The 60,948-nt window shown below is 51.8% G+C and overlaps 2 protein-coding genes, 1 long non-coding RNA gene and 1 pseudogene across 5 annotated transcripts; 3 read left to right on the top strand and 1 right to left on the bottom strand.

The window, feature by feature from the left end:
- The first annotated feature begins 14,557 nt into the window (after positions 1-14,557).
- Positions 14,558-20,506, top strand: LOC125644676 (butyrophilin subfamily 1 member A1). Of its 3 annotated transcripts, none has more exons than XR_012664481.1 (3): positions 14,558-15,078; positions 15,614-15,801; positions 19,762-20,506. XR_012664481.1 is itself a non-coding variant. In XM_075118226.1 (3 exons), exons 1-3 carry the CDS (start codon positions 15,043-15,045, stop codon positions 20,304-20,306), a joined length of 756 nt encoding a protein of 251 aa, XP_074974327.1. In that variant the 5' UTR covers positions 14,558-15,042; the 3' UTR covers positions 20,307-20,506. The 3 variants fall into 3 exon arrangements, 2 of the variants coding, with proteins under 2 accessions (XP_074974327.1, XP_048724942.1); XM_075118226.1 differs by having other exon boundaries at positions 15,627-15,801; XM_048868985.2 differs by lacking the exon at positions 14,558-15,078 and having other exon boundaries at positions 15,088-15,801.
- Positions 20,507-22,551: 2,045 nt separating this feature from the next.
- Positions 22,552-34,962, top strand: LOC142068334 (uncharacterized). Its single transcript, XM_075118213.1, has 5 exons — positions 22,552-22,678; positions 25,174-25,256; positions 29,133-29,259; positions 29,618-29,731; positions 33,529-34,962. Exons 2-5 carry the CDS (start codon positions 25,233-25,235, stop codon positions 34,461-34,463), a joined length of 1,200 nt encoding a protein of 399 aa, XP_074974314.1. The 5' UTR covers positions 22,552-22,678; positions 25,174-25,232; the 3' UTR covers positions 34,464-34,962.
- A 10,290-nt stretch (positions 34,963-45,252) lies between these two features.
- On the bottom strand, positions 45,253-48,749 carry LOC142068601 (uncharacterized). Its single transcript, XR_012664489.1, has 2 exons — positions 48,658-48,749; positions 45,253-45,870 (listed from the first exon to the last, which is right to left on the bottom strand). It is a non-coding gene; the product is annotated as an uncharacterized LOC142068601 (long non-coding RNA).
- LOC125644669 (uncharacterized) lies at positions 47,164-54,723 on the top strand (annotated as a pseudogene).
- Positions 54,724-60,948: the final 6,225 nt, after the last annotated feature.

Consider the following 60,948-nt stretch of genomic DNA (forward strand, 5'->3'; position numbering starts at 1 on the left):
TCTAGTCCAACCCCCTGCTCGAAGCAGGACCAATTCCCAGTTAAATCATCCCAGCCAGGGCTTTGTCAAAAGCCTGACCTTAAAAACCTCTAAGGAAGGAGATTCTACCACCTCCCTAGGTAACGCATTCCAGTGTTTCACCACCCTCTTAGTGAAAAAGTTTTTCCTAATATCCAATCTAAACCTCCCCCACTGCAGCTTGAGACCATTACTCCTCGTTCTGTCATCTGCTACCATTGAGAACAGTCTAGAGCCATCCTCTTTGGAACCCCTTTTCAGGTAGTTGAAAGCAGCTATCAAATCCCCCCTCATTCTTCTCTTCTGCAGGCTAAACAATCCCAGCTCCCTCAGCCTTTCCTCATAAGTCATGTGTTCCAGACCCCTAATCATTTTTGTTGCCCTTCGCTGGACTCTCTCCAATTTATCCACATCCTTCTTGTAGTGTGGGGCCCAAAACTGGACACAGTACTCCAGATGAGGCCTCACCAATGTCGAATAGAGGGGAACGATCACGTCCCTCGATCTGCTCGCTATGCCCCTACTTATACATCCCAAAATGCCATTGGCCTTCTTGGCAACAAGGGCACACTGCTGACTCATATCCAGCTTCTCGTCCACTGTCACCCCTAGGTCCTTTTCCGCAGAACTGCTGCCTAGCCATTCGGTCCCTAGTCTGTAGCTGTGCATTGGGTTCTTCCGTCCTAAGTGCAGGACCCTGCACTTATCCTTATTGAACCTCATCAGATTTCTTTTGGCCCAATCCTCCAATTTGTCTAGGTCCTTCTGTATCCTATCCCTCCCCTCCAGCGTATCTACCACTCCTCCCAGTTTAGTATCATCCGCAAATTTGCTGAGAGTGCAATCCACACCATCCTCCAGATCATTTATGAAGATATTGAACAAAACCGGCCCCAGGACCGACCCTTGGGGCACTCCACTTGATACCGGCTGCCAACTAGACATGGAGCCATTGATAACTACCCGTTGAGCCCGACAATCTAGCCAGCTTTCTACCCACCTTATAGTGCATTCATCCAGCCCATACTTCCTTAACTTGCTGACAAGAATACTGTGGGAGACCGTGTCAAAAGCTTTGCTAAAGTCAAGAAACAATACATCCACTGCTTTCCCTTCATCCACAGAACCAGTAATCTCATCATAAAAGGCGATTAGATTAGTCAGGCATGACCTTCCCTTGGTGAATCCATGCTGGCTGTTCCTGATCACTTTCCTCTCATGCAAGTGCTTCAGGATTGATTCTTTGAGGACCTGCTCCATGATTTTTCCAGGGACTGAGGTGAGGCTGACTGGCCTGTAGTTCCCAGGATCCTCCTTCTTCCCTTTTTTAAAGATTTTTTTAAAGGTGCCACAAGTACTCCTTTTCTTTTTGCAAAGACAGACTAACATGGCTGTTACTCTGAAACAAGTAAACACAGTGACTCAGCCTCTCCCAGGCCTGCCTCATCTGTTCTCAGATCAAGGTGAAATCTGAGCATGCCAGTTTTTGGAGCCAGCATTAACATGCACCCAGGGATGCTGGGCTCTCTCTGCCTGCCCAGAATGCAGCTGGAGAGATGTTTTTCAAGGATGGAAATGGATTGTGGGACCAGCCTTGCTCGCTGTGGGCAGGCAAATCACAAAGAGTTTTAAGCAATGGGAGACGTCTGAGATGGGATTAGAGCAGTGCCATGGTGGAAGAGGGGTTCCTTGGAGGCGGGGTGTCATGGATCCACAGGATGGGTGCTACCCCCAGCTTTTAAACAGTCTCTTGGAGGATTCCCTTCAGTGGGCCAGACCCCGAAGGGGTCCCATGCTTCCTTCAGGAGAGGTAATGCAGCCTCACCGCCTCCTGGATTGAGACTGAGCCTTTGGGCTCCAGCCCTCCAGCTTCACACTGCGAGTTCTGCGTAGCGAGTCCAACTAAGCCCGACTTCTGGGCAGAGACCTGCCCGCCCTGCAGGGACCAGTGCACCTCAGCCAGCATTTGCAGGGACACCCAGCAGCCTTTTCCAAGTAGAGCAGGGTTTCTTAGTGGGCGGGGACCCAGCATGGGGAATCCCTGAGATCAGCAGAGAGAAGCCACAGGTAAGATTAAGCCAGGCCTCCCTTGGGCCCTGCTGCTGTAGGAAAGATCTCTGCTCTCACTGCCTTTGTCTGTCAGTCCCAGATGCAGAGCTCTGTGTGTCTATGAGCTCAGCACTTAGCCCCTCCCTGACACCTTTGCCCTTTGTCCTCCTGTTAGGGATCTTTGCTGGGCTTCCCTGCACAGAGGTGGGGGGGATCTCCTTCCTCCTGGTCCTTGGCTGCTAAGTGTGAACATCCTGGCCAATGGCAATTCCTTTGTCTCTTCGGATCCCCCGATCCCTTGTGTGCACTCTGTATGTTAACAACTCTGCTCTCCAACGAGGTGCGCGTGTGTCACACCCCTTGTCCCTTCCCTTCACACTCAGTGTATAGCTGTGCAAAGTCCACAGGAACCTGGAGAATATGACCAATATTCCTATCTTTGTCACATCTCTTCCCCCTTCAAGACCAACTGAGCAAGGTCACTTTTACCAGCGACCACGGGCAGTTCAAGGCCACAAACGCCATCCAGCGATGCCAACAACAATTTCCCATCCTGGTGGTGTCTGGTGTACTAGGCACTTTCAAGATTCTTACAGTCGTTTCCAGTTCATGGTTCAGAGCAGTTTTATGTCCTCCCCTGGGTCTGGGCTGTCAGATGACACTTGTAGGGTGCACATGGGGAGTTTTCATGTGGCTCTTTTGCCACCCTATTACGCTGGCAGACCAGGTGCCAGCTCATGCCAGAGCCCCAGGCCAAGTCATTTGTGTATTAGAGAGCTAAGTGATTGTTAAATATACGAGTGTAGCTGGTGTTTCAACTTCATGAAAACTAATGGGCTGTTAACTTCATTGTTTTCATTTATCTGTGGCGGATTATGGTATGGTCTGACGGGGCCTGTGCCCAGTAGCCGTGGTCAACTTAAGGGCCCCACAGGAGTGCCAGGACTCTGGCCCCACCCCTTGCTCCTCCTTCCCCTCGCCCCCCAGACCCTCAGCCCTGCTCCTTCTCTCCCCCCTGAGCCCCTGCCCCCAGGCAAGCCAGACAGTGAATGAATATATCCCCCCACACTCTCTCCCTGCGTGGATCCTGACCCAACCCCCCTCTCCCTTCCCCTCCCAACTCCCACGTGGAGCCTGGCCCGAGCCCCCTCTCCCTTTCCCCCAGAGTAGGGATTTCCCTACACCCCCTCTAGGGAGGGTGTACACCCCCTAAAATTTCCACAACACCCCCACCCCCCAGTTTTGTGAACTAGTTACATGCAGTGTTGCCAATTTAATGATTGTTTGGAAAATTAAAACATTAATACACCCTTTAAAAGCATATAAAGTGTATGATAAAATACATGTATCTGAAAAAGTATAATAGATTTGAAAAGTATGAACACAAACTAGCTTCCTTATACAGCTGTTGTTTTTTATGACAATGTCAGTGCATTCATGCCGGTGATGTTGGCCAACCTAATAATTTCAAATGATGATTTGTAAGCAAAGTCTAAATGAGCTCTCCCTGACAGCTAGTGATGAGCTGGGGGCTGGGGGGAAAGGCTTCAGGACCAGTTGGTATTTACATTCACACCTATCTACCTAGGTATACAGCAAACAGAGCTGTGTTGCCCAAGTGATAGATTTTGGCTGGGGTTGGGTTACAAATCCCTTGAACAGGGGGGTAGGGGAAGAAATGTTGTTGTTCTTATTGTCTGAGTAAAGGGCAGTAGAAGTGCACTTAGCCTGTGCTGACTGAGGGCATCGAGAGAGCGGGTGGGGACAGGTGTTTTGCTTGATGGTCTGCCTGAGTCACAAGTACTAGTTGACCTGCCCCTCTCCACTGTTTAAAGACAGAGCTGATTAGGCTCCATAGAGGGTCTTTTGTTCTGTTCAGTGACCATTGCAGCTGAAATCACTGATAAGCAGGTCTAAGCACGTAGACCTGCTGTGGGACAGGGTTTCTGTGGAAGAGACGGCCCAGTCTGCACTAGCAGCGAGGTTCCCCCACTGAGAGCTCAGCTGAAATCACTGGGAGCCGGTGGAACCTCAAGAGACCCACTCGCAGAGGTCACAGTGGAGGTGGCAGCAGCAGGTGACGGCGCAGGGCCACTGGCAACAGAGCGATGGCGTGAACGGTGGCACAATGAACAACAGTGGCCAGAGCGAACACTGAGCAGCTGGAGGAACGAGCGAGGTGCCGCCTTGCCCCCCACCTGGGAGGTGAACTCATGGGAAAGCTCCTCTGAACTCCGAGTCCCCACTGACCCAGGACAACGCCGGTGAGTGTTCACGGGGCTGGTAAGAATGCTGGAGAACCAACACAGTTCATGCGACCAAACGTGGCCGCGGCCTCCTCCCGTCTATTTCAGCAAGAGACGCCACAAAACTACAAACTGGAGACCAGTGTTAAGTGAATTGACACGTGTTCATCCTGAAGTTGAACACTGGTTCCGAACAAGACCAGCAAATGCTCACCGTCTTTCTGCAAGAAACCAACTGACGGGCTAGACGCATGTGGTGCAACAGCGAAAGACTCAACAGCTGAAAAAGTGAAGAACTCTCTCCCCACATTCAAAAAATCTGCATGCATGGCTGATGAACGCACCGATGCAAATGGTCATCAAGTATTAAGTCATTGTGTACGTTATCTTGATGTCAGTGGTAGGCCAGTAGATGCATTTCTAGATGTTCAAGTTATAGAAGACACATCGGCGGCATCTGTGACAACCCACATCTTAGAAGAGTTAAATGCTTGTCAGTTGGACCCCAAACAGATGGCTGCTTGTGCATTTGATGGAGCTGCAAACTCCTCTGGAAGACATGGTGGAGCACGAGCTTTGCTCAGAGAAAAGTGTAACCCTAATCTCTCCTATACACACTGCAGAGGCCATCTACTCCAACTAGCGCTAATACGAGCTGCAGATTCTTCAAAAGACATTTAAAAAGCTATAAATTTAATATCTTCATTACAGACTTTTTTCAGCAAGAGTCCAAAAAGACTGAATATCTTGGAAAACATAGAAGATACAAAAAGAAAAGGAGTACTTGTGGCACCTTAGAGACTAACCAATTTATTTGAGCATGAGCTTTCGTGAGCTACAGCGAAGTGAGCTGTAGCTCACGAAAGCTCATGCTCAAATAAATTGGTTAGTCTCTAAGGTGCCACAAGTACTCCTTTTCTTTTTGCGAATACAGACTAACACGGCTGTTCCTCTGAAACCTGACATAGAAGATACACTGGGACTGAAGTTCAGATTAGTCCAACCTGGGAAAACCCTCTGGCTTTCTCATGAGCGATCCTTGGCTGTTGTCTTAAAATTATTCCAGCCGGACTGGCTTTGGAAAGTATCTACCAAGATGAGATGGATCTAAGTAGTGAGGCTGGTGGATTACTTTTGCGACTACGTTCAGAGAAGACTATTGCCATTTTCTCTCTTGTAAGTCTACTGTTGAAACCACTTGGGTCATTAAACAATGCCATCCAGGCATCTGCTACAACAGTAGTAGATCTTTGTCCAGCAAAAGAAGATACATTTGGATCAATCCGAGAGCTAGCCATTGAAAAAGTACTGGAAGAAGCAAAGATTTCAGTCCAAAAGTTAACTAATGAAGGCATTTATATTGAATCCTTAAGTGAAGAGGACAGGAAGTGATTGTCCTGAAAACTGAAAAAGTACACAGACTTGTTTTGCGTGGCAACCCGGGGAGCCTTCCTCCCAGAGCCCCACATGGAGCCTGGCCCAACCCCCCTCTCCCTTCCCCCAAGAGCCCCGCATGGAGCCTGGCCCAACCCCCCTCTCCCTTCCCCTCCCATCCCCCATGTGGAGCCTGGCCCAACCCCCTTCTCCCTTCCCCCAAGAGCCCTGCATGGAGCCTGGCCCAACCCCCCTCTCCCTTCCCCTCCCATCCCCCATGTGGAGCCTGGCCCAACCCCCTTCTCCCTTCCCCCAAGAGCCCCGCATGGAGCCTGGCCCAACCCCCCTCTCCCTTCCCCTCCCATCCCCCATGTGGAGCCTGGCCCAACCCCCTTCTCCCTTCCCCCAAGAGCCCCGCATGGAGCCTGGCCCAACCCCCCTCTCCCTTCCCCCCAGAGCCCCGCATGGAGCCTGGCCCAACCCCCCTCTCCCTTCCCCTCCCATCCCCCATGTGGAGCCTGGCCCAACCCCCTTCTCCCTTCCCCCAAGAGCCCCGCATGGAGCCTGGCCCAACCCCCCTCTCCCTTCCCCTCCCAACCCCGTGTGGAGCCTGGCCCAATCCCCCTCTCCCTTCCTCCCAGAGCCCCGCATGGATCCTGGCCCAACCCCCCTCTCCCTTCCCCTCCCAACCCCACGTGGAGCCTGGCCCAACCCCCCTCTCCCTTCCCCCCAGGGTCCCGTGTGGAGCCTGGCCCAACCCCCCTTTCCCTTCCCCCCAGGGTCCCGTGTGGAGCCTGGCCCAGTCCCCCTCTCCCTTTCCCCCAGAGCCCCGCGTGGAGCCTGGCCCAACCCACCTCTCCCAACCCCACGTGGAGCCTGGCACAACCCCCCTCTCCCTTCCCCCCAGAGCCCTGCATGGAGCCTGGCCTGAGCCCCTCTCCCTCTCGCTTCCCCTCCCAACCCCCACGTGGATCCTGGCCCAACCCTCCTCTCCCTTCCCCTCCCAACCCCACATGGAGCCTGGCCCAACCCCCTTCTTCCTTCCCCCAGAGCCCCACATGGAACCTGGCCCGAGCCCCCTCTCCCTTCTCCCCGGAGCCCGACGTGGAGCCTGGCCCAATACCCCTCTCCCTTCCCCCCAGAGCCCCACATGGAACCTGGCCCGAGCCCCTTCTCCCCGGAGCCCAACATGGAGCCTGACCCGAGCCCCTTTTCCCTTCCCCACAGAGCCCCCAGCGGAGCAAAGCCCGTTTATGGCAGCTGGGGATCTGGGGTGGAATAGCTGCCCCCCAAAAGAAGAACTGGTTTTATTGCAGCTGCAGAAATAATCCACTGCCCCAGATAACACAGACGTTGCCGCCCAGAAAATCAGCCCTTGTGTAATCTCTCCTGTTGTTCTATTTTTGTATTTATTTGAACAATCCACATTGCACTTTGCTTTGTAAAGGCTCGAATTCCCCGAAGTGGGGTGGTTTACAGTCCGGAGCACTGGCGCAATCTGAAGCTGCGGGCACAGAGTATTTCCAAAAGAAAACGTGACCCACTGCATCTGCCACGAATCGATTGCCCAGAAAAATGAACCCAGGGTGGAGATTTCAAAGGAGCTCAGCTGGGTCCTGCAGTGCCTGAGAGGACCACAGCCTTCCTCTGATGGTACCCAGCAAAGCCTCTCTTCAAGGGGACCCATCACAGCCTGTCTCCAATGCCAGTCTTGAAACTGGGCCATGCATCCTCTCATTGGCCCAGCAGTAGATTGACACAGACCATCACTGGGTAGCGGTTTGTCCTGGCTGGACATGGCACCTGCATCACCCCCGATCTCACATTTGGGCCACTCCCACGGCCAGACACCCTGGAGGGAAAGGGTGACCCACACCACCAGCAGGGCACTGTGAGTCTACTGAGGCCTCAGGCCTGGTGTCAAGGCCATAGCCTGTTTGAGATGTTGTTGACTGGGGAGAGAGGGGGGAATTAGAGAATGCAGGAAGGGAGATGTACTGTACTGTGGGCCTGTCTAAAACGAGCCCTGTGTAGTGCCCGCGGGGCTGTCTCACAGGAGCTGGACACGCTCCGAGCTGCATGCTCAGAATCTGGGAGCCATCTAGTTACGTAGCTAATAGAGAGAGCTCTGGTTAACCTCTATGGCAGAGGTTCTCAAACTGGGGGGGTGAGACCCCTGGAGGGGCACAGAATGTATTCTGGGGGGGGGCATGCAAAACTTTAGGAAACAAACCTTACTGTGCCCGTTCAGAGCTGAGCTCCTGCAGAGCAGCAGCTGCTGGCCGGGTGCCCAGCCGTGAAGGCAGCGTCGTCTCCAGCAGCCGTGGAGAAGTAGGCATAGCATTGAAGGGTATTGTCACCCTTACTACTGCACTGCCGCTGTCTGCCGCGCTGCCTTCAGGGCGGGGTGCTCGCCTGGCAGCCACCGCTCTGCGCTCTGGCTTCAGAGCTGGGCGGCCGGAGAGCGGTGGCTGCTGGCCGGGTGCTCAGAGTGGGCTGGGGAGCGTAAACTACTGCAGCGACAAAGAAGGGCAGGGGGCGCAATCCTTGCCCTAGATCCCTGGCCTCCTTCAGAGTTCCTAAAGAACCAAGGCTGCAGCAGACTCACAAGGAGATTGTCTCAGCTGCCTGGCCCTGCTGGAAAGCCCCACAGAGCTGCCCACTCTCCTCTCTGTCCCCTCTCGCTGCCTGAGCAGCAATGCATTGCCTGTCCCCAAACCAGCCCTTGCACAGTCTCCAGTGCTGCTCAGTTTTTGTATTTGTTTTAACAGGGCACTTTGCTCTTAGGGCCTGGGCTTCCCCGAAATGCTGCAGCTCCGAGGAGCCATGTTGCTTTAAGCTCAGGAGAACGGGCACAGTCTGAAATTCCACCCACCGGGTATTTGCAAAAGTGAGCATGGCCCGTGGTGCCCAGGCTACGGTGCGTCTGCCAGGAAGGGCGCGCTCAGGAAAATTCAAAGGGGTGCAGATGGGTCTCGCAGTGCCTGAGATGGGGCCCCGCCCCAGCTCCACTCTGCCTCCAGCACAGCTCCTTGGGCTGCTTGTCTGGCTCTCTCTGGCTGCTGCTCCCATAGGCGCCGACTTCTCCTTGCACCCCTGGGCGCTCAGCCCCCCACCCTGACTCCACCCTGCCCTGCCCCATTGCAACCCCTTCCCCGCCTCCTCCCCTGAGCACGCTGCGTTCCCGCTCCTCCCCCCTCCCTCCCGGAGCTGGCTACAGCTGTTTGGCGGTGACAAGCGCTGGGAGGTAGGCGGAGGAGCCGGGACGCAGCGCCCTCAGGGGAGGAGGCGGAGCGGAGGTGGGGCGGGGGGGAGGCGGGGCAGGAGCTTGGCTGCTGGTGGGTGCAGAGCACTCACTAATTTTTCCCTGTGAGTGCTCCAGCCCCAGAGCACCCACGGAGTCGGCGCCTATGGCTGCTCCCCTTAACTCAGCCCCGCTCTGCTCAGCCACCTCCAGCTCACATGAAGGACAGGACCCCATGGTCCTCACTGCCTCATTGGCCTGCCTGCCTTGTCAACCAGGTTGACCTGGAGCGTTGGCTTCCCCCCTTTCGCCCTGGGGACTGTCAGTGTTAGGGTCTTGATTTCTCATCACCCCTTCCCCATTTTTCTGGTGCCAGAAGAGGGCAAACCAAAAAACCCCCAGTCCATTTCAGTAAGGGGACACAGGACTCAATTAATAAAGAATTAAAGGGAGGTGGTGTAATTATGCAAATCAACAAGGGTTTATAGAAAATACATCCTGTCAAACTAACTTGATATCTGTTTTTGATGAGATAACAAATTTGGTTGATAAAGGCAACAGTGTTGACATAATATACTTACATATACAATCAGTTGCACACCTAAAAAAGGGGAAATGACTGCCTAGGAAGGAGTACTGCAGAAAGGGATCTGAGGGGGTCATAGTGGATCACAACTAAATATGAGTCAATGAGTGTAATGCTGTTGCAAAAAAAGCAAACATCATTCTGGGATATATTGGGAGGAGTGTCGTAAGCAATACAGAAGAATTCTTCCACTCTACTCAGAACTGATACGTCCTCAGCTGGAGTACTGTGTCCAGTTCTGGGCGCCACATTTCAGCAAAGATGTGGACAAACTGGAGAAAGTCCAAAGAAGAGCAACAAAAATGATTAAAGGTCTAGAAAACATGACCTATGAGAAAAGGTTAAAAACACTGGGCATGTTTAATCCTGAGAAAAGAAGAACTGGCGGGACCAGTCTTCAGATATATTAAGGGCTGTTCTAAAGCAGACGGTGATCGATTGTTCTCAGTGTTCCCTGAATGCAGGACAAGAAGTAATGGGTTAAATCTACAGCAAGGGAGAATAACTAACCCTAGGTTAGTTATCAGAAAAACCCTTCAAATTTTTAAGGTAGTTAAGCTGCACAGACACACGGTGACCCAGATCAGACCCCCGGCGCGCCAGGCGCTGCACAGACATACGGTGACCGAGATCAGATCCCAGCTGGGGTCAATGGACCGTGTTTCCATTGGAGTCAATGGGGCCAGATCCCAGCTGGTGTAAATCAGTGTTGCTTCACTGGAATTTATGCCAGTTTACACCAATTGATTGTCTGGCCCAGTACTTTCTGCTCTGTAAAAATATACTATTTGTTGCCATGGACAAAGTGCCTGGATGGTTCAAGGTAATACAGTAATACACATACCGACCGGATTCTCCACTCCCTCAGGCCGGTGGAAATCTGGAGTAACCTCACTGGAGTCACTGGGCTGGTTATACAACGTAGCTTCCACTGGCCCCACGAGGCTATTTTGCAGCATAGTGATTCTCTTCCAAAAACTGCCCATGTCACCTGAAGCCTCCATGCTATCTGTACTTGGGGGATAACCATCGCTCCCTGCCTCAGAGGGGGCTGTGAGGGTGAACTCATCATGCTCAAAGTGTGAGATGTTCAGACACGACAGTAATGGGAGCCAGATAAGCACTGAGAGCTCCATCCGTCAACAAAACCCAGCCCCCATTGCTCTAACGAACCAGACCCCACTCCCCTCCCAGAGCCAGGGAGAGAACCCAGGAGTCCTGGCTCCCAGCCCCCCTCACTCTAATCCACTAGACTCTACTCCCCTCCCCTAACCAGGCATGGGCAGTGGGTGAAGCTTCCACTTGGGAAGGAGGCAGTAATTCCCAGCCCGCCTCTTCTGCCTTTGTCCCCGCCCATACTCCACTCCTGCTCTGCCCCAGGCCATGCCCCTTGCTCCGCTGAGGCTCCACCCCCTCCCCACTGTTCCCTCCCCCTCCCCGCCACCGTGTGCTTGTCCCCTTCCAGCCAAATTCCTGAACCCAAGTAAATGATATTTGATAAAAAACCCTCCACTTTTCAGCAATTTCTTTCTAAACAAAATGGAGCATATTCTCCACTCTGTGCAGATGGTGTGTGTGTGAAGACTAGACATGCAGCAGGTACCTAATTAAAAGCACTAATCTTGGGAATAAAAAATGTCAGTCATAGGTTTTTTTATATGCGGATAGCGGACATGCGGGCAGCCTGCAAGTGCCCCAACCCCTTCTCGTTGATCCTGGGGAACATATAATGGCAAGCAGCAGTGAAAGCTAATTGAGAAAGCTCTGCCCTTTCTTCACACAGTAAAACAAGGTGCCGGGCCTCACCCTGAACTGGCATTTGCCCCCTGACAGGAAGAAATAGCTGGAATCAGATGGCAAAAGCTGCCCCCTCATTTTCACTTCACACAGACTAAGCTGGAGCACTTCCCGTGTTTACACGTTCACCAGCAGCAAGTGCCTCAGGCAATGAATAAGAGCTGCCCAGAGACATGGCTCCGGGCAGGAAAATAAAGGCTGGCTGCTACTTTAACAACGACACCCGCTCAGCTCACAGAACCAAGGAGGCAAAAAGTCCCACGGAGGCAGCATGGTGATGCCAGCTTTATGCACCAGACCAGCAGACGCTATATCCCGAGGGGTGAAGGAACCAAATCCCCAACCCCATTCTCATGAGGAGCTGGCCAACAGGCAAATGCAATCTCCCATCCACTGAAAAGAGTTGAGTCCTATCCTACCACCATGTCCCTCCTCCCTCTGCCCCCTTCCTTCCCTCCACACCCTTCTCCCCCCCCCCCGAGGCTCCTCCCACTCAAGCTCTCCCCCCCCCCCCCGTGCTCCCCCTGCCCATTCCAGAATTTGAACAAATACAAAACACCTAATTGCCCCCAGCCCATTGCTTATCCGTGGGAATGCTCTGAAGGGCTCTGGCCCAGGGGGATCCATTGCTCCTGGCCATTTATTGCTCCTGGCCAGTTATTGCTCAGCCTCAGCCGCCCAGTCCCACTTAGCTGGCACTGGCCCAGAGGACAGGACAGCATCGGGTGTCTGGTGCCATAAGTGATCCAGCCCTCCCAGCAGCACACTGACTGGGCTGGCTGGCCTGCCTGCATCTTTGCCTAGCCCTCCCGCCTCCTACTTTAAAAGTTATGATGGGAGCAGGCCTGGCCGGGCCCTGCTTCCCCGCTTCCGGCCAGCTGCTCCAGCATCACACAGTGGGAGGAGGTGTCATCCCATGAGAGTGACCAGACAGCAAGGGTGAAAAATCAGGACAGGGGGTGGGGGATTGTCAAAGTTCCTTCCCCACTCTGAACTCTAGGGTACAGAGGTGGGGACCTGCATGAAACCCCCTAAGCTTATTTTTACCAGCTTAGGTTAAAACTTCCCCAAAGTACAAACTATTTTACCTTTTGCCCTTGGACTTTATCGCTGCCACCACCAAGCGTCTAACAGATATATAACCGGGAAAGAGCCCACTTGGAAACATGTTTCCCCCCAAAATCCTCCCCAAACCCTACACCCCCTTTCCTGGGGAAGGCTTGATAAAAATCCTCACCAATTTGCATAGGTGAACACAGACCCAAACCCTTGGATCTTAAGAACAATGAAAAAGCAATCGGGTTCTTAAAAGAAGACTTGTAATTGAAGAAAAAAAGTAAAAAAGTCACCGCTGTAAAATCAGGTTAGTAAATACCTTACAGGGTAATCAGATTCCAAACATAGAGAATCCCTCCAGGCAAAATCTTAAGTTACAAAAAGACACAAAAACAGGACTCTACATTCCATTCAGCACAACTATTTTATCAGCCATTTAAACAAAACAGAATCTAACGCATATCTAGCTAGATTACTTACTAAGTTCTAAGACTCCATTCCTTTTCTGTTCCTGGCAAAAGCATCACACAGACGGAGAGAGCCTTTGTTTCTCCCCCTCCAGCTTTGAAAATATCTTGTCTCCTCATTGGTCATTTTGGTCAGGTGCCAGCGAGGTTACCTTTAGCTTCTTAACTCTTTACAGGTGAAAGGGTTTTTCCTCTGGCCAGGAGGGATTTTAAAGGTGTTTACCCTTCCCTTTATATTTATGACAGGGGTATAAGAGCCTATATAAGAGAAAGACCCCAAAATCAGAACTGTCCCTATAAAATTGGGATATCTGGTCACCCTATGTCCCATAAAGTCTCAAACTGAAATTCTCCTGTGATCCAGGAGGAGGGCCTACTGCATGAACAAAACATAAAGGTTTGGGAATTGTAAAAAACACTTTGAAAAATTGCACTTCTAAGCACTTTCCATTTGAGGACCTCAAAGCACCTAACCAAAACCAAGGAATTTACACAAACTCCTGTGAGGCAGGCTTGTGTTCTTATTATCCCTGTCTTTCAGATGGAGAAATTGAGGCACAGGCTAATTAAGTCCCCTTTCTGCTGCCTTTTTAAATCAATGGAAAGACTACCCTTGAGATCAAGCCTTAAAAGACAGGTCCAACGTCACACTGGAAGTCTGTGATGGTGAGAAGGGGCATTAATAAAACCCCAGCTTTTCACATTTCTAGCAGTGGGGAGCACAGGCCACCAGCTGCATTGAGGTGGGCAATCAACTTGAAGCCCCCACCTCCTCCAGTACAGTGACTCAGCAGTGAGGCTGCACCCGACCCTGACACATGCAAGAGCTGGGCCTGCCCCACAAACAACCCAGAGCCCTGTCCCCCTGTGCCAGGCGCACCAGGTGAGGGCGGGCTCAGCCCAGCAGGATCCAAGTGTGGAGGGATCCAAGTGTGGGGCGAGAGGTTTCTGGGTGGGGCAATCTGGGTGTGGGCAGCTCGGTGGGGGGATCTGGATGCACAGGGGCTCGTTGCTGGGTTCTGGGTGCAGGGGCCATGGGATTCTGCGGGATCCAGGTGATGGTGGTTGGGCTCAGCAGGGGTCTGGGGGGGTCTGGTTGTGAGAGATGGGACTTGGTGGGGGGGTCTGGGTGCTGGGGAAGTGGGGCTTGATGTGGTGGGGGTCTAGGTGCAGGTTGTTGGAGCTCAGTGGGGTGGGGATCTGGGGGTGGGAGGCTCGTTGGAGGGATCCAGGTGCAGGGGGCTGGGGCTTGTCCGGGAGAGGGTTCAATGGGCCTGCTTAACGGGGGAGGCCCAGCGGCTGCTGAGGGGATGCCTCATGCTGGGCTCCTACTTCCCCCTGCCATTCCCCTTTTCTTCTCCACTCCCCTCCCCTCATTCCCACCTTCCCCTCCCCACCCTATTCCACCCACTTCCTTCCCCACTGCCTCTACCCCCCACCCCCACGACCCTTCCCTCATTTCTCCCACCCCTCTACCCAGCCCCACAGGAAACAGGAAGGTTCCCAGCACGCAGAGGGGCAGCGCGACTGGTTCTAGGACCCAGGGGGCTGCGTTCAGCTGCTGGGTCTGTGGAGCCCCAGACAGCAGGGCAGCTCTGCGTATGGGGGGGGGGGGGTGGCACGTGACCCGGGTGCCCTCAGACAGCCCCCCCCCCCCCCCCCCCCCGCCCCGACCTGGCTGCGGCCCCTGTGTGGGAAGGCAATGCCTCCCTGTGCCTCAGATATGCGCCCGCCCATGGAGCCAGGGAGAGAACCCAGGCGTCCTGGCTCCCAGGCCCCCTGCTCTAACCACCAGCCCCCACTCCTCTCCCAGGGTCGGGGAGAGAACCCAGGAGTCCTGTCTGTTACTGCTGCCTCCATGCGCAGAGGCACAAGCCGCAGCTATCTCAGCGCAGGGGATTAGCTGTCTCCTGCACCCAGGGTTGCCATGTCCCGAGCGTGATTAGAGGTGACCTGTGACTGGGACAAAAGTCTGCCCTCCTTATCGCGTCACACTTTGAGTTGTTTTCCAGGCTGCTGGCAGCCTCTTGGAGGGAAGAGGACTGAACCCAGCAGGGTGGGAGATTGCCTGGCCTCCAGCCCCGAACCAAATTCCAACTGCCCAGCACTGCTGAGGGCAAGGCTGGGCACCCAGCCTCATCTCGGCAGGCGCTTCAGGGGCTGGGAACACATGGGGATTGGATAAGCAGCCCACAAAGGATCTGTATGGGCCAGCAGGGGTCAGCAGCAAGGCCTGAGCAGGTAGGAAGGCATGAGGCGAGTCCCTCACAATGGGCAATTCGTATGGGTGGACCGGGTGGGTCAGCGGATAGGACACTAGGCTCGGAAGCAGGACTCCTGGGGTCCATCCCTGGTTTGGAGAGGGGAGTAGTGAGGTCTAGTGCGGGCCTGGGATCCAGGACTCCTGGGGTCTATCTCTGGAAGGGGAGTGGGGTCAAGTGGGTCAGAGCAGGGGGGCTGGGAGCCAGGACTCCTGAGGTCCATTCCTGGTTTGTGGAAGGGAGTGGGGTCAAGCAGATTAAAGCAGGGGGAGCTGGGGTCAGGTCTCCTGTGTGATCACAGTTAGTCTGTCTATGCCTCAGTTTTTCCTCCATAAAATGGGTGTAGTGGTCCCATGCCCTTATAGGGGGGTTGTGCGGATAATTTAATGTTGGCTAAGGGAGGTGGGATAGTCTGGCAATGGGAGTGGGGTGGCTCAAAGATATACCGACAAGTCCCACAGAAAGGACAGTCCCTGTGGGATGGCGGCACAGAAGCTGGAAGTTATGTCTGGCAGGTTCGTTCCACAGCACCAGAGATTCTCCTCCAAGGATCCACTCCGGATAGCTGCTTTAGCTCCTGAGCCGGAGGCTGGTTGGTCACTGCAGATCCCATATCCCCCTTTGGCTGCACACATCCTAGCTGTCCTCCTGGGCTCCGATTCCTTGCGGGGTTACCTCAGGATGAAGGTCTACAGAGAAAAAGGTAACTACTGCATGGTTCCCAGGGTATCAAAGAAACAGACCCCTGCAGGCCCCGGTGCAACGTCACGGGGCCCTACGCACCAGCTAGCCACACCATCGAGATACCCCATTCTCCCATCCTCTGCAGGGAGACGGACAATCCCCACACCCCTCTGCTGCCCTGTGCCCATGATACTGTATAGCCACCCCTTCCCCACCCCACCCGACCCTCTGCTGCCCTGTGCCCATGACACAGTATAGCCACCCCTTCCCCACCCCACCCCACCCTCTGCTGCCCTGTGCCCATGACACTGTATAGCCACCCCTTCCCCTTCCCCACCCGACCCTCTGCTGCCCTGAGCCCATGATACTGTATAGCCACCCCTTCCCCACCTCACCCCACCCTCTGCTGCCCTGTGCCCATGATACTGTATAGCCACCCCTTCCCCACCCCACCCGACCCTCTGCTGCCCTGTGCCCATGACACAGTATAGCCACCCCTTCCCCACCCCACCCCACCCTCTGCTGCCCTGTGCCCATGACACTGTATAGCCACCCCTTCCCCTTCCCCACCCGACCCTCTGCTGCCCTGAGCCCATGATACTGTATAGCCACCCCTTCCCCACCTCACCCCACCCTCTGCTGCCCTGAGCCCATGATACTGTATAGCCACCCCTTCCCCTTCCCCATCCCACCCCACCCTCTGCTGCCCTGAGCCCATGATACTGTATAGCCGCCCCTTCCCCACCCGACCCTCTGCTGCCCTGTGCCCATGACACTGTATAGCTGCCCTGTGCCCATGATACTGTATAGCCACCCCTTCCCCACCCCACCCTCTGCTGCCCTGTGCCCATGACACTGTATAGCCACCCCTTCCCCTTCCCCACCCCACCCGACCCTCTGCTGCCCTGTGCCCATGACACTGTATAGCCACCCCTTCCCCACCCCACCCTCTGCTGCCCTGTGCCCATGACACTGTATAGACACCCTTCCCCACCCCACCCTCTGCTGCCCTGTGCCCATGACACTGTATAGACACCCCTTCCCCTTCCCCACCCCACCCGACCCTCTGCTGCCCTGAGCCCATGACACAGTATAGCCGCCCCTTCCCCTTCCCCACCCCACCCTCTGCTGCCCTGTGCCCATGATACTGTATAGCCACCCCTTCCCCACCCCACCCGACCCTCTGCTGCCCTGAGCCCATGACACAGTATAGCCGCCCCTTCCCCACCCCACCCCACCCTCTGCTGCCCTGAGCCCATGATACTGTATAGCCACCCCTTCCCCACCCCACCCCACCCTCTGCTGCCCTGAGCCCATGATACTGTATAGCCACCCCTTCCCCACCCCACCCCACCCTCTGCTGCCCTGTGCCCAGGACACTGTATAGCCACCCCTTCCCCTTCCCCACCCCACCCGACCCTCTGCTGCCCTGAGCCCATGACACAGTATAGCCGCCCCTTCCCCTTCCCCACTCCACCCGACCCTCTGCTGCCCTGAGCCCATGACACAGTATAGCCGCCCCTTCCCCTCCCCACCCCACCCTCTGCTGCCCTGTGCCCATGACACTGTATAGCCACCCCTTCCCCTTCCCCTCCCCACCCGACCCTCTGCTGCCCTGTGCCCATGATACTGTATAGCTGCCCCTTCCCCTTCCCCACCCGACCCTCTGCTGCCCTGTGCCCATGACACTGTATAGCCACCCCTTCCCCTTCCCCTCCCCACCCGACCCTCTGCTGCCCTGTGCCCATGATACTGTATAGCTGCCCCTTCCCCTTCCCCACCCGACCCTCTGCTGCCCTGTGCCCATGACACTGTATAGCCGCCCCTTCCCCTCCCCACCCCACCCTCTGCTGCCCTGTGCCCATGACACTGTATAGCCACCCCTTCCCCTTCCCCTCCCCACCCGACCCTCTGCTGCCCTGTGCCCATGATACTGTATAGCTGCCCCTTCCCCTTCCCCACCCGACCCTCTGCTGCCCTGTGCCCATGACACTGTATAGCCACCCCTTCCCCTTCCCCTCCCCACCCGACCCTCTGCTGCCCTGTGCCCATGATACTGTATAGCTGCCCCTTCCCCTTCCCCACCCGACCCTCTGCTGCCCTGAGCCCATGACACAGTATAGCCACCCCTTCCCCACCCCACCCGACCCTCTGCTGCCCTGAGCCCATGACACAGTATAGCCACCCCTTCCCCTTCCCCACCCCACCCTCTGCTGCCCTGTGCCCATGATACTGTATAGCCGCCCCTTCCCCTTCCCCACCCCACCCTCTGCTGCCCTGTGCCCATGACACTGTATAGCCACCCCTTCCCTTTCCCCACCCCACCCTCTGCTGCCCTGAGCCCATGACACAGTATAGCCACCCCTTCCCCACCCCACCCCACTCTCTGCTGCCTTGTGCCCATGACACAGGAAATAAACTTGTTTGTCTTAGCGATTAACTGAGGACTGAGTGGACTTTATAAATGATCTGGAGGATGGTGTGGATTGCACTCTCAGCAAATTTGCGGATGATACTAAACTGGGAGGAGTGGTAGATACGCTGGAGGGCAGGGATAGGATACAGAAGGACCTAGACAAATTGGAGGATTGGGCCAAAAGAAATCTGATGAGGTTCAATAAGGATAAGTGCAGGGTCCTGCACTTAGGACGGAAGAACCCAATGCACAGCTACAGACTAGGGACCGAATGGCTAGGCAGCAGTTCTGCGGAAAAGGACCTAGGGGTGACAGTGGACGAGAAGCTGGATATGAGTCAGCAGTGTACCCTTGTTGCCAAGAAGGCCAATGGCATTTTGGGCTGTATAAGTAGGGGCATAGCGAGCAGATCGAGGGACGTGATCGTTCCCCTCTATTCGACATTGGTGAGGCCTCATCTGGAGTACTGTGTCCAGTTTTGGGCCCCACACTACAAGAAGGATGTGGATAAATTGGAGAGAGTCCAGCGAAGGGCAACAAAAATGATTAGGGGTCTGGAACACATGACTTATGAGGAGAGGCTGAGGGAACTGGGATTGTTTAGTCTGCAGAAGAGAAGAATGAGGGGGGATTTGATAGCTGCTTTCAACTACCTGAGAGGTGGTTCCAGAGAGGATGGTTCTAGGCTATTCTCAGTGGTAGAAGAGGACAGGACAAGGAATAGTGGTCTCAAGTTGCAGTGGGGGAGGTTTAGGTTGGATATTAGGAAAAACTTTTTCACTAGGAGGGTGGTGAAACACTGGAATGCGTTGCCTAGGGAGGTGGTGGAATCTCCTTCCTTAGAAGTTTTTAAGGTCAGGCTTGACAAAGCCCTGGCTGGGATGATTTAATTGGGGATGGGTCCTGCTTTTGAGCAGGGGGTTGGACTAGATGACCTCCTGAGGTCCCTTCCAACCCTGATATTCTATGATTCTATGACTTATAGGTGCTAAAGTTTTACATTGTTTTGTTTTTGGAGTGCAGTTATGTAACGAAAAACCTACATTTATAAGTTGCATTTTCATGATACAGAGATTGCACTACCATACTTTTATGAAGTGAATTGGAAAATACTATTTCTTTTATCATTTTTACAGAGCAAATATTTGTAATAAATAATAATATAAAGTGAGCACAGTACACTTTGTATTCTGTGCTGTAATTGTAATCAATATAATTGAAAATGTAGATAAAAGAACATCCAAAATATTAAATAAATTTCAATTGGTATTCCATTGTTTAACAGTGCGATTAAAACTGTGATTAATCACAAATAATTAAATGTGATTTAAAAAAATTTTTTTTTAGTTAATCGCGTTAGTTAACTGCGAGTAATCAACAGCCCTAATTGTAAATGTTTTTATGTTCTATGAGAATCTTTGCCCAGGGTCCTCCCTGCTGTAGTTAGTTTCCAGAGCCTGGGAAAGGGGAATGGATGAGCTCTTGTTTGAGCTACTGCAATAGGCTTTGCTGCTTCTATCTGTAAGCCTAGGATCTCCCCTGCTGGGTTGTCTCTCTCCACAGAGGATGTCATTCTGGACCCAGACACAGCTCACCCCAGTCTGACCCTTTCCAAGGACCGGAGAAGTGTGACAGCCACAAACACAAGGCTGGCTCTGGCTAATGACCCGGGGAGATTCGACGTTTACTCCTGTGTGCTGGGCTCTGATGGCTACATATCAGGGACGCATTATTGGGACATGGAGGTGGCCGACACAGGGGGCTGGGCTCTGGGTGTCACTAAGAAGTCCGCCAGCAGGAAGGGATGGTTCAATTTCAGTCCCGAGCAAGGAACCTGGGCCATCCAGCTCTCCATGGGCCAGTACCGGGAAGTCACTGCAGATTGGAGCCCGCTGGACCCGCCGCAGAGCCCCAGAATGATCAGAGTGTATTTGGACTATGAAGGTGGGGTTGTGTGCTTCTATGATGCAGACACCATGGCCCCCATCCACACCTTCACTACCTCCTTCAAGGGGAAGATCTACCCATTCTTCTGGGTCTGGTCTGTAGGGACTTCCCTTAGACTGTGTCCCCCCCGCAACTCTCCAATAACTGAGGGCACGGTCTAGAGGCTGCTGCCCTTTCTAAGGACATCAATGGACATTGGATGGTGTTTTGTCTCAGCCAGAGATTGAAGTGTGATCAGGGTAATGCGTCTGCATTTTAGCCTATGATGCAGCATCTCCCGTAAACACCTCTGTTCTGCCTGCCATGCTGCCCTTTGTGCATGGATGGGAAATGCTCCCTAATAAAACCCAAGCAGCCGCTACCTCTTCCTTCCCCTTCTTAATTGCCGTCTCTGCCACAGTGCCTCCAGAACTCAGGCTGGTGATCATGGCTAGGCAGGTGATCTGCTGTGACTGACTCTTCTTTATCTTTCCTATCCTACTCTACCTCTACCTCCAATTGAAAAGAAATACACCGGGTCCCCCTGTAGCTAGCTAAGCTGGTCCAATTCTTCCCTGTACCATGGAGAAATGAGAATTCTGGCTTAGCACAAACATTCAGTGTTTTGTTCTAGAGGGAACTGATGAAGATAAGATGGCAATGCAGGTCTTTCCTTCTAGGGGTATAGGGTATAAACTGGCAATAAATACACTGAAGCTGGAAATAAGGAGGAGGTTTCAATTCTAACCATCAAAGGAGTGAGTTTCTGGAACAGCCTCCCAACTGGAATCGGATGGGGTGGGGGGGAGCCGGGGGAAACAACCTATTCAAGGAGGGATTGTGAAAAGTTTGCGAACGAGATTATATATGGGGTTCTTTGCGATGGCACAGACTGAACTCTGTCACCCAGAAGGTCCCTTCCAGTCCTATGTCCCTAGGTGAAAAGAAACTAAGACAAGCCATGACCTTTAACACATTGGCTTCCTCCCTAATTTTCTTACCTGAGGCAAGGATGCAACCACCTGTCATGGGATAATTACATTTCTGGCGTGTTGAGACGGTATGTGTAGGGTGAGAGCAGAGATGCTGGGTAGGCCACTAGCTGTTTTTAAGAAACTACATAGGCTCATAATAGATGCTGATGGAGGCTAGAAGTAGTCCCTGTCTTCTCCTATTTTGAGCTTTTGAGAAAACATGGCATGTGGTTGCAATGGCAGATCTTTCCAGGGACCAGTCGCCCCGAGCAGGACTTTCCAGAGTGATTGAACTCACTCGCTCATTTGCACCGTGCTGGGCAGGACAGGGGATTGAGTTGCGGGAGGAGGTGAAGGCTCCGGCTGGGAGTGCGGACTCTGGTGTGGGTATGGGGATGAGGGATTTGGGGTGGAAGAGGGGGCTCCGGGCTGGGGCTGAGGGGTTTGAAGTGTGGGAGGGGGCTAGGGGCTGGGGCAGGGGGATGGGGCGTGGGAGATGGTGAGGGGTGCAGGCTCCCAGAGGTGCTTACCTCAAGCAACTTCCGGAAGCAGACGCATGTCACCCCTCCAGCTCCCAGGTGGATGTGTGGCCAGGTGACTCTGCACGGTGCCCAGTCAACAGGCACCACCCATTGGCCACTGTTCCCAGCCAATGGGAGCTGCAGAACCAACACTTGGGCAGGGGCAGCATGCCGAGCCCCCTGGCTGTCCCTGCACGTAGGAGCTGGAGGGGTAATGCCCAACGCAGGCACAGAGCCTGGCTTAGCCCTGCTGTGTTGCCGACTAAAGGCCGGAGCTGCCAGGGTCACTTTTTGACCAGGAGTTCCAGCTGAAACTGGACGCCGACCTGGGAACCCAAACCCCTTTAAAAGTCCACACTGGGAAACGTGCCGGTAATGAGTCCCTAAACGTCTGCGCTCAGTCCCTTCACTGGTTCTGCCTCTGCTAGGGCGGCCAGCTTGGGATGGGGTATTCCTGGGGGGCCCATCACACGACACGATCTTTAATTAAAGATGAACCTTGATTCCTGGAGGCTGGCGCCCCTGGGAGCGCTGAGCGGAGCTGCCATGGAAACGTCCTCCTTCTTTTGCAAAGTACTCAGCAGACTTGTATGTTGCATGCTGTGCGGGGCGGGGCGGGGGGGGATAAAAGGGATCCCGGTTAAAGTTGCTCCCCCACTGAGGGGGCGCCCCTGCCTTGCCCATTGTCTGCGCCCCCGCACGGGGGGGGGAGCCCGCTGGAGCCCGATCCTGCCCCCCTCCAAGCCCTTTGGCTGCATTTCCTCCGCCTGAACCATGAACCCCCCCCCGCAGAGCCCGCCCCGGGCAGGTGGGAACTGAGCGGGGGAGACACCCAGGGGCCTCGTGTCTGCGCCCCCCGCCCTGCAGCGGGCGTGTTCACCACTAGGGGGCGCAGCGTGGGCTGAGACAGAGCCTTCAGGGCTGCAAGCGGCAGCCAGAGACGTCGGCCGGCGGGCCGAGCAGCTCGGCGCTCCGCTTGTCAAGCCTGGGTCAGGCGGCGAACGGGCTGGAGGGCGGGGCTCGGCCTGGCGGCGCGCGGCGCGCAGCCGTTGCGGACCGGTGAGTGCGGCCCTTCCCCCCACCTCCCACTCACCTGCCTGAGAGCCTCCCTCACAGACCCCGCCCCGCGCCCCCGCCCGAGGAGACTCCCCCACAGAGCCCGCCCCCTGCCCCTCCCACAGGGAGAGACCGCCTCCCACAGACCCTGCCCCGCCCCCTCCTGAGGAGACTCCCCCACAGACCCCGCCCCCCATGGGGAGAGACCGCCTCCCGCAGACCCTGCCCCGCCCCCACTCTCCCACACAGAGCCCGCCGTCCACCCCTCCCACAGGGAGAGACCGCCTCACACAGACCCTGCCACGCCCCCTCTCCCACAGACCCCGCCCCCTGCCCCTCCCACAGGGAGAGACTCCCTCCCACAGACCCTGCCCCGCCCCCACTCCCCCACAGAGCCCGCCCCCTGCCCATCCAACAAGGAGAGACCGCCTCACACAGACCCTGCCCTGCCCCCCCGCCTGAGGAGACTCCCCCACAGACCCCGCCCCCATGGGGAGAGACCGCCTCCCGCAGACCCTGCCCCGCTCCCTCTCCCCCACAGACCCCGCCCCTCCCACAGACCCTGCCCCGCCCCCTCTCCCCCACAGAGCCCGCCCCCTGCCCATCCAACAAGGAGAGACTGCCTCACACAGACCCTGCCCTGCCCCCCCGCCTGAGGAGACTCCCCCACAGACCCCGCCCCCATGGGGAGAGACTGCCTCCCACAGACCCTGCCCCGCCCCCTCTCCCCCACAGACCCCGCCCCCTGCCCCTCCCATGAGGAGAGACCGCCTCACACAGACCCTGCCCTGCCCCCCCGCCTGAGGAGACTCCCCCACAGACCCCGCCCCCATGGGGGGAGACCGCCTCCCACAGACCCTGCCCCGCCCCCTCTCCCCCACAGAGCCCGCCCCCTGCCCCTCCCACAGGGAGAGAGACCGCCTCACACAGATCCTGCCCCGCCCCCTCCCCCACAGAGCCCGCCCCCTGCCCCGCCCACAGGGAGAGACTCCCTCCCACAGACCCTGCCCCGCCCCCTCTCCCCCACAGACCCCGCCCCCTGCCCCTCCCATGAGGAGAGACCACCTCATACAGACCTTGCCCCGCCCCCCACCTGAGGAGACTCCCCCACAGACCCCGCCCCCATGGGGAGAGACCGCCTCACACAGACCCTGTCCCGCCCCCTCTCCCCACCCATGGGGAAGAGACCACCTCACACAGACCCTGCCCCGCCCCCTCTTCCCCACAGACCCCACCCCCTGCCCCTCCCATGAGGAGAGACCGCCTCCCGCAGACCCTGCCCCGCCCCCTCTTCTCCACAGACCCCGCCCCCTGCCCCTCCTGTGGGGCAAAGACTCCCTCCCACAGACCCTGCCCTGCCCCCCACCTGAGGAGACTCCCCCACAGACCCCGCCCCCATGGGGGGAGACCGCCTCCCACAGACCCTGCCCCACCCCCTTTCTCCCACAGACCCCGCCCCCATGCGGAGAGACTGCCTCCCACAGACCCTGCCCCGCCCCCTCTTCTCCACAGACCCTGCCAGACCCCAAACATTTTTCACACCGCAATAACAATAGCGACAATAATAAGGAAATAGAAAGATTTTGCGATCCATTCAAAAGCTTCTGGTGGGTCCAGATGTGGTCCGTGGTCCACCTATTGACTGCCCCTGAGGGGCAGGGCGGGAGTGTTGGTTTAGTGGCTTCCCATAGAAACCAGGAAATCAGAGGCAAAATAGACACTCATGGCCCCCCAAAATGTGGCAATCCCCTGCGAGGTTTCCATGTGCATAAAGCTGATTTTGTGCCACAGATGCCATCTGCACGTTCACCTGGGGGATGGGCAGGAGGGGAATGCCTGGAAAATGATGGGTTTCTGAGTAACAGCCGTGTTAGTGAGCTGTAGCTCACGAAAGCTCATGCTCAAATAAATTGGTTAGTCTCTAAGGTGCCACAAGTACTCCTTTTCTTTTTGGAAAATGATGGTGGGAGCAAGTTCACAGGATGATCCCGGTCACCAGTGCAATTGAAAAGAGTGAGGGTTTTCCCAGCGTGAAGAGTCTAAGTGTCTGGCTTTGTCTACACTGACAGCGGCAGCGTTTTAATGCTATAATGTGGTCGCGGCGCCAGCGCTGTAGGAAAACCACCTCCACGAGGGGCGTAGCTTCCAGCACTAGGAGCCTGTCTACACTGGCAAGTTACTGCACTGAAACTTGCTGCGCTCGGGGGTGATTTGTCACACCCTTGAGCGGGGGGGAGGGATAGCTCAGTGGTTTGAGCATTGGCCTGCTAAAGCCAGGGTTGTGAGTTCAATCCTTGAGGGGGCCATTTAGGGAACTGGGGCAAAAATTGGGGATTGGTCCTGCTTTGAGCAGGGGGTTGGACTAGATGACCTCCTGAGGTCCCTTCCAACCCTGATATTCTATGATTCTATGAAGTGTGTAGGGCCTGGGCAGTGGAATCAGGGAGTGAACTGAAGCCCATTCTGAGACCTCTTCAATGCCCTTTTCACCCTAACAGGCTGCAGAGTAACAACCAGGATTCACTCCGGATTGTCACCTTTTCCCAAGGGACGGGAAATGGATTCCGTGAAGCCAGCTCAGGTAGGGGATTGTCAAGGGGTTGTGGAAGCAGGGCTTTTGCCTGACTGTGCAGTGGAAAGGGGAGGGAGCAGGACATGCAGAAGTTGGGGAGACCATTTACTGGTCATGGCAGAGGGGCCATGTACATTGGCCAAACCGGACAGTCTCTACACAAAAGAATAAATGGACACAAATCAGACGTCAAGAATTATAACATTCAAAAACCAGTAGGAGAACACTTCAGTCTCCCTGGACACTCAATTGCAGACCTAAAAGTCGCAATTCTTCAACAAAAAAACATCAAAACCAGACTCCAACGAGAAACTGCAGCACTGGAATTAATTTGCAAACTGGATACCATTAAATTAGGCTTGAATAAAGACTGGGAGTGGATGGGTCATTACACAAACTAAAAACTATTTCCCCATGCTAATTTTTCACCTACTGTTATTGACACCTTCTTGTCAACTGTTTGAAATGGGCCATCTTGATTATCACTACAAAAGTTTTTTTTTCTCCTGCTGATAATAGCCCACCTTAATTGATTAGTCTTGTTAACCCCCATCTTTTCTTGTTCTCTGAACATATATATCTTCCTACAGTATTTTCTACTGCATGCATCTGATGAAGTGGGTTTTAGCCCGTGAAAGCTTGTGCCCAAATAAATTTTAGTCTCTAAGGTGCCACAAGTACTCCTCTTTCTTTTAGCTCTGAGGTAGTGGTGAATACTGAGCATCTGCAAATGAAGTAATTGCTTCCAAGACTAGAAAGGTATACTAGATGAGAGCCAGCATGCAGAAGGGTTTGGATTAGAAAAAAAGAGAGAGTCGATCAGGAAAAGTGGGACAGGCAGGGAAGCCGGAGAAGAGCTACTGGAAACATATTAAAAAGGTGCTTCAGAGAGAGAGAAAGAAAAACAGAGCGGAGCAAAATTGACTGACCAGGAACTGAAAAGCAATAGCGATTAAAGAAAAATACCAAAGCATTTATAAGAGCGATTTAAAGGGATACCAATGGACTTATAAAGTAAGCCTGCTATTCTTTTAATTATAGTAGAGAATAGACATAGTGTAGGATAGTATATAGGATTTGTGTCTTTGAGTTTATAAGAATGCATACATTTGTGTTACCGATTGCAAGCTAACTATGCAAACTTGAAAGCAATTTAAGAAATGCTGTCAGCAATTTGTTACAAACTGGCCATTTCTAGCAAAGTGCTTTCCTTAGAATCATTTAAACTGTATGGTGTTGCAGTTTCAATGCTTTGTAATTTGCAGTAAGGGATTTGTTTGATTCCTATTTCTAGATTAGATTGTAGGAGGCATTGTTACTTTAATAAAAGGACACTGTTGTTTAGGAAAGAATACTGCCTGTGTCAATTACTTTATCTGAAGGTTATATTGTGTCCTTTAGTATTTGCCTTAACAACCCTGGGAATTTATACCTTGGGGAGGACAGATTAAGGGAGCAACAGGCACGTCATTACCTAGGGGCACCCAAAACCTATTTTGGGGTAACAAGTCTGCTGCCTATTCCCTGAACCTCCACACCTGCAGCACCTTCCTCAGCTGGTTACCCACCTCCCTGCCACAAGTAACCCCCCTGCATCCTCTTCATTCTGCCTCCCGTATCCCATCCACTGCTGCTTATCCTCCCCTCCTCCCGGGGCCTCTTCCAGCTACCTCCTGCCAGTTCCCCACAACACATGAATCCCTGTGTGCCCTTAAGGGTCAGTCTGCCTCCCCACCTCCCACTTACCCCCCATGCATCCTCCTGTCCAGCCCTCAGTCTGCTCCCACCCCTTCCCAAACACATCCCCTGTGACCTCCTTCATCTGCCTCCTGCCCACGCTCACACTTCCTGTCCGATCTTTGGCCTACCTCCTGCCTTCACCGCCCTGCACACAACTTGGTCTGCCTCCTAGTGGCTGTCGCAGATCCACAAGATCCATGCTACCCCCCCAGCTTTTAAAAAGCTCCTTGGAGGATTCCCTTCAGTTGGCCAGACCCCCAAGTGGTCCCACTCTTCTATAACGGCCTCACCGCCACCAAGAACGAGGGTCTGGGCTCCAGCCTTGCTGCTTCATGCCGTGAGCTCTGCCCAGCGAGTCCCGCTGAGCCAGGGTCTGGGCAGAGACCTGTCTGCTCTGCAAGGACCAGTTTATCTCAGCCAGGATTTGCAGTGACATCTGGCAGCCCTTTCCAAACAGAGCAGGGTTTACTACTGAGCCGGGACCCAGCATGGGGAAGCCCTGAGATTAGCAGAGAGAAGCTATGGTTAAGGTTTAGCCATAGCCCGTCCTGGCCAGGCCAGTGCAATCAGCCAGCCAAGCTGTGATGGATTCCATTACCGGCTCTGTCTCTTTGGATGTGTCTACATAGCAACTAGACACCCGCAGCTGGCCTGTGCCAGCTGACTCGGGCTATGGGGCTTAGGCTGTGGGGCTGTTCCATTGCTGTGTAGACATCTGGGCTGGAGCCGAGGCTGTAGGACCCTGTGAGGTGGGAGGGTCCCAGAGCTGGGGCTCCAGCCCAATCCTGGAAGTCTACACAGCAATGAAACAGCCCCTCAGCCAGCGCCTCATGAGCCCAAGTCAGCTGGGACAGGCCAGCAGCGGGTTTCTCTTTGCTGTGTAGACAGATTCTGTCAGTCCAAAGCGAGAGCTCCATGTCTCTCCAGAAGGCAGCACCTAACCCTGCCACCTGGCACCTTTCCCCTTTGTTTTCCAGTTGGGGCCTCAGCTCATCTTCCCAGTCCAGCCATGGGGGAGGTTGGGGGAGAATCTCCTTCCTCTGGGTCGTTGGTTGCCAGGGGTGTGTCCCAGCCACTGGGGCTCCCGCTGTCTTTTCAGATTCTCCATTGATCTGGGGGTTGGTTTCCAGCAAGCCCTTTAATGGCCCAGTCATTCCACCCCAGACAGCAAGATGACCACACCCCCCACACTCCCGGCCCCCTGCATGTCTTCTGTGCTGCTCCAGAAGAGGTGTTAACCCTCCTGCACCCACTGGGTAGCTATGCAAGGTAGAGAGGAAAACTGAGACATGCACGTAGGAATCACAGAAAATATTAAAGAAAATTTCCACTTGGTCACACCTACCCCAACACGCATCCATCTGTACCCCCTCAGCCTGCCCCCACCCCAATGACCCTGCAGTCTTCCTGGTTAAGCTCCTCCCCACACACATCCCTTTTCTTTCTATTTTTCACAAATCCTCCTTCCCCTGCCAACTGACTCCCTGTAGTCCCCCTCATCCCTCCTCAGTTTGCCACCCCAAATATATGCCCTCCTCTGCATCCCGCCCCGCCACACACACGTCCCCTGTGACCTTCCCAGTCTGCCAGCTCACCCCACACACACACGCCGTCCACTTGTTTCTTCCTCTTCCCGCCTCTAGCTCTGTACTCAGTCTGCCAACTCCAGAGCCCCAGCCACGTCCCCCCAGGAGAGCCTGGCTTCAGCCTCCGTGAAAACAATGGTAGCTGGTGGCCACCTTCGCTAGGGGAAGCCTCTCTTCCACATGTCAAATGGTGGGGAAATGGCAGACATCTTGAGTAAGGGCATCTTGGCATCAGGCTCTCCACTATCACAAAAGCAATGGCAGAGGCCAGCCATGTTGAACATGTGCGATTTCACTGCCAGGAATGCTGAGACCACACATGTCAATTCACAGATAAATATTGTGATACCCACGATAAAATTACTGGAGTCATGGTTTCACCACTGTAACAGCATGTTTTTAAGCTAATCTTTCAGAAATTAGCCCCCTACCCATCATCCCCAAGTACTGTTCCTGCTCTCTATGAATGTTCCCAGCTCTTTCTGCGACTGAGCTGGGGCGGGGTGGGCTGTGGCTGGGACAGCAGGTTGTAAGTGGGGGATGCTTGTTATTGATACAGATGCCGGTGACCTTTGAGGAAGTGGCTGTATATTTCACCCAGGGGGAATGGGCCTTGCTGGACCCGGGTCAGAGAGTCCTCTACAGGGACGTCATGCAGGAGAATTACAGGAATGTGACCTCGCTGGGTAAGGATTCCTGTCCCCTTGGTGTTAGAAACTGGGCATCTTTGATGTGCCCAGGTCGGCTTCTCCCCAGGGTTCTTCCCTGATCCCTTAGATTTCAGGGGAATCAGTCCCATAGTCCCAGGCTCAGTAGGGTTAGGAAGGTGTAAAGAGTTTGCACAGTGATGCTGTACCAGAGTCATAAAATCCCCCAGTGAGTGGAGATCCCAGAATCCCTTTCTGCCCTCCCCAAAGGCTCTCCAGGAACACTTCCCATCCCTTTGGTTTATACAAGGGCACCCATCCACCCAGCACACTGGAAATAGCTGTCTGAGAACAACGGTAAAACTCAGCTCTCGCTTCATTTCTTTTCCCGGGGCAGGTTTTCCAATTCCCAAGCCCAGCATGATCTCCCAGCTGGACCGAGGGGAAGAGCCATGGGTGTCCAATGTCCAGGGGTCCCAGGTTAGAGAGATCCTGAGAAACATCCCCAGAGGTGAGAAATTGGTTAAACGCATGTGGAAACCGTCCGTCATTGACTTACAGTGCTGGGATTCCCACGCAGGCCCTCTGAGCTCCTCCGATTCTAATGCCCCCAGGTCAGGACTGTGCCTGGCATGTGTCGTGTCCTGCTGGCAGACGTAATTCATGGCTTTCCACTCACTCTGACAGACTCCTGACAGTAGCTCCCTGCCCCCTGAGTGTTCAGATGGGATGTTGAGGCAAAATTGGCTGTTCTCCTTCCAGGTGTGTGAGAGCTGAGTGACCTATAGCCAGAGAGTTTTCCCTGGTGGTTCCTGTCAGTTTGCCATGCATGTCTTCATGTATTCAGGCAAAGGAATAAAAGGTGGAGACACCCAGCACCCAGACAGCTCCTTCTCACCTGCAGTGGCTGGTGGTCAGAGCTCTCCATCGGCTGTTGTTCACGGGTTTCCTTCTTTCTTCCGAGGAGACTTTTTTCTGTAAATAGTTCTAGTAACTTATTGTGCACCCATGTTTTTCCCACTAGAGATTTGGTTCTTTCTTATTTTATAAAGTTGTTTTTTCTTGTTTTTCTCTGTGGCTCTATTACCTGGTACCTAGGGGCTTGGTTATGTCAAAGTCTCCTAGAATTCAGCACTGTCTCACTTGCAGGGTGTCTAATCCACTGAACAACCCTCACACTCGGTGAGGGGCACATTAGAGACAAATGCTCTATTTGTAGATCTTTCAAGAAAAGAACACAAAAATATAGGGACATAAGGTGGAGTGTGCTGTACATCTCTTCTCAGACCTCAGTCATCTGGAGTCCAGTACTTTGTCCTAGGCCAGGAGTTTTCCTATGGATCTTTGTTCCCCTTATCTCACCATATCCTGTAAGAGCTGTAAGTCAGTCTCACAGCAAGACTTCACTTATAAATCAAAGAGCTTTTCTTCTTCAGAACTGGACCCTGGGAGCTGAAAAGCCTCAGCAGAGTCCCCATGGGAACTCTCAGGTAACAAGGTTAGAGAGCAGGTAGAGATTAGCTGTTGCCCAGTGCTGACAGTCAATCAGAGCAGGAAATCCAGCCATTGACTCCAGGACCAGAGCATGTTTCCTTGAGAATGGCTCTGACAATGTGATAAAGGCATCAACTTCAGTACTGCCAGAAACATTATTGTGACCCACGACACCTGATGCTCATGCAATGTCATGAGATTTGCTCTGTCTGTGGGTGCAGGATTCCCCTTTGGTGCAACAAGGTCCAACTCTGACTACTCATAGGGACAGCCTTTATTACAGTTGGAGATGCCCTCATCACTGGCTAGAACATGTGTAGGACCAATACCATCAGCCATGGCATTCTCGGCCTCTTCAAAGCCTCCAGTACCGGTTTCTTCTACACAGATTGTTCCTATATGACTCAAGCCATCAGTACCAACATTAAAACCTACCGCCAAGAGGCACAGATCCAGAGGCTGTACTCTGGTGAGTCCTCCTAGTATCACACCACCGATGGCCACCGACTGCCCATATTCATTATCAGATTCAGAAGAAGAACCCTATACTTCTTGTTCTAGAGAGGGAGATCTAGATTCTCTCCATTACATTTTTTGGTGACAAAATAGAGCATTCAGTGGAGATACCACAACGGTAGATCTAGACATAGATCTCAATGATGTTGCCGATAAACCCCGTGTCATATGAGTGCATGCAATAGCTGTACTAGAGCCTATGCAGCATCCCTCCAACCTCTGGGCTGGCTTCTCCAGACTGTTTTTTAAGAGAGTTTTGTGTGGGCGGGAGTTGAGTAAGGGGTAAGACTCACCTTATAACTCAGGCTAATTGTGCAGTGAAGACACACTCTGCCAATAAGATTTGTGAAAGAAATAACTAGTCTTTTTTCTCAAGTTACGGTGCCAACAACCCTGAGATTAGAGATTAGTATTGTCTCCTCCCCAGGATCTCCCTTTGAGCCTATGGCTTTTGTCCTCTTCAGTACTTAGAATCATAGAATCATAGAATATCAGGGTTGGAAGAGACCTCAGGAGGTCATCAAGTCCAACCCCCTGCTCAAAGCAGGACCAACACCCACAAAATCATGGGTGGCCACTCATGCAGTCCCGGAAAACAGGACATTCTGGTACTTCCCAGAATGTCATGAGCCTGTTCTTGCTGACATGATCCCACCCCACCAGTGTGACTTCTCATGCATGGTGTGTGTGAGCTCACTGCACGTGGGGGGTGGAATTTTTAAGAACACGCCACCCCACACTCACCAGCATGCAAGGACACACTGTCAGGGGTAGAGCGATGCGCTTTTCAGTATGGCATCTCCTGTCTGATACGGGACAAAACCAGTTTTGTCTGAGTACCGGATGGGGAAGTGCTCTAGAAAAGCAGGGCTATCTGGTTCAATACCAGACCAGTGGCCTGCCTGATTTATCAGCTAAGATCACCTTTCCAGTGGCAGTTACTTCTACTAGAAGGGTTTGGAAACCACAAGCATGAATTTCATATCACTCCCCCCACCCCTTGGTGTACTCTTTTTATAAGAATAAAGTTGCTTTAAGGCTTCATCCACAGTTCTTCATCAAAGGCGGTTACCGATTTCCATCTCAATCAAACCATCTTTTTCCCTCCCTTTTCCCCCAAACCATGTTCACGTAAGGTTGAGGAGAAACATTTGCTGGATGTCTGCTGGCCCTTGCATTTTATCTGGACAGGACAAAACAGTTTCAGTCTTTGCCACAATTCTTTGTTTCCTGTATGGAGAGAATGAGAGGACAGGAGGTTCCCATACGGTGAATTTCTGGGAGGATCACCTCTCATTCACTACAAGTTATGATCTTGCAAAGTTAAAACCTCCTTCCAAGCTGACAGCACCTTGTGTGAGAGCCTCGGCAGCTTTCCTACAGGATATTTCAATCCCAGATAACTGCAGGACAGCAACCTGGTCTTCAATTCACACTGTTCCCAAGCACGGTGCCCCTTCAGCCACTTCCAGAGACTGTGCTAGCTTTGGAAATTCTGAAAAGCAATTACAGAGCAGCTAGACTTCAAACCCTTCTCCATAGAACACTGTTTGGGAGTCACCTGAAGTGGACTAGGCACCCAGAATCACTCAAAGAAAAAAAACTACATACCTGTACTGGTTGTTTTCCACGGCATCTTGCACATATCTATTCCAGCACTGGCCCTGCTCCCTTCTCCTTCAGAGTCCATTACGACAGGATGCTGGTGGGAGGGATAGCTCAGTGGTTTGAGCATTGGCCTGCTAAACCCAGGGTTGTGAGCTCAATCCTTGAGGGGGCCATTTAGGGATCTGGAGCAAAAATTAGGGATTGGTCCTGCTTTGAGCAGAGGGTTGGACTAGATGACCTCCTGAGGTCCCTTCCAACCCTGATATTCTATGATTCTATGGTGCAAATGAACTGAGATGGTGCAGGGGGAGCTCTGTCCTTCATGTCCTCACCTGGATGCATGAGGGCATGTATGGCGCATGTGCCACCCCAGTGGGTACCACTACAGAAACTCTCCAATTACAGTGCATTCAGCATTCACACCCATAAATTGGAATAGACATGAAATGGAACAGACATGTGCAACATTTTGAAAACATCAAATACAGTGCATGTAGGTAGCTGATTTTCCCCTTCTCTCTTTCTTCATGGAAAGGTTTTGGGTGGGAGGGGGCAGGATTCAACTCCTGATTTGTCATTGTTCCCAGCAATTATTTTGGTTTGTTTCCCCACTTTCCTGTTCTCCTTTTCTGACCTCACGTTCCCCCAGCACAGGGACTGACTCCTGTCCGGATTCTCTCTCTGTCCCAGCAGGCGATGAGACTGTGAGTGAGAGCAATGAAGAGAATCCTTGTCCCACAGGTCCTGAGCGAATGGAACCAAAGGGCACATTGCCTGGAAAGTGTGAAGGGGATGATTCACAGAGTCCTGGGCAGGCCAGAGAAACTCAGTGCAGGCCAGAGAAGCAGCAGGGAAACCCCCCAGGGAAGACATTGGATGAATCCACTCACCGAGGGGGACGTTTGGAAGATCCCACTGTGGCCACGATCCAGGCGAGAACCTGCACTAAGGAGAAGCGGTTTGAATGTGCTGAGTGCAGGAAATGCTTCAGTTCTGGATCACACCTTATTAGACATCAGAGATCTCACACAGGAGAGACCCCCTATAACTGCCCTGAGTGTGGGAAACAATTCAATGACCAATCAAACCTTATTAGACATCAGCGAACCCACACAGGAGAGAGACCCCATAAGTGCCCTGACTGTGGGAAATGCTTCAGTCAGAGATCAGGCCTTATTGTACATCAGAGAATCCACACAGGAGAGAAATGCCATAAATGCCCTGACTGTGGACAAACCTTCACTCAGAGTGCACATGTAACTCGACATCAAAGGATTCACACGGGCGAGAGACCCTATGGATGCCCAGAGTGTGGAGAAAGCTTTGCTTGTACCTCAGACCTGATTATACACCTGAGAGTCCACACGGGAGAAAAACCCTATAGCTGCCCCGACTGTGGACAAAGCTTCACTCAGAGTCATCACCTTACTGACCATCGGAGAATCCACACAGGAGAGAGACCCTATATCTGCCCCGACTGTGGGAAAAGCTTCAGACAAAAATCTGGTTTCAATGTCCATCGGAGAAGGCACACGGGAGAGTGCCCCTATCAGTGTTCTGTCTGTGAGGAAAGGTACAAGACCAAGACTTCCTTAATATTCCACATGAAACTCCACATAGACTAGTGCCGGCCATTTCCCCTCCTCCTCTCTCTGTTTCTGTAGCGATCGGAGGAACGGGGGGATAATAAACAGTTGCCCAATGCCCTAGGGAGCCAAGTGGCACCACTGTTGACGTGTGTGCTGGGTGTCTCAGGAAGATGGAGGCACCGGGAGCTTGACATTATTATTACAGTATTGCATTATTCTCTGACCTTCTCCCATTCCTTCCCGGCGCTCTGTGTCCCAGGGAGACTTTTACCGAGCCAAAGGGTTCAGCTGGGTTTCCTGTTTTCAGCCAGGGGCTCAGTTCACATTGTTGCACTCTGGGATTATTCTGGAAATTGCCGCCCTGGGAGGCATTTTCTCCCTGTTTCTGCATGGTGGAGATGAGGAGAGGTCTGAAATTTCTGGAAATTCGGATGTCTGTGGAGTCTTTATGGCTCATTGAATTATTTTCTCACTATTAATTATGTGTTTTTTATCCCCAAATAAGATGCAAATAAAACTTTTCTGGCAAATCCCATTTTCCTGAGCAGCCTGGGAATTTCATTGGTTCTTGAGCTCTGGGAGGGGGAGAGGCCAAGTGTCCCAGACTGGGCGAGTTGTTTGCCTCAGCAGGAATCACTCATTCCCCCATGTTCAGCCCTTTCACTGATGTCCCAGCCCATCCAGCCTTAGAAGTGGGAATGCAGGTACATCTATATCTTTGCTCTTGCAGCTCTACTGGCCTCTGAGCTTGATCTTTGGGTCTTGCCTTCCCCTCCACAAGGGTTCAGGTGTACTCTGGTAAGCTTATGAGCATGCATGAAGGCTCGTTCATTGTTTTCAGTATGTTTTCTCTGGAGTTCTTTTACGTGAAGACTAAAATAGGGTTGTATAGCAGGAACTGTGTGGTGACACGTAACTGCTGACAGTCACTGTTTTCAGTCTCTGAAGAGACACTGTTTTCAGTCTCTGAAGAGACAGCAAGCAGGTGCCCTGGGGCAGACTGTCTGAGCTGGGAATAACACAGGGAAGGCAGGGAGCTTTGCAGCCTGGAAATACTCCACACAGAAATGTAATGGCTGCGGAGCAGAAGCCTGAGATAGGTCCCCTGGCTGCATAGACAGCTAGTGCCTCCCTAGACGGGGCGGGGCACAATCTAAAGGGGAGGAGGACACGTGACCACCCCATGTGTCTCCCCTGCACAGTGCCACCCCCCGCCCCACCCTGCATGCAGCCTCGGGCCACAGCTCTCTTCCTGCCTGACATTACCTGAGGGGAAGGGAGTTTACTCTCTTTCCTTCTCTCACAGCGCCTCCCCACCGCACATTTGGCCACTCTCCCTGCAAGCTGGGTGGGAACGAGGATGGAGCCACTTCTGCCTGAGAGAGCCTGGCTGGGAGGCAGCAGCGACCCGTTTCCTGCCCAGGCTCAGCAGCCGGGGACAGGGGCCAAGCTAAGCTCAAGCTCCCCCCTCCCAGCAGCTAATTGGGGGCAATGCCAAACAGCTGATAAGTGGCACTGCCATCGGCAGCTTGGGGGAGGGTGGAGACCAGTGAGCAGCCAGTGGGGGCCTTGTGGGGATGGGAACAGGCAGAGTGAAGGCAGGGCCCTAGGAGATGGGCCCTCAGTGCAGAGAGAAGGTGGAGCACCTGGGTGTGGGGGAAGTAAAAGTCAGCATCTTTGCTTAGCCTGTCTGGATTGAGGGGGGCACCCTCAACTGAAATGAACTTGCTAAACCAGAGGCTCGAAGGCTGGACCCCTGTGAAAATAAGAGGGGGTGGGGACAGGTGTCCCTGCCAGAAGGTGTTGGCTCTCTCTCTGAGTCCCAGGCATGGTTTAACCTGCCTCTCCCCACGGTTCAAAAATAGAGCTAAGTAGGGCTCCATTTTTTTAAGTGCTCACTAAAGCTGAAATCACTGGTTGTGGGACAGCATTTCTGCCCAGCATGCTTCAGCAGTGAAGTTCCCCCCCTCAAGAGCTGATAATCACTGAGAGCTGAAAGTCACTAATAGCTGGGGGTGGGGGGAACTTCAAGAGGCTGACTTGGAGAGGTCACAGTAGAGAAGCAAGTGGCAGCAGAAGGTGACAGTGTGCAGTGCAGCAGCTGGTAGAGTGGCCAGTGGAGTGGAACGGCAACTGGCGGGGCGGCCAGCCAGAGCAAGTGCTCAGAGGGCAGCGCAAGCAAGGTGCCTTCTCCCCACACCCCCAGGTGGGAGATGACCTCACACAGATGCACTTCTTCACTCTGGGTCCTCACTGACCAAGGACAACCACTGTGAGTAGGGTGTGGTGAGGGAGTAGAGGGGGGCATGGTAAAGGAACTTTTGGTTGTAGAACTCAAGAACCTGAGGCAGAAGACTCTGCTCCATGGACTCTGGGGTCAGCGTCCTGCTCACAATTTCATGAGTATGAATCCTGTTTGCAGCATTTTCCCTGATTAATGTCAAGTGACTTCCCTCCTTTCAGTAAAAGTTTCTTTTCTACACTGAGACTCTGTGCTTGTGAGAGGGGAAGGATTGCCTCTAAGAGGTGCCCAGAGATAGTGTGTAATTTTCCCAGTTACTGGATGGGGGCTTGAGCCTGTTCTGTGTTCTGTTGTTGAAAGGGAACCTCTAGATATTGAATTGGCCTGGTTGCTGCTGACTGCACATGGCAGAAGGGTTACACATACATTAGTTTATTTTTTAGCTGCCTAGTGTCACTCTCTTATGGGCAGGTGAAGCATCAGATTATGCAGTTTTTCACTGGTACATTTTAGACAGGCCTAAATGTTTCCACTCCATGGCTTCTGAGAATACGGATGGCAGCGTATGAATATGAGCTCTCAAGGGATATTTTCTCATATTTCCACGGGGCACACATAGCTCAGGTATTTCATCTTGTCCCAAAGAATGAACAATCAGCTTGTCCACACATTCATCAGGAACTTAATATCCATATCGGTGAAACATAACTTCATCTGTATCAATCACTCTTCAAAAACATGTCTTCCTTACCAGAGGATCCGCCTTTGGCGAAAGATACCTTCTTTGTGGATCCATTTGTATTGATCATAACTCCAGTCATCTTTTCTAACCTTTTGCCTTTCATCGTTGTACAGGAACAGCTTTCCATTTTGGGGTTTAGGGGCTGGGAGAGTCTGTGACGGGATCCCTGGGGTGCAACCTGGAAATAGGGTATCACTGCGCCCCCTTAACTCTCCAGCCTGGGCTGTCTCTCACAATGCTTTGCTAGTGACAACCAGCAAACACCTCCATACGCTGTTACTTAGCACAACAGCATGTGGAGCCACACACCCAGCTAGATTGCATGAATACCCCAAAGCCACTCACAAATCACTCAGAGAAAGGCACCAGCCAATTACCCCCCAGCTTTGCACATCACAGCTGTACCGTCCTGCCCTGGTCAAAAGCCTGACCGGTGTAATTTTATTTTGTGGTCCGTGCCTTCCTCGATGTGGAGAGGATATGCAAAAACATTTGTAAACCTTTGTAAGCTGAGGTTTCCCAAGCTCTTCAAGCAAAATACATGGTTTTAGGTAAAGTATAAAACAGATTTATTAGCTACAGAAAGATAGATTTTAAGTGATTATAAGTGATAGGCATAAAAAGGTTGGAGATCGTTACCAAAGAAAGTAGAAGATAAATGCACAATCTAAATCTTAAACCTTATTACACCAGGCAGTATTTACAGCAGCAATTTTCCTCACCCCTCTGGATGTTACAGTTCATAATACACAGGTTTCCTTCTTTCACCTAGACCAGTCTCCGTAGGTGAAGTTGTTGTGTTCTCAGTGTTCCTGTTGATTCCAGAGTTGGGGGGGGGGGAGCAAGACCAAGACACAATGCCACTGTCCCTCAATTTATATTCTCAGTCCATGTGCATGGGTCAGCAATGTGTCTGTACACTGAGACAGGTGTCCACCATAAAAATGTTTAGGTCTGTGGGCTCAGGGCAGGAGGGAGCTGGGGTGGGAGAGGCTGCATGGCACAGCCGGGTTCTGGGAGGGAGTTTGAGTCCGGGAGGAGACTCGGGGTGGGGGCTTGGGGAGGCTTGGGGTGCCGCATGGGGGGTGCTCATCTCTGGCAGCTCAAGCAACTCCCTGACCCTGTCCCTGCTGCTGTAACTGGTGGGAGTGGCGGAGGCACAGCCGGACAGCTCTGCACGCTGTCTCTGTCCCCGCTCCCCAAGCGCTGACTCCATAGCTCCCAGCCCATTGGCTAGGCTGCCGGGAACTGTGGCCAATGGGAGTTGCGGGAGGCGGCATCTGCAGATGGAGGCAGTGTTCATGACCTTCACAGAGTTGCCTGGCCAAGCCTCCGCCAGCAAAAGCAGGCACGGCACGGGTTGCTGCTTGTGGGGAGCTGCTGGAGGTGAGTGCTCCCCGACCCCATCCAGCACCACGCCCCCTCCCCCGCACCCCAACCCCCTGCCCCTGTCTGTTTTGGAGAAGGGAGGTTGAAAGCATGTATTGGGGCAGGCACTTTGTCAATGGACTTCTAGTGGAGTAAGTGTCTGTTCAGCTTGGGGAAGGGTATCAAAATCTGAGTTGCCAACTCTCATGGTTTTATCACAAGCCTTGTAATATTTGGTGTTTTAAGCACTTGGTTAGACAATACTGGAATCTGGTTATTAGACTATAAGTTGCTGAGGGCAGGGAGCCTCCTCCTGGTCCTAGACCCAAACTCCCTCCCAGAGCCTGCGCCCCCCCCCCCACTTGCAACCCCCCCACCCCCCCCGCACAAAGGACTTCAGTGTAGCTGTGGTAGTGAGGTACATTCAAAACCGCTAAAGTGAGTTGAATTTATGATTATTATTTGAAGGGTTAATGTTTAGCTAGTCCACCTGGAAGCAGGCGGGGCACACCCTGACTGTTTCGTAGAAGCAATGCACACATTGCTCTATCCAAGGACAAGGGCTAGAAATGAACCATGAGAACTTGATTGTTTGGACAGCAACTGTGGGAGGTTTTCTTAGCCTGGGCTCAAGGCCTGAGAACCAGGATTGTAGTAGATAAGGGATGGTAACTAAGTATATGAATTAACGTCACACATTCCTTTGTGTAGCAGTGTGTAATGCTTAGGGGGAGAAATATAATAAAAGGAGAAGGTGGAAGGCGGGGGGGCAGAGAACGGCCCATCTCAGCTGACCAGCCTGCTTGCTTGCAAAAAGCTGTGTTCTGTCTCATCACTGAACCGCCACAACTGGCGCCCAACGTGGGGCCCTCAGCACTCACCTCGCCCGGCAAGGGTTTCAGACGCGTCACTCATCCGCTTCGCGGATCCCGGTGAGTATTTTTCATTGTGGTAAGTATGGGAAGCTCCCTCTCTGCTTTGCAAGTGCAACACCGCAATGAGCTGCAGTATTTGCTGCGTAAGGCTCAGCATGACTGCCCGGCTCGAGCACTTACTCTCCTGCTACAGGAGGTGCGTGCCAAGTGCCCATGGTATCCTGAAGCCGGAAGCCTTAAGCTAGCAGACTGGGAGCGATTGGGCCAGACATTGCACAAAGAGCCTCGGGCGCCCGTGCAGGCTTTACATGCCTGGCACCTCTGCCGCGATGTGGTACAGCGTGTCGCCTCCGACAGGCCCTCCCTCGCGAGGCTGGTGATCCCGCCGCCCCCGTCTGCTCCTGCAGCCATCCCCCCTCCTGGCGATGCGACACAGAGTGTCGCCTCGGAAAGGCCCTCTCCAGCACCAACAGAGGGGCTGCCGATCCCGCCGCCCCCGTTCGCTCCTGCAGCCATCCCTCCCCCCTGCTTCGCCCCCAGTGCCTCTATTACCACCGCCTCCCTGGCCTTCCCCACCGGAGCTGGTGTGTGATCACCCTCCCCCCGTGGGGCCCCCCGGAGGGTCATCTGCATCTGCTCAGAAGCTTTCGCTGGTGCAACAAATGGTTCACGCAGCGAAAGCTCGATCAGATCTTACAGCGGAGGAGCTGGCTGATCTGGTCTCCGTTTGCCCGGTGACCTGGCAGAATGATGACCAGGGCAACCCCGTGGGCACCTGGACCACTTTGCCATACTCGGTGGTTAGAGAGGTAAAGAAAGCAATTCGTGAGTTTGGCCTGACTAGCACCTTTGTGCGTGGTCTCATTGAAGGGATAGGTACTGGGTACTCCCTAATCCCTGAGGATTGGAAAACGCTGCTGCGCATGATGTTGTCACCCAGTCAGTATGTTATTTGGCTTAGTGAGTATCGGCAGATGGCAGAACGCCAAGCTCATGTACATGCAGCGCACGGTATCATTTATGAGCAATTGGCAGGGGAGGGCCCGTTTGCTACTATTCAGATGCAGTCTCAGCTCCCTCAGGCTGTCTTCCCCATTATTTCCACCTGTGCCCAGCATGCTTTCAAGAAGGTCCCGGATTCAGGCAAGCCTACCAAAAGCTTTGTCAGTATCCGTCAGGGTGCCTCAGAGTCCTTTTTGGATTTTACCAACAGATTGCAGGAGGCTATCCTCCGGCAGGTGGATAACACTGAGGCAGCTCACGAGCTCCTGTTAAAATTGGCAGTTGAAAATGCAAACGAGGATTGCCGCCGTGCTCTCCAGGCAGCACAAGCCTCTGGTATTCTAGAGCTCTCAGACATGCTGCGGGCGTGCCAGAACATTGGCACACAAGCCCACAAGGCTGGAGTTCTGGCTGCCGCCCTCAGAAAAACTGGGAAGGAGGGGAAGCGTTGTTACCGCTGTGGTAAGGAGGGTCATTTTCAGCGGGAGTGCCGCTCATCTAAGGCACCAGCCCGACCCTCAAAGAAGTGCCCCAAGTGTGGGAAAGGTTATCACTGGGCTAATCAGTGTCGTAGCGGGTCGGGAAACCGCGCGACGGGTCCCCCCCGAACCCAGGGCCAAACGGGGGTATTTCCTACTCAGGCAATCGCTCCTCTGCCTTGGAATCCGTAGACTCTATGAGGGTGGCGACTGCTGGAAGTGCAGGGCTTGATTTGATCATGCAGGAGGACACTGACTTTCGGCTGCCAGGGGAGGTCTGTGCCATACCTACACAGGTGACGGGACCTCTCCCTGCCGGCTTTGTAGGTCTTGTTCTCCCTCGCTCACATGCTGGGAAACAGGGCTTTTTTGTCATTCCAGGGGTCATTGATGCTGATTACACTGGCATTATTAAGGTTCAGGTGTGGACTCATCTTCCACAGTCGCTCCCGCGTGGACGGTCAATTGCACAATTGATTTTAGTCCCCTATCAGGTGCCAGCTGCCGAGGATCGAACTCGGGGCGGAGGCGGCTTTGGATCGACGTTGTCTCACTCGCCGTCTCACAGCGCGTCTTCTCCACTTGTTGCTCTGACAATGTCAGTCCACCCCTCGAAGCCTCAGTTAACACTTCTCTTAGATGATGTTCCTTTTACAGGGCTGGTGGACACTGGAGCTGACGTTACGGTGATTCGTGATCTGGAGTGGCCGGTTAATTGGCCTACGGTTCCTTCTAAAGAATTGTGGGGGATCGGGGGTAGTAAACCCGGGCGCCAAAGTTTGTCTTGGGTCACGGTCTCTAAACCGGGAGGCCGTACCCTTGCTACTATCCGCCCTTTTGTGCTCCCTGTCCACCTCAATATTTGGGGCCGTGATTTACTTACAAAGTTAGACACCACCCTCGATATTAACATCTGATGGCCCAAAACCCTCCCTCACCCACCGTGCCCTCCGCCTTACCCTTGGTATGGCAATCCTTAGAGCCCGTATGGATTGATCAGTGGCCCCTCCCTCTAAAAAAGCTAAAAGCACTTCATTCGCTTGTGCAGCAGCATTTGCAAGCACAGCGACTGGAGAGCTCCACTAGTCCCTGGAACACCCCGGTGTTTGTTATTAAGAAAAAATCGGGTGCTTGGCGACTGTTACATGATTTAAGGGAAATAAATAAACGCATCCAACCTATGGGCCCCTTGCAATTTGGCTTGCCAAATCCAAATTTAATTCCTCAAACTGATCAACTTTGTGTGTTAGATTTAAAAGATTGTTTTTTTTACCATCCCCCTTTGCCCTCAGAATTAGCTGTTGTTATTTTGGCCTTTCAACCTTTTGCTGATTGTCCCTTTAATTTAATTGTGGATACCTATTATGTTTATTAGGTAATTGATCATTTACCCCTTGCCCTCATTACCCCTCAGGTTGATGCAGACCTCCTTCGCCTGTTTTTGTCTTTGCAGCACCTTTTTGCCACTTGTCATTTCCCTTACTTTGTTGCTCATATTCGCAGTCATACCCCTCTGCCTGGGCCACTCACTGAGGGCAATGCACGCGCCGGTCGCGCGTTGCGTGGTCAGGTAAATTCCCTTTTTTTCTGACCCCATTGAAAGCCATGCCTTTTTTCATCAGTCTGCCTCTGTTTTGGCCCGGCAGTTTCACATTCCTGCTGATCATGCACGTTCCATTGTTCGTTCCTGCCCCCACTGTGCTGCTGCTGCTCCTACTTTTTCTTATGCCGTTAACCCCCGAGGTACCGCAGCAAATCAGCTGTGGCAGATGGATGTTACTCATGTGCCACAATTCCGCCCCTATTTGTTTTTACATGTTTCCGTTGATATTTATTTAAGTTTTTTTTTGGGCTTCCCCACAACGTGGGGAAGCCACTAACAAAGTTATTCACCATTTGCTGGCCTGCCTTTTTGTTATGGGTCGCCCCTGCCAAATTAAAACAGATAATGCCCCAGCCTACTGCTCTGCAGCCCTCTCCACCTTTTGTGCCCGCTGGGACGTCCGTCTTACACACGGAATCCCTTATAATTTCATGGGCCAAGCCATTGTTGAACGTGCCAATCGCACACTCAAAACCTTGCTAGATAAACAATTAAAACAAGGGGAGCTGCGTCTCCGAACCTTAGGAGACATTTAACAACAAATGCATATCCTCTTGTTTACTTTAAATAATTTAACACTGAATGCAGATCAGCAGACCCCTGCGGATCGGCATTTTCACAAATCTGAGGTACTGGAAAGACCACGTGTCTATTACTGTCAGCTGCCCGATCCACAGTGGCTGGGCCCAGTACCTCTAATCACTTGGGGTCGGGGATATGCTGCTGTGTCTCTCCCTGCAGGACCGTTGTGGGTTCCAGCTCGGTGTGTGCGACCGGCACTTAAACAACATGGCATGGCACCAGGGACTGTCGAATCCCATACCGGAGTTTCAGCTGACCTTGGAGGAGACCGCGTTGCCCCCCGAGTCGACAACGACGGGACGGAAACGGAGGAGGCGTAGCGTCCCAAGCCAGCCCGTGACATGGGGAGCAGTAAAAGCATTAGTCGCCGCGGCTCAACGAAGACTGGCAGCAGATCAACAGCCAGAGACTCCTGAGACTTTGTTTGTGGCGATTCTCGCCCAAATCACTGCTAATTCTGTGATGATTGTGTGCCTTTTGTGCCTGCTATTTCCTAAAAGAAGTGTACCCCTTTTAGATGATTATATTGCAGATGTTGAGCTTTTGGTTATTTTGTGTTTGTAATCATTGGGCTTATTTTTTGCTGCTGCTGTGTACAATGTATTCTTTCCTTGTTAAGATTTTGTAAAATTTTGCCCTGGAAAGCTCCCCAGGTTATGTCCTTGTCTGTCTGGGAGTTAAATAGCATGACAAAACAAATTGACGGCTACCATGAGATGGCCAAATATCAATAAATAAAAAACGGGGAGATGAAGGGTTAATGTTTAGCTAGTCCACCTGGAAGCAGGCGGGGCACACCCTGACTGTTTCGTAGAAGCAATGCACACATTGCTCTATCCAAGGACAAGGGCTAGACATGAACCATGAGAACTTGATTGTTTGGACAGCAACTGTGGGAGGTTTTCTTAGCCTGGGCTCAAGGCCTGAGAACCAGGATTGTAGTAGATAGGGGATGGTAACTAAGTATATGAATTAACGTCACACATTCCTTTGTGTAGCAGTGTGTAATGCTTAGGGGGAGAAATATAATAAAAGGAGAAGGTGGAAGGCGGGGGGGCAGAGAACGGCCCATCTCAGCTGACCAGCCTGCTTGCTTGCAAAAAGCTGTGTTCTGTCTCATCACTGAACCGCCACAATTATTGTTATTATTAGCTAGCTAGCTAGGTTACTGGGGTTTTTCACTGTGGAAAATTGTGTGCTATTTTGCGGGTTGAATGACTGAATGACATAACCACCCTCCAATGTCTGTCACTAAGTCCAGTGATTTTGTCAAGGGTCCATCGTGCAACATGGTGGTGCCGACCCCTGTTCATGTGCCTAGAAGACACTTGCCCAGACATATCCCAGATCAGCCATGAACGAGTAAACCCCCATTGTGCAGGCTTGTGCAACTGAGCCATAAAGTTGATTAGTGGCTGATTAACACCCACCTGGCAGTAGAGATTCTCGAACTTACAGCGTGTTTCAGTACCAACCATACAGCAAAAACTCATAACTGCATACACATTAATGATATGCATAATGGGGCAGACCAATGAGTTTCAGTAGATCATGACTTCTCATACGATACCTTACATGGCATGCTTTTTATGAAATATCACAGCCATTTATGTATAATGAATATGGGGGTTACAGGGTGCTATTTTGAGGTACATCATGTCACAGAGTCCAGTGCTTCTTCATAGAATATAAGGGTTGGAAGGGACCTCATCCAGTCCCACCCCCTGCTCAAAGCAGGACCAATCCCCAATTTTTGTCCCAGATCCCTAAATGGCTCCCTTAAGGATTGAACTCACAACCTTGGGTTTAGCAGGCCAATGCTCAAACCACTGAGCTATCCCTCCTCCCCTCTTTCTTTTGGTGAAAGTGGTCCCCATTTATTCATATAAACTAATCTACTCATGCTGGAGAAAATAAAAACTAAACCATGTATTTTACTACAGTTGTGCACTTTATGAACTGCAGGTTTCATTAAAGCTTCCTCAAAGCTTTGCACAAATCATGCTTTGCACAGTGAAGAGTCAGACATACTGCCGGCTGGACAGCTGTCAAGAGGCAACCGATCATAGAGCAGGGTGAGTAAAAGGGAATACTGTATTGCAATTACGTGGCACTCACTACCAGCTGAACTATTGGCAGCCACAAAAGGGACCTAGAAATTGAGAGGCCTATTCTGGAGCTCTTTACTCTACATATCAGTTGCGCCCGTGGGATTTCCATACCCGCTCCGTGGCTTTGTGCATTTTTGACACCGACTGAAAGCTGCAAGCCGGCGGGAAATGCCAGGGCTCCATACTTCAGGGGAGCACAGATTAAAATACTGGGTAAGCAGCAAACTGTAGTCAAGAATTAGTTCTAGAAGAGAAATGGTTTCAGGAATGGAACGAGCCTTCAGATTCTTTCTCTCATGCATGATCTTGAGCTTGCCAGAATTTTTCACTGACTAAACGGTACCAACCAAAAGCAGGTGCGAATTTTCTGCATGATCAGAAATAGTGGTAAACATTGCCTAAATCTGGTACAGTATCATGATGGACGTGTAGCTCATGTCTGTGTGTGGAAGAGAAACAAGGACATTTATGCCTCAACAAAATTACTATCTCCCCACCCCCCCCCCACACACACACACCCTACCAAAACTCCCTCTTTGAAGTTGTTACAATTTGTCTCATGTGATGGAAAACCTGCCAGAGTTAGACTCAGAGGAAAAGGGTGGGAGTTATACTTTGTTTGATGGATTTCTTTTTTGATTGGGAGAGTAAAGTTTCCATCTCTCCCTGAGCAGTGACTTCCTAAGTTGCAGACACCAGGGAGATGGCTGAAAGACAAATCTAAATGGTGGTTCTAGCAACGTCACTCTCTCCCACCGCCACTCTCACTGGCCCTTGGAAGCAGTCACTTTGCCCCCACAGCTCCCTCCATATAAGCAGTGCAGCTGGCTGGAGAAGAAAATGCACATTCTCCTGGGTCTGTGCCTGTGCCCTTCTCCCCACACACTTAGCTCACCTTTGCACATATCCTTCCCGAGAGCAGGAGAACGAAAGGAGGCAGTTGATTCCACTGCCCCCTTACCTGTGCTCCACCTGTCCACACGGGTTGCAGCATTCTTATTCTGCACAGGCAAGGAGTAACCTCTCTCTGCCGGACCCAGTGAGCCTTACCATGGCATCTACTGGGGGCAGCCAGAACAGCAGTCCTACCCTAGCAGCTGAGCGCTTTCAACAGTGGCGTCTAGCGGCAGCATCAGCTATAGCTCAGCCAGGCACCGGAGCTGCCGGGCCAAACAAAAAATTTAAATGTCACCCTGCCTGGTGCATGCCTACGCCTCCTTAGGGAGGTGGGCCCCACAGCTTGAGAACTTCTGCCCTGCTCCCTTCAAGGGCACCAAGAGACACCAGCTTTCCTTGAGCATTTTGATCTTTATCAGATATATACGAAGGAAGAGACAGGTGTTGTTCCTAGGGAAACTCTCCAGCCTCCACGCTGTCTGCCGGATCTCTATTCTGAACAAGCAAGAGCTACTTCACGCTAAGATGGGAACTGCCACTCCTCAGCGGATAGAAAACTAGGGTGCCCATGTGCTCTGTTTGGCCGGGACAGTCCTTTTTTTAAGCCTTGTTCCGGCCATCCTGACTTTTTTTTTTAGCAAAAATGGGCATTTGTCCCGTTTGCTTTTGCCGATTGAACAAGTTTCCCACTTTTGTCCAAAATGTAGGGTGCGGAGGAACAGGAGGGAGGGGAGCAGCTCAAGTGAGCAGCAATGCCAGTGCTAGCCTCACATGGGGGGCAAGCTGCGATACCAGCTCCAGCCTCGTGGGGGGGCCGGGGGCGGGGGGAGCGGCTCAGGCCAGCCCCGCATAGGGGTGGAGGGAGGGCTTTGGCTAGCCTCACACGGTATCCCATTTCCCCTTTGGGAAATATGGTCACCCTACAGAAACCCCGGAATTTCTAAGATGGCAAAATGCTGTGTGTGTGTGTAGGGGTCGGCAGAATCATTACCCAGAGGTAAACAACGGCCAGCCTCTGCCAGGCTAATGGCTACTCTGCATGTGTGGGATGAGCGGTGAGAGAGAGGTCAGTAGCTGACTGGTCACAGCCTGCTTCAGACGGGTTACAACTAGTTCTACAGATCAGCGCTGTCCGTCATCGCTGGGAGAGAATGGCTGATACTGAGCATCTGCGAATGAGGTAGTGGTTGCTAAGAACAGAAAGACCTATGAGGAAGGAGCCAAAGTGCAGAATAAAAAAACAGCTGCCAGGAAGTAGATTTGGATTTGGAGAGAGCGCAGCTGCAGGGAGACGGAGGGAGGAATTGACAGTCAGCAAGAACTGCTGGAAGAGCTGCCAGAGGGAGAGAGCGCCAGGCCGACCAAGAGGGCAGAAGAACAGCTGGAAAGACAGTTTCGAGGTCTGAAGGAAGCTGAGGCAGCAACATTGATACAGTAACGAACGCAGGACAGAGTGAGGAAAGCGGCTGCGAGCAGGGAAGAGAAGCAGGCAGCAACTGCAAGTTAAAGGGGTACCCATGGATTTATAAAGGAAGCCAGCTGTTTTAAATTATAGAGCAGGATAGTATATAGGACTGGCGTGTGTGTGTGTGTGCTTATAAGAATGCAGAAAACTCTGTTATTGATTGCAATGGACCCATGTAATCCTTAAAGCGCTTTCAAAACCTGCTGCCAGCGATTGTTTGCAAACTGCCGATTTGTAACAAAGTGCTTCGCTTAGACTCGTTTAAACAGCGTGCCATTGTAGTTTGAATGCTCTTTCCACTTGCACTAGGGGATTTGGGTAAGGGTCTTTGTGCCTTGTTTAGGATTTTTAGACTGTAGTGTATGAGGGATTACTAGCTTCGTTAATAAAAGGAGACTGTTTTGGAAAAGAATACTGCCTGTATCAATTACTTCATCGGATTGTTATATCCGGGTCCTTTAGTGTTTCTCTTAACAGCCCTGGAAACGTATACCTCCGGAAGGACAGCCTAAGGGGGCAACAGGGAGGTTTTTCCTGGAATGGCCAAGAATCCATTTTTCGGGGTAACAAAATGAGTCAATATGGAAGGCTGCGGAGGGGCTACAAATTCCTCATTTACACAGCTCCAGAGGCCCAAACACCCTGACACTTCTCTCTTCCGCTGCCTTACCTGGAGTGTCAGGTGTAGGGCCCTGCACGCAAGTGTAGGTATTGCAGATTCGCCCTCAGGAACTAGAGAGGTCCAGCAGGGAGACATTAACCTTCTTCTTCAACCCAGGAGGATGCTTAGCCCTGGTCTACACTGGGTGGGGGCAGATATGCAAAATAGTGTAGCTGAAGTTGGCGTATCTTAGGTCGATTTACCTGTCCGTGAGGACGGCGGCGAGTCAACTGCTGCCACTCCCCCGTCGTCTCCGTTTCCACCTCTCATGAGCTGGAGTTCCAGAGTCCACGGGGAGCGCGTTTGGGGATCAATTTATCAAGTCTAGACGCGACACGATAAATCGATCCCCGATAGATCAATCACTACCTGCCAATCCGGCGGGTAGTGAAGGCCTGCCCTGATGTTTTGCTGTTCTTACGCATTAAAGAAAAGTGTGTGTGTGTGTAAGCCTGACACAGATATGTTTTTTCCCCTGCAGATTAGATTTTTGGCCCTTTCTATAGAGAAAGTTGAGCAATCTGGGTTTTTATCTGATGCTGGGTTCAAGGTCTGTGATGGGCAAAGTTCATATGAAATCAGAGCGGGATTTATATGTGTGGGTCTAGAAATAGCCCTGGCAGAAAGTGCTTCAACATGAGCTTCTGTTTCCCTATTCTCTGAGACTACAGACGATCCAAACATGGATGTGACTGGAATGGACTAACGACAGTGCACTATTAATCAGTTCTTATTAGCGAAATGCTCTCAAGTTTGGCTAACTGTATTTGCTCTATTCTAAATTAATTTTAGTTATGAAAATGTTGCTGTGGCTCAGTCTGTTATATTTTTGTTTCTCTGTGGCACTTTGGTTTTATTAATAAAGCTAACCAATTTATTTGAGCATAAGCTTTTGTGAGCTGGAGCTCACGAAAGCTTATGCTCAAATAAATTGGTTAGTCTCTAAGGTGCCACAAGTACTCCTTTTCTTTTTGCGAATACAGACTAACACGGCTGTTACTCTGAAACCTGTCATTAATAAAACTGTATGCTGCCCAGCATGGGCACTTGAAGATAGGCTCAGAAGCGGTTTTCTGCAGTCTCGTGTTCTTCTGTTCATTATAAATATATCAGCGTGGTTCCCAAGCTGCCTCGGAACCAAGTGTTCTGGGTCCTTTTGAAAGGTTCTGGGCTGGAATGGGCTAATAACCGTGCGTTGTTAGTGGGTTCCTATTACTGAAATGTTGTTCTTAGGTGTCTGTAACTTGATTCAGTGTTTTTGTGCAGTTTTCAGAGTAGCAACCATGTTAATCTGTATCCACAAAAAGAAAAGGAGGACTTGTGGCACCTTAGAGACTAACAAATTTATTTGAGCATAAGCTTTCGTGAGCTACAGCTCACTTCATCGGATGCATTTTTGTTTTTGTGCAATAATTGTATTTATTAAAATGCCATTCTGGCTTTTACGCCATGCCAATAGATGCACAGGGGAACACTGACTCCCCTAGCTAAGGAGGAGAACAGCTTCTTGTGTGAAAGTCAGGATTGTGTGCTCTACAATCCTCGTGCAGGTGCGTATTGGTTTGAAATGTGGTGTGCCCTTTAAGAGGGAGCAGATTCTGAGATCTGAGGCTGCAGGGACCATCTCTGAACTAAGGGCAGCAGCTCTGGAACTCACCGAGATGGGGTGAGGAGGGGCGGTTTGTGCAGAGTCCAGCTTTCTCCTGCCAGTCCCCTGCAACAAACAAATCCCTGTCACCCTCCTCAGCCTGCCTCCCCACTGCCCACGCATCCCCGTGTCTAAGCCTTGGTCTGTTCCCATTCCTGCACAAAGACATCCCCCTATGAGCTCCTTCCTCTGTCTCCTGCCCTCCCGACATCCCCGTCCAATCTTAGGCCTCCCTCCTGCCTCCATCCCGCTTATCCCCCTGCACCTTCCTCAATCTGCCTCCTAGCTGCTGTCACAGATCCACAGGATCGGTGCTACACCCCCTAGCTTTTAAACAGTCCCTTGGAGCAGTGGTTCTCCACCAGGGGCACACATATCCCTGGGTGTACACAGCGGTCTTCTAGGTGGTACCAATTCATCCAGATCACTGTCTCTCAGCCTGGTGATTGCACCCGCCCTGGGGGGTCACAGGATGGTTTTAGGGGGGTCCAAAGTGCAGGGCTGGCATTAGGAGATGGCAAGCAGGGCAATTGCCCAGAGCCCCCATACCAAAGGGGGCCCTGCAAAGCTAAGTTACATGCTTCAGCCCTGGGCAGCGTTCCCCGGCATTCAGGAGATGCTGGGAGGGAGGCGAAGGAGTTGAGGGACGGGGAGGAGTTGATCCGTGGAGCCCGTAGACCCCCTGGAGTACCCTTGCAGATCCCCAGGGTCCACAGACCCCAGTTTGAGAAACGCTGCCCTAGAGTGATCCAACTCTGCTTCTTCATGCTGTGTCCTCTGCCCAGTAAGCCAGGGTCCCGGGCAGAGACCTGTCCACTCTGCAAGGCCCAGTGCACCTCAGCCAGGATTTGCAGTGTTACTCAGCAGCCCTTTCCAAACGAGAGCAGGGTTTTTTTAGTAGGGCTGTCAATTAATGGCTGTTAACTCACGTGATTAACTCAAAAAAATTAATTGGGATTAAAAAAATGTGGATTTTTTTTATATTTTCAAATATATTGATTTCAATTACAATACAGAATACAAAGTGTACAGTGTTCACTTTAGATTATTTTTATTATAAATATTTGCACTGTAAAATGATAAACAAAAGAAATAGTATTTTGCAATTCGTCTCCTACAAGTACTGTAGTGCAATTACTTTATCATGAAAGTGCAGCAGAGAAATGTAGATTTTTTTTGTTACATAACTGCACCTAAAAACAAAACAATGTTCAACTTTAGAGCCTACAAGTCCACTCAGTCCTACTTCTTGTTCAGCCAATCGCTAAAACAAACAATTTTATTTACATTTACAGGAGATAATGCTGCCTGCTTCTTATTTACAGTGTCATCTGAAAGTGAGAACAGGCATTCACAAGGCACTGTTGTAGACCACATTACAAGACATTTACATGCCAGATATGCTAAACAGATGTATGCCCCTTCATGCTTCGATAGCCATTCCAGAGGACATGCTTCCTGCTGATGATGCTCATTAAAAAAATAATGCATTAATTAAATTTGTGACTGAACTCCTTGTGGGAGAATTGTATGTTCCCTGCTCCGTTTTACCGGCATTCTGCCATATGTTTCATGTTATAGCAGTCTCAGATGATGACCCAGCACATGTTCTCATAGACTCATAGACTTTAAGGTCAGAAGGGACCATTATGATAGTCTAGTCTGACCTCCTGCATATTTGGGGTCAGGAAGGAATTTTTCTCCAGGGCAGATTGGAAGAGGCCCTGGGGGTTTTTCGCCTTCCTCTGTAGCATGGGGCACGGGTCACTTGCTGGAGGATTCTCTGCACCTTGAAGTCTTTAAACCATGATTTGAGGACTTCAATAGCTCAGACATAGGTGAGAGGTTTATTGCAGGAGTGGGTGGGTGAGATTCTGTGGCCTGCATTGAGCAGGAGGTCAGACTAGATGATCATAATGGTCCCTTCTGACCTTAATATCTATGAATCTATGAGTGCAGGGGACTGGACTTCGTGACCTTGCGAGGTCTCCTCCAGTCCTACAATTCTATGATTCTGTGAAAACAATGGGAGCTGGTGGCCACCTTCACTCAGGACAGCCTCTCTTCCACATGCCAAAGGGTAGTGAAATAGTGGCCATCTTGAGTAAGGGCATTTTGGCATCAGGCCCTCCCTCACAATGGGAGAAGGTGGCCATTTCGAATAAGGGAAAATGTGCGATTTCATTGCCAGGAATGGTGCGATCATGAGAAATTTTTCAAATCCCAGATAAGCACTGTGAGATCCAGGATAAAATTGGGCATCTCAGTTTCAGCATAGTAACAGCATGCTTTTCATCTAATCTTTCTGAAATTTCACCCCTCCTCTCAGCCCCCGGGACTGTTCCTTCTCTCTGTGGCTGAGGGGGATGTTCCCAGCTCTTTCTGCGACTGAGCTGGGGGGACTGTGGCTGGGAGAGCAGGTTGTAAGTGGGGGACTCTTGTTGTTGATACAGATGCCGGTGACCTTTGAGGAGGTGGCTGTGTATTTCACCCAGGGGGAATGGGCCCTGCTGGACCCGGGTCAGAGAGCTCTCTACAGGGACATCATGCAGGAGAACTATGAGAACATGATCTCACTGGGTAAGGATTCCTGTCCCCTTGGTGTTAGAAACTGGGCATCTTTGACATGCCCAGGTCGGCTTCTCCCCAGGGTTCTTCCCTGATCCCTTAGATTTCAGGAGAATCAGTCCCATAGTCCCAGGCTCAGCATGGTTAGGAAGGTGTAAAGAGTTTGCACAGTGATGCTGTACCACAGTCATAAAATCCCCCAGTGAGTGGAGATCCCAGAATCCCCTTCTGCCCTCCCCAAAGGCTCTCCAGGAACACTTCCTATCCCTTTGGTTTATACAAGGGCACCCACTCACCCAGCATACCTGGAAACAGCTGTCTGAGAACAACGGTAAAACTCAGCTCTCACTTCATTTCTTTTCCCGGACCAGGTTTTCCAATTCCCAAGCCCAGTGCGATCTCCCAGCTGGACCGAGGGGAAGAGCCATGGGTCCCCAATGTCCAAGGGTCCCAGGCTAGAGAGATCCTGAGAAACATCCCCAGAGGTGAGAAATTGGTTAAACGGATATCATTCTTCCCAGCCATTGTTTTGGTTTGTGTCCCCACTTCCCCGTTCCATTTTCTGACCTTCCCATTCCCCCCACACAGGGACTGACTCCTGTCCGGATTCTCTCTGTCCCAGCAGGTGATGAGATGGTGAGTGAAGAGAATCCTTGTCCACCAGGTCCTGAGAGAATGGAACCAAAGGGGACGTTGTTGGGAAGGTGTGAAGTGGATGATCCCCAGAGTCCTGGGCAGGGACAAGCCCCAGAAACTCAGTGCAGGCCAGAGAAGCAGCAGGGAAACCCCCCAGGGAAGACACTGGGTGAATCCACTCACCGAGGGGGAGGTTCAGAGGATCCCAATGAGGCCACGATCCAGCCGAGAACCTGCACTAAGGAGAAGCGGTTTGAATGTGCCAAGTGCAGGAAACGCTTCAGTTGTAAAGAACACCTTATTAGACATCAGAGATCTCACATGGGAGAGACCCCCATCACTGCCCTGAGTGTGGGAAACAATTCAATGACCAATCAATCCTTATTAGACATCAGTGAACCCACACAGGAGAGAGACCCCATAAGTGCCCTGACTGCGGGAAATGTTTCAGTCAGAGGTCAGGCCTTATTACGCATCAGACGATCCACACGGGAGAGAAATGGCATAAATGCCCTGACTGTGGACAAACCTTCACTCAGAGAGGGCATGTGACCAGACATCGGAGGACTCACACGGGCGAGAGACCCTACGGATGCCCCGAGTGTGGAAAAAGTTTCGCTTCCACCTCCGACGTTATTGTACACCAGAGAGTCCACACGGGAGAGAAACCCTATAACTGCCCCGACTGTGGGAGAAGCTTCAGTCACAGCCATCACCTTACTGACCATCGGAGAATCCACACAGGAGAGAGAACCTATATCTGCCCCGACTGTGGGGAGAGCTTCAAAAGTAAATCTGGCTTCAAAGTCCATCGGAGAAGGCACACGGGAGAGTGCCCCTATCAATGTTCCATCTGTGGAGAAAGATACAAGACCAGGACCTCTCTAACACCACCCATGAAACGCCATACAGACTAGTGCCGGCCACTTCCCCTCCTCCTCTCTCTGCATCTGTAGAGGTGGGAAGAATCATGGGGACAATGAACAGTTGCCCAATTCCCTAGAGAATCAAGTGGCACCACTATTGACGTGTATGCCGTGTGTCTCAATAAGATGGAGGCACCAGGCGAGTGACATTATTATTATTACTGTATTGCAGTATTCTCTAACCCTCTCCCATCCCTTCCCGGCTATCTCTGTCAGGGGCAGGCTGAAGGATTTAGCTGAAGTTCCTTGTCCCTGTTTTCAGCCCGGGGCTCCGTTCACATTATTGCACACTGAGATTATTCCTGAAATTGCCGCCCTGGGAGGCATTTTCTCCCCATTTCTGCATGGGGTGGCGGGGAGAGGTCTGAAATTTCTGGGAAGTCAGGTGTCTGTGGAGTCTTTATTGCTTATTGAATGATTTTCTCAGTATTGTTCAGTTATTTGTTCCTTCCCCCAAAATAAGATGCAAATAAAACTTCTGACAAATCTCATTTTCCTGAGCAGCCTGGGAATTTCATTGGTTCTTGAGCTCTGGGAGGGGGAGAGGCCAAGTGTCCCAGACTGGGCAAGTTGTCTCCCTCTGCAGGAATCACTCATTCGCCCATGTTCAGCCCTTTCACTGATGTCTCGGCCCATCCAGCTTTAGAAGCGGGAATGCAGGTACATCCACGTCTTTGCTCTTGCAGCTCTGATGGCCTCTGGCTTGATCTTTGGGTCTTCCCTTCCCCTCCACAAGGGGTTGAATTGGGGCAGGAGAGAAACAGCCTCAGAAATAGAATCCAGGAGCCCTGGCCGGGTGGCAGCCTCAGAGGACACACACAGCTGGAGACGATGGGTAGATGGACATTTCCAGATGGGGAGCAGCCCATCTCTGTCTCTCCAGCAGCGTCTCCAGCATCTGTCCCAGCTGCTGTGTGACTCCAGGGCAGAATTGTGACATTTCCCATGGACACAGAGCAGCTGCAGGGCCAGAACATCCTGTGTGTGTAAGATGGCAAAGCTGGGTAGGTGGGGGTGAGAATAATTTGCCATGCAGAGACCGTATGGGAGGGCAGACATGGGCAGCACGACTGGCTGAGGGAGACTGACAAGAGGCCGGGAGTCGGAGCCAAGGACCCAGGAGTTTTCCATGTGATAAAACATCAGCAAAGGCCAGTGTGATTCTCAGGCAAAGGCAGCCCACAGAGCGGACCAGGGCAGGGAGAGTCACTCTAGTCTCTGCACAGCTCTGGGGACACCCACCTGGGAGCCTGGACCCAGCTGGCTGCCCGGGGCCCTGAACTGCCAGGATCCTGATATTCCTGTTTCATGGCTCCCATTCTGGGGGATTTCTTAATGAAACAGGACTGTGCCCAAAGAACTCCTGAGAGGGGAAAGTTGCTTCAGGCACTCTTCTGTGGGGCTGCAGAGAACCGGGAATCTCCCAGGTGTTTGCCAGATCAAATTCATTAGTGCCGTATCTTCGTAATTTACCATGCTGCTCATGAAATATGCACACTTTGCAACAGCAATACAAAAGATAACATGGATAGAGATCCAACCCTGCTCCCAAATGCAAATTACACATAGAAACAGCCCATGAGACAATAAAAATACACCTACAGAAATGAATATGTGGATCCATTTAGTGCATAAAGAAAATGAATTTCACACAGTTCCTTTCCTGGTTTAGTCACTGACCCGGCAAATAGAGCAACTGCCCGTGTCACTGAAATGGACCAATGTTCTTCTTTTTGAGCCAACAAGGCAAAACACATCTGTGCCAAGGCTGGAGAGAGTTGCTTATTGCCCTCTGGTAACAATGAAAATTACAAAATAATGTGGCAAATCTTTACCCTGGTGAGACCTGCTTAGGCATAAATGGTTGGGCCTCTTCAGTGCCAGGATATTTCCCCTCCTCCTGAGTGAGCCGACAGCCTGGTTTGGAGACTTTGCTCTGTAAATGCCCTCCTTAGGTTATTACTCTTCAGCATTTCCAAATATTGAACGGATGGGACCATTTCAAACAGTTGCTGTTGGTTTGTGCTTGTAGGGAACTCTTTTCATAGGTTTTATGCTACAATATAATATTTTTAAATAAAAACAGAGTTTTAAACATAGCTTTACTTTTTCTTACAATGGAGTATAGTTAGGCCCTATTTCTGAAAGGCAGTGATAAACTCATTTTATTTACACTCTTAAGCCTATATTGCAAAGGTCTGGAATTGGTGGTTACCTATTAACTGCAATTGTTTGCCCTAAGTTTAAACAACGTCTGATTAACACACAACTGTAGCGCTACAAAAGTGTCACAACATTTTATTGGCACATACTTACTGCCCCATTAGTGTCATAAATTTTTTTTTCCCCCTTGCAATTCAAAAACTTTTCTAGGGCACTAGCAATCAACCAGTTGAACTGATAGAGAACCAGAAAGAATGACTGAATTCTCACTGGCTTAAGAATAACCATAAAAAACCCCAGACGTGCTATCAGGAGCCATTTTTCCTTAGATCTCTAAGGGTGTGTCTACACAGCAGTTAGACATCTGTGGTTGGCCCATGCCCTGTGGTTGGCTCTAGCTCCGGGGCTGTTTAATTGCAGTGTAGACTTCTGGACGCCAGCTGAGACCTGGGGGGCTGTGAGGTGGGAGAGTCCCAGAGCTCAGGCTGCAGGGAGCTTGGAAATCTACACAACTCTTAAACAGCCCCCAGGTTCAGTCAGGTGGTACAGGCCAGCTATAGATGTCTAACTATAGTGCAGGCACTAAGGCTATGCCAGTGGATAGCTGGATATTGGGTTGCATGTCTGAGAAGAGTATGTTCTCAAGTTGAGAAGGGTGAAGGCATGGGTTCCCAAAATATGGGCCACGGCCCCCCACTCCTGGGTGGTCCACTGGTGCAACTGCATGCTCCAGTCAAGCTCTTAATAAATGTTTAATACCGTGTGACTCATATAAGCTAAGTAAACGCTACATAAATGTCATGTTTTGAGCTGTATATGTTGGACAGAACATAGAAAAAACTTTTTCTTTCTTTCTTTCTTTCTTTCTTTCTTTCTTTCTTTCTTTCTTTCTTTCTTTCTTTCTTTCTTTCTTATTTTTTTTTAAAGAAGCTGCAACATGGCCAGTTTAATTCTTGTGAGTACAGCGGTGCATATTACTGCAAAGTGACCAAGTAACGTACACACAAGTCTGCCATTTACAACTGTAAAAAACAGCCAGCAGTATTTCAGTCTAATCGGGGGGATCACGTTTTTTTTTTGGAAAAGGTTTTGAGAAGAGTGCATGGGTGGAGAAGATCATCAAAGTCATGGACCAGCTACAGCAAAACGAAATGAGCCAGCCAATAACATAAAGTAAGTGTAAAAATGTAAGATGAGACATAGTTGAAGTTTGGAGTCTTCTTTATGGGGTCAGATGAGAACCCATTGCTTCAGTGTGTTATAAAGCAAAAGGAAACCTGCACATTGTTTAGTCACAGTGTTATAGTTTATATCGATTTAACAGTTAGGATTATTTTTCCTCCAGAATTGTGACTACTGGGCCACTGTGCCTATTGCAGCTGCACAGGCAGACCTCGGGGGAAAAGTTTGGGGACCCCTGGGTGAAGGGCGTAGGCCACCATGTAGAACAAGTGCATAAAATCGTTCATGATGAATTTCTTGTAGTGTTGAATTCAACTTTTATAAAACTATTAGTGGGCAAAATCCTGAACTTCAAGAATGAAAAACATTATTGACTTAAATACGAAAAGAAATGATTATCAAAGAGTTCAGGGCCTGCCTGGCAGGGCAGCTGAGGGGGAGGGGGGCAAAGAGGGCAGCTGCCCCAGGGCCCAGTGATTTAAAAGGGCCTGGGGCTCCCAGCCCCTGCCGCCGCCACAGCAGTAGCGGCAGTGACTGGAGCCCTGGGCCCTTTAACTCATAGCAGGAGCCCCAGGTGCTGCACGCTGGACGGTGCTGAAAGGCTGGCTGGGGGAGGCTAGCCCCCAGCCCCGCCACTTCTGCCTGAGGCCCCGCCCCTTCCAGCATACGTGGGGGAAGAGAAAGGCCGAGCCATGATGCCAACATCCCTCATTTTGTACCCTCAATGTGCCTGTATGTCACTTGCCCAGATATGTCTTGGTGAGCTTCGCTGTGTCACAATGATGGACTAACCCCCCATTTATATTTACATATCTGACGAGACATACAAGTGCATTGTCACTAACAATTTACAGCATGCGGTGTCATTAAGAGATTGCTGGCAATGTTCATTTTTAAATTTCTAACTATGAATGGGCTCCCCCATCAGTTCCTGCAACCCTGGCTGGCTGGCAGACCTCTGTGTGAATTAAGCAGCAGGCAGTCTGCCAGGGAACCTCCACCAAGTGTCTCTATTACCCTTTATGGTGCATCACAACCTAGCAGCAGTTATGTGGCCCCACCTTCCTGCTCCCTGGTTCAGCCTTTTATACTGCTGCTTTCTTCTCAGCGCTGAACTAGTCACCTCATCAGACCCCCTACAGGTGCCAGTGATCCCCTCTGTCCTTCCAAACCCAAACTACTCTGTCCCTCCTCCTCCAACTGCACCCGGTGCCCTGGGTGCGCTCAGTGACCAGGGTGCTGGCTTTCAAAGGGCTCAGCTTGTAGCTGCTAACAGCCCCATCACAAGGCCATGATTGTGTAGGTGACCATGCAGTGACAATAACACCAAATGTAAACTGTTACCTCGTTATTATATTCAGAACCCAGATCTGCCAGTATCTGCTCTGGACAGCAATGCTGATATATAATTTTCACATGTTCTCTTTCTACCTCATGTGCTGTCAAGTTGGAGCGCATTAAATCAGCCCTGGGCACTCTAAACTGGAGGTGTGCACACTGGCAAGGCACTTAGAGCACCCTGACACCACGGCTGGAGCACTCCTGGTAATCCACCTCAGCGAGAGGCGTAGAGCTTTCTGCGCCCGGGCCAAAGCGCCGCGGTTCCAGTGTGGATGCCCTGCTCTTTTGCTGCACTCTCATCGGCCTCCAGGACATGTCCTACAATGCCTGTTCTAGCCACTCTGGTCATCGGTTTGAACTCTACTGTCCTGGCCTCAGGTGATCAACTGTCAGACCTGCCCTTAAAATTCTCTGGGAATTTGGAAAGTCTCCTTCCTATTTATTCAGCAAGGCGTGGAGTGCTCTCTGCGCATCTTTCCAGGTGACCATGCCTCCACGTGCCAGGCGATCCCCAGCTGTTACCAGATGTGCCCGTTACTTTGGAGTATGCTCATTTATTAGGGTTACTTTTCGGGGGGGGAAGGGGGCAGGGTTCTGTAATTCTATCGATGTACTGCTTGTGTTTTCATATGGAGCTCTACTTCTCCTTTCGGCAAGTCCCCCCCCAATGGGGCGATCCTGCAGGACCTAGGTTCCCCAGGGCTGGGTTCCTCCAGCCCCAGAACCAGATGAACACACACACACATTAACAGAGCAAGTCTGAGTGGACCGGGTCAATCAGCACTTTCAAGCCAACCCCTTATATGCCACAGGTACCACACAGGAATAGAGTAAGCCTGAGCAGGCGGGGTCAAACAGCACTTCCAGGCTGCCACCCTTGTATGCCCCTGGACTCAATAGTCTGGATCGAGCAGCACTTCCCAGTTGCCACCCTCGTATGTCCCAGGTTCAGCACGTCCCTATCCCCACTTTCACGTTACAATTGTTCTGGTCGTAACCCACTTGATGAGCAAACCCCACAGGATTTTTGGGCGCTACAGAGATCTTTAGCTTAGATAAGAGAAGCGTTGCTGCAGAGTAAATGAGGAAGCTAAAAACACGAAAGAGTAAAGTTCAGAGAGAGAGAGAGAGAGAGGGAAGCAACCAGCTTAACCATAAAAGTTATTTATTGAATAATAGTGATAACTACACAAGGAGAGCCTAAACAAACAGAGTTTGGATCTATGCATCAGAACACTTACTTGAACATAGGTAGGAGGTTTTGTAGAGAAACAACAATGGTTCAAGGGAGAACACTAGATTTGTTTATCGGTAAACTGATGACTCAAGGTTTTCTTTAGGCTAGACCAGGGGTCTCAAACTCAAATTACCAGGAGGGCCACATGAAGACTAGTACATTGGCCCGAGGGCCACATCACTGACACCTCCCCCCCGCTGCCCCCACCCCGACTCCACCCCTTCCATGAGGCCCTGCTCCTGCCCCATCTCTTCCCACCCCTTCCACGCCCCCATTCCAACCCCTTCCCCAAAGTCCCCACCCCAACTCCGCCCCCTCCCTGCCCCTATTACAACCCCTTCCCCAAATCCCCGTCCTGCCCCGCCTCTTCTCCACCTCCTTCCCTGAGCACGTGACTCCCCGCTCCTCCCCCCTCCCTCCTGGAAAGGGCTAAGCGCCGCCAAACAGCTGTTTGGCGGCAGGAAGCACCTGGAGGTAGGTAGAGGAGTGGGGACATGGTGCGCTGGGGAGGTGGCGGGGGAGAGGAGCTTGGTGGCCACAGCAAATAGCTCCGTGGGCCACGTGTTTGAGACCCCTGGGCGAAACAATAGGAGCTGATCACTCTTGGCTATGGGTGGTGTTCCTTCCAGGGAACTCACAATGCAATTAGTCTCCTTCAGTATTTTGGACATCAGTCAAGGATTTATTACTAGAATTGGTCTGATAACTGCTGAGCTGGGTGTGTGCAGGCGTAGGTTCATTAACATTTGGAGCAGAGATCCCCCATGATGCCATGCTTCCCTGCTTTTCTGCT

This window comes from Caretta caretta, chromosome 11 (genome assembly GCF_965140235.1).
Source record: "Caretta caretta isolate rCarCar2 chromosome 11, rCarCar1.hap1, whole genome shotgun sequence".
In the NCBI taxonomy this organism is placed as follows: domain Eukaryota; kingdom Metazoa; phylum Chordata; order Testudines; family Cheloniidae; genus Caretta; species Caretta caretta.

Coding starts and splice junctions, on each gene's coding strand:
- LOC142068334 (XM_075118213.1), top strand. CDS start 25,233: ATGGATTCCGTGAAGCCAGCTCAG. Junction 29,260..29,617: donor CAGGAATGTGACCTCGCTGG/GTAAGGATTCCT, acceptor TTCCCGGGGCAG/GTTTTCCAATTCCCAAGCCC. Junction 29,732..33,528: donor CCTGAGAAACATCCCCAGAG/GTGAGAAATTGG, acceptor TCTCTGTCCCAG/CAGGCGATGAGACTGTGAGT.
- LOC125644676 (XM_048868985.2), top strand. CDS start 15,579: ATGGCGGCACAGAAGCTGGAAGTTATGTCTGGCAGGTTCGTTCCACAG. Junction 15,802..19,761: donor GAAGGTCTACAGAGAAAAAG/GTAACTACTGCA, acceptor CTCTCTCCACAG/AGGATGTCATTCTGGACCCA.